A 72,089-nucleotide genomic window follows, 5' to 3' on the forward strand; every position below is an offset into this window, starting at 1 on the left:
GTTTCAAGATGATAGAAGACCATCTAGGGCTGCTTTTGGAATAATTTCAAGTCAGTGATTTGTACAATGAAACTATTTTTTTCACGATTTGCTATTACTTAAAATAAGAATTAGATCAGAGATTAAATTCCAAAAGGAGAATTTTTCACAGGAAATCTCACTTTTCTTCAGTTTCTTTAAATACTGAAGTTTGATCTGTGAAAGAAGCATGCTGTTGTGAAGTTTCATCAGACTCTAAGTGGGACTAAGGTGAAAAGACCTTCTTTCACATCAATTATTGGAAAATGCAACTGAGAGAAACCCAAAAGGTACTGTGAAAACAGCATGTATGGATGTATAAATAACCCTATTTGGAACATGGAACACGCAAGAGGATCTTACATTTTCTTCCTAGGAGGGAGTGAAAATGTTATTGGACAATGACACTGTATCAGTGCAGGAGGAGTAACTTTGGAGCTCAGAATTCTTCAACACTTAGGCTTAACCCTTTTTCCAGTGAAGTCTTCTGTTACAGAATTTTCCTTTCTGATTATGGAGCATTGTGAAGCCACACTTTACTTTTCAGCCATATCAGTCACACGTCTTAAAGGTCAGCTTCCAAATATTACTGATTCTGCAGAGAAGACCGTACTGAACTAATGGTGAATTGTGTTTTCTGCTGCATTTAGTCTTCAGCTCTGAATAATGTTGGGTCATCTTCACATTATGTTAAGTACAATGGATGTTGAAGGCCTTCCAGGTAGCAACATCTGGTTGTGCTACTTTACAGTACAAAAATTGCCTCAAGGAATTAAGCCTCAAGTAGTTCAGCATCTGTTTCAGGTTGTTTCAAGAGATGGTATACTCCTTGTAAGCTTTCTCATGAAGAATTCTTACATGAGCTTTGATAGCAGAAACATTTTTCTGCTTTTTCTGCAGCATGCAGTTAGAAGTTTACTTTTATAATAAGTATTTTTTTGTGCTCTGAAATTTAAATCTATTTGGCAGTGGCTGGTGAAAACATATGTTAATTGAGCATCAGAAATATAATATTTGCAAGGGCAAAGGTACATTAAACAGCCCTTCACACACTCAGGACTTTTTAACTGGAATGGTGATCATGTTTTGCCCCTATCTTTGCTGAAAAGTAGAGGAAATCCAGGTCTTTGTCAGCACATGTAGAAACTTGACATCTATTCGCACCCTCTGTCTTCTGATAGCACTAATGTCCTTTAATTTCTCTTTACTCAGAGTAAAATTCTCTATAACAGTTGCACAGCAGGCAATAAATCAAACCTTCTTAGAAGACATTTGAGTTTCTGACCAAAAATGAGATTCTCTATCTTTCACTCTGTCTTGAACCTGCCTCCTGAGTTTGCAGAGTTTGCACTCTCCAGATTGATTTATTTTGAAAAAGACCTGAAATCTAACAAATTGGAAAGAACGCCAGTTAAATGGTTAAATGGTATTGTAACTTCTAGTGTACAAATATAAATTGTCAACTAATGGCTGCCCTGGGTCAGGCCATATTAACTGGGAACCAAAAGATGGTGCTGCCATAACTGACCTGTTCATTTTATCTTGTTTCAGCAAACAGAAAAACACTTTGCCTTCCCCTCCTAAAGAGGCAACAAGAAATGACTCACCATGAATCATTCATTCTGTTGTTCCCCAGCACATTTACAACAGTGTGCTATTTGTTATCAAAGTGTCAGGATGAGCTGCATCCTCTCATTGTCTCTCCTTCAGTACCTCCAGTGGCTGGGCAATCTTACCTACTGGGAGATTCCTGGTAAGATATTATGGTTATATTCAGTTATATTCCAAGCAATTGTCTGACATAGAAAGTGCTAATGAAGACATAATGTGAGATCCCTGATGATGGCGTATCCAGACCCAACAGTGCAGCCAGACCTGTGCATGTCATGGAAGCTGATGCCTGACTTTAATATGTGAAACATCCCACACTTGTAATAATTTGAAAGGAAAGGCCAGAATGGCTGTGTATTTGTCAGCCACATCTGGATATGACCAAGTCTCTCAGCTCTATACATAGTCATTTTGGTCTTCCTTAGAGCCACATAGTATTTGGGGTCCAATGCTGATCCCTAAGAAAACAGTCACAGACATTGTATCAAATGTCTCCAAGGGTTATCATGCAGATCTTTTCCTGAATTTTGCTGGGAAGCCTACAAGGTAATTAGTTTTACCTGCCCCATTGCTGAGTTTCTGTTCCTCCAGCTGCCCCTTTCCCTTGGATGCAAGGATGAATATGTGCTGGTCCACATGAGCAGAAGGCTGCTGTGCTGATTTTAAAATCCCCTCTGTTCCTCCATGCCAGTTCTTTTCTGCCAGGGCTGCTGTGGTACAGTGGGAGTGAACACATGCCTGAGCCTCAGGGCTGCTGTTCCTGCAGTTGGTACTCTGAAATGCCAGAAAATGTGACTGTGCTGTGGCTGAGGGTGTTGCTTGGGGTCTTCAATAGCACACACTTCTGCCAGCTCTGCTGTGGGGTGATAACTGCTGGCAGGTGACTCTGAGCATCTAGAAGCCTTAAAATGTCCCAGAAAATTCCCTGTGGGTTTTTTTGTCAATCTTTGCATTGTATTGCCCTCATTAGTTTCCACGTATTACTTGTCCAAGTGAAACTGCTGAATAAAAGGGATGTCTTCTGTGGTAAAAATAACATTAATTTTTGTTGGATTATTATTTCATCTATCTGTTAGCAAAAGAAAAAAAAGACATAAAAAGGTGTGTGCAGGCTCACCTTAGACTCATAATAGGCTCATAATAAATATTCTTGTTACAGGGAGTTACTCAATAAATAGCCTGTTGGCTGAAATGAAAGAGGAGCTTAGAATAAACTGTTCCAAGAAATAGCATTGATATGTCCATATCAACCATGAAGGAATCAGGAGGGATGCATAAGGAGAGTCAAAGTTGCTTTGAGCACACACACACACAAGCACAGTACTGCACAATCTTTATTTATTGCATTCTCACCAAGGAGTATTTCTAAAATGTTATGAGAGACTGATCTAGAAATATATGGTTTATCTGGAAGCAGAATGAATTTGATGTGTTAAGTAGTTTGGATTTGAATGAAGACGTTCCTGTTTTCACACACCAAAGACTAGTATTGATTTGACGCATATACAGACTAAGCTTCTTCACAGCTGTTTATACTGTGCCCTCTACAAACTTCCATGAATATTTAGATTTATGTTGCCTTTCTCATCACATCAGTGCTATCAGGAGGATTTCTGATACTCAGGGAAGTGGTTTGGCCTTGCCAGGTCTGAATGAATTGTGCTTTAGGGGAACTCCTTTGAGTGGGAACAATCTCATCTTGAAGTGTCATGCATGATCTGAGCCTTAGAGAGATGCTGGAATGGACATAGAGGTATTAAGCAGTTTGGTAATGCCTTTTTGATAAAACAGATTATTTAAATTCTGAGGTTGCTTTTTAAGTTCTGTTGATGTGTTATAGTTTACTACTGGCTATCCCATACACAGCCAGTTGTATAAAAAAAATGTACTTAAACTCTATGCTGAAGTTGAGTTGACCATGCACAAGTAGCTGATTGTTCCAAAGCTTTTTATGACTCCTTGCTAAAAAAAAAGCTGCCACTCCATTTGTTGTATTCTTCAGCTGTATTACTTCTTTATGCTCTTTTCTGTAACAATTTTTCTTTACAGTTTATTTTCAGTTTATGTAGAAGACTACTGGCAATGGGCAGCACAAATAATTTAAGTTCCTGTGTAGTTCTACCACGTCTGTTTTCAGCAGGAAAGAAGCATTCAAGAAAAAGGTGAAAGTCAGTACTAGTGTTTTTTCCTCATAAGGCTCCAACATGAGAAGCTCTGTGCACAGTAGCTTTGCTGAGAGCTACCTGACAGACTTCATAAAGATTTCTCCTTTATTAATATTTCTGGTTTCTGGTCTGTGGGCAGTTATGAAAAGGTCATATTCTTCATACCTGCCCTCCATCAGACAGTGAATGGATCTCTTGGGTTCAGGATGAGCAGCTGGATTTTCCTCCTTGAAAAGATGGGTGAAGAGGAAAGTCAGATCTGGTCCTGCAGGTTAATCTGTGGAGCAGTCCCAGAGGTAAAAGCACAGAGGTGTCACAATTTCACAGCATTACTTCTGGATCCATAGGAGCCCACTCTCTTCTGAGTGCACAGCTCCATATCATCTCTATTGTAGCATCATCACTCAGAGTATTGGAATTTGTATTTCTTCAGTGTGATCCCTTTGTAAAGTAATAATCTGTGCTTTCAGATGTTCAGTTATAATCAGCTGAATGCTCTGGCAGAGCCAGCATCCTTTGGTTGGGGGTAAAGAATGTGACATTTGGGCATTTCCATGGGATGGTGACCAGGTTGTCCTGGACCTGGCACCACAGTGCAACGTGTGATTTTGGGTTGGTGAAGAAGTGCTTGTGCTTGGTGACCTATCTTACCCTTCTCTGCCATTCTTTTTCTGCCCCTCTGCCAGGCATCATGAATATGCTGGAATAAGCAGGTGGGAAGAGGAAGATCCCCTTCCAGCAAGGTCCCGTTTGTATGCTGGGGAAAATCCAACTCCAGCATTAACCATTAATGAAGATCATGGTCATTTCAGAATTGCTCCTTATACATTGATTTCTGGTGTATTCAGCACCATAGAAATCCTCTGTTCTGAGTCTCTCACCTTTGCTTCTCCTCTGCGTTTGGACAGAGAAGAGTTTCTTTCTCTTGCTGGCTACAGGAGGTGAGGTCAGAAGGAGAAAGAACTTGGGTGGCCGAGTCACAGGTGGCAAAAGAGCTGGGGAGGAACTCCAGATGGCTGATGTAAGGGTTCATAAAGTGACGAGGACTCAACCCGCAATGTTCCTTTAAACCTAAATGTTTGTATGTGTTACCAAGCCAGCATGTAAAACTATATAAACATTTTCACATGTTGAACTACAGATTAACTGTGGCGCTTATGATGATAATTAAAACCACAAACACAACATATTGTGAAAAATTCCACATGCACGTTTAAGTTCCAGTCTTGCAGTCATGGAAAGGCATTACTGAGTTTCTCTTGAAAGCTGTTCTTTGTTTTCAGCAAATCTTAGGTGAAGCTGAAGGTCTTGCAGAATCGAATGTTACTATTTGTAGAATTTGGAGAAGATCTTTCATTATGTCTGGAGGTATTGTTTAGATCAAGATTTATTTTTTTTAATACTTCTCAAAGTGAAAGAAACTGACGTAGGAGTTTGGCGTGATCTGTATATGGTATTTCAGATCAAATGCTTAAACAGGAAACTTTAATTCTTGACTATTTCAAGCCACTAAGAGGAGTGTAAACCTGCAAGGGTGGGGGAAAAATGAGATTTCAAAAGTATTTTTTATTTCAGGCTTGTAACTCTTTATTTAATGCTTGAAACACCAAGGCAAATGTTTCTGAAAGTTGTTTTAAATATCTTCCTTTGGGGGTGGTTTGTCATGTTGGTCTTCTGTGCCACAAACCTTTCTGTGCAACACTGAGTCTAAAACTTAGAAAACTCAGAACTGAGTGAGCCAGGACATTTACTTGGGGTACGCTGTTCCTTGATGAAACACCAATTACTCTGAAATGTAATAGCCACATCAGCACCTGAAGAAAATAAAGCTGGACCATGAGTAATTACTTTTGTATGTGTATTTTTGATTTTTTAACTAGTCTCATAAATTTTTAAAAGTTTGAGATATGTTTTTGAATGTTGGCGGTAAGTGAGACTAGAAATGAGGCAAGCAGCAGTATCCTCTCCAAAGCAGTCGAGAGGCCAAGACACAGAGGTCACGACTCCTACCAGCAGAATAGAGAGGGAGAGAGAAACTGCCTGATGTAGGTAAAAATATTACCTTGTTTGCTCAAACTGCAACTCAAAATGAGTCTTTTGATTTCTCCAACCTCATCGAAGTACTTGTATTCCAATGTGATCCCTCATTGATCTTATCTATTTCACTGAGATTTCTAATTTGGGACCTAATTCTCCACTAAAGTTGTGCCTGGACAGTGCAAAGTGGCACTGCAGGAGAAAGCCTGAGACCAGCTCTGAGCAAGAAGGAGCATCTCCATTGCACAGCACTGCAACGTGTTGTCAAAATTGTTGACAGCATTGGGGATGCCATCATATTGGCACAGTGTGGATGGGGCTGTTTCAGGGATCTTTCCACCAAGTAGTAGAGATATACCTAAACCACAGTGTTAGCAGCCCAATCAAACAGTAACAAAAGTTTAGTGACACAGGGAAACTGGTAAAAATGACAAAGTTGGTGGGCTTTTTCAACAATTAGAAGTGTTCAAAATTAGAAGTATTGAATCAATAGAAAGAATGACTTAAAGTGTCATAGGTAATGTTTAAGATTGAAACAGAGAACTTAGGGTATTTTAAGAGGCAAATGCTTAGATATTTCTTTGTTTGTTTTAAAAACTGATCCCTTTATCTGCTATAAAACTTTTGTCAAAATTGTTGGTCCTATTTTTAAATTGGTTTATGCAGTTTTCTTCTCTGTTGAGTTTCTGAAAATTTTCAATTTTTTATTTTAGGTTCCCTATAAAAAATCACCAAAAATGAGCAAAGTCATATTTCTTCCCATAAAAAGATTTTTTTTCACACAAAAGTTAATTATTTTAAGAAATTGACAGCAGTTTTTATAAAATAATTACACTTCAGGGAGAAAAAAAAAACAATCCTTACACACAAAAAAGAAGTGATACTTCCATAAAAAAGATGTGATTTTAAATTCTGAGCAGCTGCAATCCAAAACACCTTGCAGAGTGTTGAGAAATTATAGCTACAGACTCAGCAAAACACAGGTGTAAAGGCTCCCTCTGTGGAGCACAACTAACTGAAATGTTTGCTGTGTATTTGCATTTGTTGGGATGTTGTCTTGGGGTGTCTTGCTGGCAATCTTCTGTGGGAACCTGAATTCAGAGTGAGAGAAACATCACACTGGGCTGTTCAGCTTGAGCCTTGCACTAAGCCTGCCCTGACACATCCCGTTATTATTGCTATTATTTTAGGACTGAGTTGTGGGTTTTTTTGCTCTGCATTAATGCAACTAAGATGATAACAGCAGCATATGCACAACAAAGCTGCTAACCAAGGAAATATCAGGCTTACAGCACTTCTTTGCACCACAGTTGCTTATCAATGAAGCGTGTATATAGCCTAATTAACATAACTGGAATGACTATAATTATGCTATCATTTTGTTTACTTTAGCACATTCTGTTGAGGTATATGGGTAGCAATATTTGTTATTGAAATATTCCCCCTTGTTACACTCAGACTGTTTAATTTTCCTGTTAGTCTATTTTATTTATGGTGTGATTTAGTTGCTTAAAAGTGAGGAAAGTGTTAAAGTCCACAAACTCTTGGCTTACACAGTCTTGTCTGCTTTGGATCTTGGACACAATCTGATAAAGCTTTCAGTACTTCTTAATCATGCAAGTGAGGCAGTCTTGTTATAATTAATGTCACTATTGTCATAAACAAGGCTTTGGAGGATAGAAGCCTTAAAATAAAAATAATCAAGAACGTGCACAGCTAAAGGCCTTTCAGACTCCCATTTGAGAAAGTGCAATGCAAGTGAAGCTGTTACTTTGGGATAGCATTGCCAGGCAAAGACAATGGAGAAAAATTGTATAAGACATTTGTTTCGCCCTGGCTTTGACTGCCCTACTGAAAAGACGTTGTATCCACTTTTTATGAAAATAAGAAGTCACTCCAGAAGTGTTTCCAAAGAAGGTTCCTAGTGCAGTAGGGTGATGCTTGCTTCAGCTTTTGTATAGTCTGTGTGGAGATCTGTGTCTTCATGGCTTCAGCAGCCGTGTCACCAGTGCATCTTTGCTGTGCTGTAGTGTGACTGCAGCTCAGGAGAAGCAACCCCAACACGTTCTTATCCCTCATGCCCTTGTCTAGAGCAGAAGGAGAAGGGCACACAGGACGTCAGTCCTTGCTGACAGACATTTCTGGAGGCTTGGGACTGTAAAAATCCTTGTGATGCTGTTGCCTTGAGCTTTTCTCAACCTCACGCACCCACAGCACAGGCACACAAAGCCCTTCCCTGGCTCTCACTGGCAGAAGTGGTGCACAACCAGCTCACCCAGCAGACCTGGATAATCAGCTCTCTTGCATTTCACCAGGGCTAATGCCTTCCACTTTCTGATGGTGTGCAGAACATTGGTAACATAAGTCATGTTTGTACAGATTATGATTTCCATAATTAGGAATGTCAGGAGTGTATTTTAAGGTAAGGATGTATAAATTAACACAGACATACTGAGTGTGTTGGCAGTTTAATGCACCTTTGGGTGTAGTCCAGGTCTTTCTTCACATTAAAGGAATAACAAAGGTTCTCTCAAGTCTCTTGCTGAGTTTGCTGGTCAGCTGGAAGTTTTTTTTGTGCTTTTGACAGAACTAAAATGTTCATGGTAGTGTTTTTATTGGGAGAGTACCTCTTGTGTTGTCGTACTCAGTCACTTCTAATTGGGAACAACTTTACTTCTCAAGTTGACACATCCCACAGATGAAGTGCCTTCAGCATGTGGCAGGTCAGAGGTGTCCAAATCTTCCCAGGGATCTGCTGATGAAAACCTGATGGTCTGAAATCTTTCCACCCCTTTTCCTACCAGTGCACTTACACAAAGACAGTATAGACATCAATTTAAATGCACCAAATATAAAAATATGGAGGGAATTGACTGTATTTTTTTCCTGATAACTGCAATCACATCACAGTCAAAAGAAGAGGAATAAATGAAGGAGCAGTACATTTCAACCCCGCTGTTAAAGAAGTCTCACAGTGGCTTTGCTGTTCCTCCATGTTTCTTTACCACTCTTGATCAGGAGCCATATATAAATGAACAATGTTTAAATGCAAGATCTCTCTTAAAGTTATATCAGCTTTTCCTAATAAAAGCTCAATATATAGAACTTAATTCAAATTAAACCAAGACAATCATCTACCAAATGTTTTTATTTACCAGTTCTTATTTTTTTATTTAAAATTACTCGTCTGGTTTAAATGAGTAGATGCAAATTCATCTCTGAAAATACATCATTAAAGTGATGCAATTTTACATAAGAGATGAATTTTATCTACACATCATATGTTTTTAAGAATAAAAAAATCTGTTACTGGATCACATGCACATATACATTTTCTCTAACCCCTGGCCATCACCATGAAATGATGATTCAAGGACATAACCTTTGGAGACAAATATGCACATGACTCTTTCCATCTCATTGCCATCCCAAGGATTTTAACATTGAAATGACAGCTGATTCTCTCTCCTGTTATGCAGGCACAAAGGCAGAGAGAGGATTGAGGCTCAGAGACAAATATCTCAATGTCCAGTGCAAGCGAAGCTTGTGCCTTAAGAACAGCAGGTTTGAACTGCTATGGCAAGACTAGTAATGATTTTTATCCATCTTCTGCTCTCATTTTCTGGTATGCTTGTGACATTTTCTCTCTCATTGCAGCCCATTAGCTGGTAATAGGGCACACAGAAGTGTTTTGTGGGCTGTAAAAAGAAGAAACCAAATGTTGTGACATGCTTGTCAGTGACCATGGCTGGACTTGCCTTTTCTTCCACTTCTGTGCTCCTGTTTCAGACACTAAATAGGCAAATGTCTTTTTGCTGCTTGTTAAATTGCCCTTAAAGCCTCACCTTTTCTATTCCCAGCTTGTCTTCTCTTAAGTACACTGTCAATCATTTTAGGACTTTCTAGATGTGTGATGGTTTAGTGGGTTTTATACAAAAAAACATTGGTTTGCTTTGCTGAAAACATATGCTTTAATTTTCCATTGTGATTTCTTAAATTCAGAATGTGGAAGAGGAATCCTTCCAGTTTAAACAGCTTCCTCGTATTATGCAGTGGTGTTCTGGGAACACAGCCTCACAGTGCCTGGACATGAGGCCCTGCTGCCTCAGAGAGGTGATGTGAGCCCCTTGCTCCTTGCACAAAGAGAGCCTTTCTGGGGCTCCCAGCAATACCAGGCTGTGAATCATTTTATCATTGCCGTTATCATCTGGGGAAACAAACAGGATTTTACCCTTTATTTTAATGGTGTTTGTACTTGCTGCTTGAACTCTTGCCCTCCCTGTCCCTTTTCCTACTATAAACACTGCTTCTGCTCCTCTTCCATTCCCATGCAGTCCTTTTTGCCTTTGCCCTTTCTTCTCCTCTTGTACAGCTTGTGTTTCCCTTCTACTGGGTTATCTCAACAGTTTGTATTAAACTCCTGTATTAAATGACATTGCATTTGTGCAGCTGCACACCCCACTCAGCTTTACTCCATGCCTTCTTTATTTACTCTAGGTGCAAGTGACAACAGCGCAGGCTGGAGTCACCAGCTGGCACTGCCAGGAAGAGCAGTACGTAAAGTTTTATTTCAACAAACCTCAACTTCCATGGTCACCAACACCTTGTTTGTGTGAGCAGCCTTAGCTCAGAGAGACCTCCTGCTGTATGCAACTGGGGAACAGTAGCACCTTCCTTCAAAGAAAGGGATTTTTGAAAAGTACCAGAATGAATGAGGGATGAAAACCATGTTAAAGGGAGCACACCCCATGGGCAGCTGACCACGTGTGTGGTTTTGTGAAGATTCCCAAGTCCTGTCCACTGCTGTCATCACAGAGAAATGCCTGCAACAGGCAAGGCAAGAGCAGCCAGCAAGGAAAATAACTGCAGATAACCAAAATCATTACAAGAACAATTCCTGCCTGACATACCTTACAGCACAGCGCTGTGACTCTTGAATAAAGAGCCTCAAGATCTCTGATGATGACAAGTGGAAGTATGGTGTACTTCCATGCACCCTTCACAAACATTGCTCTTCTAGTGTTGACTGCTGCAATGATGGCAGTATTCCTTCAAGTGCAATGCCTGCCTCAAACCATTGCCTTTGCCAAGGACAGCTGCTCTGCCAAACGCTTATTTTCTTACCTTAGTCATTTCCCAGCAGACAGGAAACTGATCCTTTTCTCAGACCAAAATGTCTCTTATAATCCTAAACTGAGACACATCATGAAAATACTGCATTTTTATTCAAACCAGCCATTGTTTAATTGTGTTGTCTTTATCAGTAAATTTCTTTCTTTTAAAAATTCCCACGTGTGACAAGTCACGTTGTAATGCATAACTTCAGGCTGTATCTTTCATGTTGCATTAGAGTAAGTCGAGCTTAACATGATTTGATGCTTGCAACCTGCTTCAAACGTGGCATGTGAAAGATTTAAAAGACGTGTATCTTTCAAGGGAAACAAAGAGTTTATAGATTTCTTTCTTTCTTTCATTTATACTTTTCTCCCTTTTTAGTTTCAAACGGAAGTTAAATAATGGAAATGTTAAAGAAAGAATTAATCAATGCATCTCTTTTTCCTACTTGTAAAAATTCTTTGAACTTTGAATTGTTTGTTTGATTTCTGCTTTATATTTTCCAAATTACTGAGAGAAACATCTACCTGGTGACTGTTAGGAAAAAGTCTTCTAGCAAAGCAGCATTTAGGTTGGAGACAGAATGGTTATACATTCTTTAATGGGTGCTGATAACAGAAGAAAGAATTTCACTTTTGAAAGATGAAGGTTTACTGGCTAAATCCCACCTGATCCCACCTGATCAGCCGCTTGTATTCTGAGATTTTTGATTTTCTAAACAAAGGTGAACAGAGCAACTCTATCATATAAATGAACATACTTGCCTAACAACAACAGTGAGGAAAAATAAAATAAAAATAGCCTGAGTTGTTAGAATAACTTCAAATAATTTATCATGTTTAGCAATAAATTTACGCTTAAACATAGCAAAAAATACATGCTTTTCTTTAAAGAGTAGCAAAAAGAATATTGTCACATTTGAGGTTTGGGGTTTTGTTCCTCTTAGAGGACCGTTTAGTCAAAAAATGTTTTCATGAAGCATTTCTGAGGACAATGTGGTTTCTCCTGATACAAGTAATCATATTAACATGTTGGTGCTTGGAGTCTGCCTGAAGAGTTTTCTGCTGTCTTTGCTGCTGGTGTTTTATTTTCTCTGAGTCTATTCAGAGACTAAATAGTCTATAGACTATATATCTTTTTACTATAGCCTATATGTGTAATCTATATCTATATAGTCTGCATATATACACAATATACAGAGACTATGTATTAGACTATAGAGACTATATATTCAGACACTATATGGTCTATGAGACTATAGTTAAGTATGAACACAAGCAGATTCATGATTCACACTGGTGTTTTTATTCTTTCTGAACCATCCTATTTTGGCCTTTGAATCACAATAATTCCAGTGGGATGGCTTGGACAAAAATCTCAGTTTGTTATACCCATAGGTAACATATTCTGGTTTTATGGGCTTTTTCAGTGTGAGGATCTTCATTTTAGCTGCATATTTCATCTTGTATAGATGCTAATATAACTGCAGCCACCTATTTGTCCATCACTTCAGGTCTTAAAATTACAATTTTAGAAGGCATGCTCTGGACCGGCCAGGAAGCAGAAACCTAATGCGAGAAACACAAAGTAACATCATATAATTCCTGTGTACAAAATAAGAATTCATCACCAAAATGGTCTTTTCTTGTGTCAAAATCTATTAAACTCTGTCTACGTCCTTGAGGACAAAGGCTGTGCAGCAAGACCTTAACAAATTAGACAGATGGTGAATTACCAACTGTGGGAAGCTTAAGAAGGGACCTGGGATGGGGCAGTCCTGGATGTACAGACAGCCTGGGGAACGAGAGGCTGGAGAGCAGAGCCACAGAAAGGGACCTGGGGGTCCTGGTCAGTGGAAAGTTGAATGTGAGTCAGCAATGCCCTGGCAGCCAGGAGGGCCAACCCTGGCCTGGGGGGCATCAGGCACAGCATCACCAGCTGGGCAAGGGAAGGGATTGTCCTGCTCTGCTCTGAGCTGGGGCAGCCTCACCTCCAGTGCTGGGGGCAGTTTTGGGCACTACAATATAAAAGAGATATTAAGCTACTGGAGAGCATCTAAAGAAGGAACATGAGGATGGTGAAGGGCCTTGAGACGAAGGTGTGTAAGGAGAAGCTGAAGTTAATTGGTTAGTTCAGCCTGGAGGAGACTGAGGGGAGACTTCATGGCAGTCATCAACATCCTCACAAGGGGAAGTGTAGGGATAGGTACTGATCTCTTCATTCTCATGACCAAAGACAGGACTCAAGGAAATACCATGAAGCTGAATGAGGGGAGGTTTAGGTTCAACATCAGGAAAAGTTCAATTTCTGGAACTCCTTCCATTTCTGAAGTTTTCTATAACACAGTTGTTGGAAATATCAAGAGAGCAACCTCAATACAAGGGTCGGCACTCAGTATTTCTTTGTAAACCAAAGCATATATTTTTGTTTAGACTCCTTAGAGTTACAAATGACATGTCAAACCAAGAAGTGATGTTATGAGAAGAGGATGTGGTCTGTGTCTCATGGGATTGGTTATGACCGGGATCATAATAATTGGGATAATTTAGATGATACCAATAAAAGTATTTTTGTTTCCAAAATGGAAATAATTTTCACATTCTGGTTTCACAAAAACTAAGTACTTAGTGACTCTTTCACTTGCCTACGAAGTGATGGGAGTAGAGGTAATGGTGTTTTCTAGCTCATCACTACTGATTCATCTGCGTTTAAACAGAAACAAAGATAAATGTAATATTCTTTGCATTACCATGGAGTTAGACACTCTTGTTTCTAAATGAGAATTTCACAAGCTGGCAGGATATTGAGTTTCACTGCCAACTATTTGATTTAATAATACAACTCAAGGAGTAGTGGCTAGCATAACCCACTGATGTGCAAGTAGACAATTTGTCAAGAAAATACTGAAATGGATGCTGTGTTGTTACCATGTGCACGGGGTCAGATGTCATAACATCCAATTCCTTGAGCAATAGTTAAAAGCTCTGTGCAGCAAGCTGAACATAAATCTAGAAAGTCAGCCAGAACCTCGTATTAAATGTTTCCAGAGCATGTGTCAGTGGGTATCTGTTGTGCTAAGCACCTCGCTATAGGTACCCTGATCTATAGTGCTGCTAATTGCTCCCAGTGCCAGCTCTCTTCATACAGATAGCCACGTGAGCAGCAGTGAGAATTACTTATAGAATTGCTGCAAAGCCTGGAGAGGGCCTCTGGGAGCTTCCCACTTACTTGCTGCATGCTGATGAGTCCTCCTGGTTGTTGCTGGTCACCAAAAGTTGTTTCCCTTTACAACCCCTAAAACATCAACTCTTAAACAATCTGAACATGTCTGCTAAGGCACAACACAATAGGATGGGGCTACAGCTCATATTAGTTCTCTACTCTTCTGAGTTGCCAATCTTTCAATGAAAAATGCTTTTATGTAAGCCAGTTATCTTCAAACCACCCTTACTACAAATCAGGTTAAGGTAAAACCCAAATGAAAGTATAAATTCACAACATCCAAAGCTGACTGTGAGTACAAATATTTATGCAAGTTATGGGCAGAAGAAAAGAAAAAAGCACACAATCTGTATACATGAAGTTGAAATTAAAGTAATTTCTTACTACAATCAGCTGAGGTGCTAAAAGTGCCCTCAGTGCATACCATTGATTTTGGCCTCCATTGTGCCTACAATGTCATCTTGCAGCTATTGGAGAGGAGCACCCTGGGTGAAGCCACCTAGCTCTAAATCACCTTTCCAGGGGTCCTCAGTATTGCCATAGATGTCAGGATTCCCATGCAGGTTTTTTCCTTGGAATTTTGAACAGACTGCTCCCTTCCAGCCCTCTCATGAGAGGAATGCTAGAATTTGACTCTCAGTAAACCTTAATCAGGTTTTCATGTGTTGTAGGCAAATTTTCCTTCCAAAAAACTGATTGGAAGTCCTAATCTTTTGAGAGACAATCACGCAGTGTGGAAAAACCCTTGATAAAATTTCTAAATAAATACAGCATGGAAAACAAATAAATCCTGGTGATGATAAAAGCCTAATCCAATAAACTAATCTGATCAAAAGATCAGTCTTGTAAAATCAATTACATTTGTCTTCAAACACAAAGACATAGGCAAGGTTTTTAGAAGAAATACATTCTCTGGAGGGATTAAACCACAAATTGCTTTATGAATATATTCCCCTAAGAGAAACTAGAATATAATTCCCGAAGGATCTCTATCAAGAACCAATGGGAATTTAGTCTCTTTTGTACTAGTTAGCAACTCACTTGAAAACATGTAAACAATGTTTGGTATACAGCATGTGATTTATTGCATACACTGTTTTGTCTCGGTGCTTTCAAGGAGAACAATAGCAAGCTGTAAAACCTTCTGCTCCAGATCATTCCTTCAAAATAAATCCAGTTCAGATGCTTTGTGAGGACTGGTATTTCAGAGTGATAACTGGCAATTTATAAATCACCCACTTTCTTTTGCAACGAGACAGCACATCTGTAATCCATATTTATTTCCCATTAATAACTGTGACGGTGCTGTGGCATTGATTGTTTCATATCATGTGCATTTCACCTTACTAACTAACCTTGAAGAAGAGTAAAGAGGAGCAATTTTCCCCATTTTTTTCCACTCAGATAGTATTCTAAGATGAACTGTTTCAAATAAATTTAAATAAGCTATTGAACTAACACATGCTCAAGATTTTCATGAGTTTAATAATGAAATCTATATTTGCACCATTTATGTTTCATTCCCTTTCCAGACATCTACATCACATATGAAAGCTGAGCAACACAAAGAGGAAATACTTCAATTCATTTTTAAAAACAGTCAAAACTTTAAGTCACTTCAGGTTGACATTGGTAACAGTGTGACTTTGCATGCCTCCAGGATTTGTAAAATTGCCAAAACAGATTTTAGGAAGCTGATGGGACTAGACTACCAGGAGGGAGACTTAACAGCAAGAAGATTGATTACAATCAAGTCTGCTAAGGGAGGGCTGTAACAGGCCAAGGTGCACTCCCTGCCTGCCCTCAGGCTATGCTGGCTGCTGGAACTGGCAAAAATTGTGTAACCTGGGCTGTTCCTGCTTGCTGTTCTCACCTCCCTACACTGGGAAAGACTACACAAATTGCAACAGAGCCACAGAAAGAAGTCAAAGAAAAGGCTCTGATCATGCCACCTATGGAAGTTTCTTCTGCATGTAGCCAAGGAGTTCATGACTATCTGTGGGGAAGATTCCAACAAAGCATGATTCATTCAGCAGAGAATATCTTTTCTGCTTCACCCATGTTTTCTTTTCCTTTTGCCCAGTTTCATGTCTGTTGCCAAGGTTTCTGTGTTAAAAGGCACCTTGTTTTGACAACTTCTAAACTTACATTAACATTTATATTGAATCTTTGATTATTGAAGCATAATAATCTCCATTAATAAATCCTATATAAGTAAGTTGAATAATTACCCTCCCAGCCAAAAAAGATGTTGAACTACATGGGCAATGTTAGATGCACACACTACCTATTTTGTGATGCACATCCTAATCACTGATAAAGGCTTAAAACCCCTCATACTTAAAATACCTTTACAACAGAATTCTCTCTCTCTTCTTGCCTAATATTGCTCTTAAATCAAATATACCAAAGATTAAATCATTGGCTTCATGTCACACTAAACATTCAAAATCATTATCCCAAAATCCTTTTAGGAGGCAGACAAGATGCCCTCAGTTCAGCTCCCTGCAGATTGTAGGTCAGTAGCACAAAGACATAGCATATAATTGGACTCAAGTGGTAGTCAAAGCTCATAAGATGCCAAGAACAAATTAGTCTGAATCATCTTCTACTTTAAAAAGAGACATTTAAGTGTGGGCACAGTCCAGATTTGCAGCTGCCTGACCTATGGATAAATACAAGGCTTTAATGTTTCCAGAAACAGAACAGTGAACAATTTAACTACCTGAATATGACAGGAAGCATCAGCTTTTTTGATTCCTGGCATTTCTGTGAGCGTTTTGGCTTTAGGATGAACCCTGAATTATTGAATTTATATTGAAGTACAAAGCAACTTTAAATTCTATATTACAAAGGGAAATGAAGAGCAAAATAAAAGCATCATGCAAGTGCTAACTGTGAAATATTTCCAATAATTACCAAATATTGCTTTTTAATATTATGTGACACTTTACAGATAGATAAAACAATCAAATGTCTATTGTTAGCCAATTAGTACACGAAAAGAAATGCAAATGTAAAAATTACTGACCTGATATCCATTTCAATATCATGAAAGCGATATGTTTTTATTTTACCAAGGAATTTTTAAAATTACTAAGCATTTATGCTGAAAAATGGGAGAATAAATCAGAAAGGATCAGTCTATATTTTTTCCTTATTTTCTCCAACTATCTGATTGCAGCTGCCACATGCAGTGAAAAATCAGGGTTAAGATCCTTTAATCTAAATTGGAGTGGGAAATGTGTTCCAAAAATTTAGGAAACAAAGAAGTTGTCTAGGTTGGAACTTGAGTTTCCATTCACATCCGCCTGTTAATATATGGTAACAATGAGCACATTTCATGCTTTGGGTAGAACAAACAAATATTTGCTTCCTGAAAACATGTCTGTGATGCATGGGCAGTAGCACATATAATTCAGTCAAACTGGAAGGAGAGCGAAGCAGCTGAGGTATGAGCCCGGAAGAAAAAAGATTCAGCTTTTGAGCTTCACCCCAGGCTTTTGTAGCAATGTTGGAGCAACCCAGTGGCCTCCTGTGTGCCTCAATTTCCCTTCTGTACTGCAAGGCTAATAGGATCACTCTTCATCTCAAAGGAAGACGGTCCTGTAGGTCTGTGATTCAGCCTAGCCAGCCAAGCAGGAAGAAAAAACACATTGTGCTTCTCATTCTTTGGGGTTATTTTTGGACCTTTACTTGGAGGTAAAAGAGAGATGAAAGCACCATCTGAAATGTACTTTTTGCTGCTGGAACAAAAGTAATGGTATCTATCAGATTTAATCAAGCTGTTTGTCTGCTTTTACTTTCCTGTACTTGAAACACTGCAGCGCTTTGTTTTCTTTGTAGTGCTACATTTCTTCATTGGTTCAGTTTATGTTCAAAGAGATTTAGAATTGAACATAACTTTTAAAGTGGTACTTTTAGTGTTTGTCTAGAGGGCTTGACTCATAGAATCTGTTGCATTCCCCCCAGAGCGTGCTAACAATTCAGGTGAAGCATTGCAGTCACTGTTGTAAAGCAGTGGCCATATTTTTATATATGTTGCTTTGTAATGAATAAATGGTTCCTGTTGAAAAGAAGCTGGTAGAGTAGGAGGTGGAAGGTTCCAGTTTTGCTTTCAGAAAGCATCACAGGTGCAGCTGGCTGGGGGCATGAGACCAGCCAAAACCTCCTTGAGCAGCCTCTTTTCCCACAGTCACATGGTTTGGGAGAGGGAACACTTATTTATCAGTGCAGCACAACATGAGGTTAAACAGCAGGATGCATATATGGTACACTAAAATACTCAGCAAGGTCTTGTTGACTTCTGCTTCAGGAGAATTTCATCCTCAAGAATACAAATTCACCTGTTAGTGGGAAGAGGAGGTCCTGCAGGGGCCTGCTGTCCTGTGACACCACCCCATTGTTGATGTGGTGACTTGAGTACTGCCTCTGGCTGTCTGCTGTACATGCCCACACTCACCAGGCTTGCTCAGATGAAAAGGAATGGAGGTGCACAGTGTTTGGAAATTTTTGAAACTGGTATTTCACCTCATTTCCATCTTTCCCCATCTTTTCCTTCTCCTTTCTTTTTAACTCTTCACATACTTTCTTCTCTCTCTAATATTTCCAAATCCAGAATTCATTGAATTCATTGACCTTGAAAACAAAAACAAACAAACAAAAAACCTAGGAAAGAACAATTTGCTTGCCAAGTGCAAATGCTTTGACAGATGCAGGGTACAAACCAAGCTGTGGAGTCAATCAAACCTGTGAAGTCTCACATTAGAAGCCCTCTGTCTCCCTCCCTCTGGGTTTTTACCCAGTATTATTTTTCCTTGATTGCATCATTCTTTTGTGAAGACTGAAACTCCTGAGAATATAACTACCTTAGACTCTATAATAAATATATCATAGAAATGGTGTGATTTATGGTTTTTGGTAGTATTTTAAACAACCCTGTTATATGTCAGCAAGGATTTATGGCACGGATCCTTTGATCTTATAAAACCAGGCACAGCAACCAAAAGCCCAAGAACCTCTAACCATTAGCAATCTCTGGTGTTCTTTTGTCAGTAGGGAGGATTAAGAGGAGGCACTGTATTAATATGGGATTCACACTAAGGCTGCCCAGGACATCCCATGTCCCTCCAGGGCCAGAGTTGCACAGCTCCACACTGTGATGACTTGTCTTTGAGTATTTAAGCCTAGATCTGTATTTTAAAAATGCAGAATTGACCCTGGAAATACTTGAACCAGCTGGTCAAGTGCCTTAGCACAGAGGCAGCAGATGTAGAGCAGTTCCTATCTGTAAGGGAGCCACTAGAGGGAGGGAGAGGTCCACAGTGCCCTTCCCCAGCCACCTTCTGCATCTCCTCCATCACCAAACACAGGCTGGACCCTGCTCCTGACAGCCGGTGGGGACTGCATGTTTGACCCTAGTCATGGGACAAAATGAAGGTGGCAGCAGTTTCCCAAGGTCTTCAGTGTCTGACCCTCCAAAAGCGCCTGGTAGCTTTTCTGGAGCCCCAGCTGCTGCTCCACATGGATGTGATTCCTCAGTGCCGAGGCTGCAGGCCAGATGGATGCATCCTGTGGGCTCCGTGCAGCCCAGGAGCCCTCAGCTACAGCACCATATGCAAGTGGTGTTTTACACACATATCAAATGTCAAGCCTTGGCTAAGCTGCAGATGAAGTATAATGCTACTGCTCTAGCTCAGTGCCCTTAATACCACCCCACAGTGTGGGAGAGCCCTTCCTCCAAATCATTAGCTACAGATGAGCTCTGTGCTTATTATAGGCCCCCGAGTACTTTCTAGCAAAAGCATCCCCAGAACAAAGTGTCTCCACTCCTCCTCAGCTGAGTTTTAACACAGAATTTAATAAAGATTTATAGGTTTTCAGAGATTGTTTCGAGCTCAGCCAAAATCTCTTTTCTTTAAATCATACTTTTCCATAGGGGGCAGGGGAGGAAGTGTTTCCAAGGCTATAGAAATTGAAGCAATATCTCAGGTATCTCCAGCCCCACTCAATGTGCTACCAGTCCTTTAACTTAGGGGAAAACAGGATTTGTTTTACAAATCCCATCCAGAAACGCTTTGTGTGAGTAATAAAATGTTAGGCCTCATAAACTTATCTTAATGCTCATATCCCTGGATTTATTGCATTTGGAAACCAAAAATTAATATCATAAAATTTCCAAAAATAAAAAGAAAATGTACTGAGGGCAAATAAGGGAAAGCTATCCTGTGTCATTATTTGTTAATTAAACTACTCGAAGGCCATTTTGATGACTAGAGATGGACAAATGCCAGAAGTTTCACTCCTGCAAGGAGCTTGAAATTTGCTGGGAAAGGGGATTGTGATGGACATCATTTTGTAAAGAATGTTAAAGTCTTTCCTCCGGTTAATTTAATGATTCAGAATCCAAGGATTCTGAAATACTTTCCAGAGGAAATACACAAGATTTCCCCTTAACCTGGATAAAGGCATTGAATTCAGAGAGCAGTATCTTGAAGTCAATATTTAAGCCTGAGTTAATTAAGAGGAGTAAAATAGTAAGAGTTAGAGAAAGGACTGGTCTGGTGGACCTTGGGAGTGTTAACTCCTCTTGAACACATCCCACTCATTTTTCTCACACAAGCTGTGTTCCCCCAGTTACTGAGCATTCAGCTTGGTTTCCTGAAGGCTCTCTTTAGGTAGTCCATACCTTTCCTAAGATGCAGCATGAAAAACATGACACAATACTGAAGATGAGTCATCAAAAGTAGGAAGAATGATGAAAATTTACTTTACATGTTAAAATACCTTTTTGTGTGTTTACATGTGCTCTGGTTGGGATTTGCATTCTTTTTCTGTAGACCTGCAGTTCAGCTCATATTTTTTGTGAGCACGTACCTCATTATGTCTACATGTATTTCACTCACCCTATTAAACTGCATCCTGTTTATTCTAGGGAAAGTTGTTGTTTTGGGTTTTTTTAATTTATCAATTTGGAGTTTGCAGACTTTTCTATATGAACTCATCATATCACCATTTAATTCTTTGTCAAAAAATACTGGTTAACTAGTGTCAGACCCAGGCTACTTTTGCAAAATCCAGCTTACCAAATCAGCCCTGTTGACAAATGTTAGGAATTTTGGATTTAACATGAATCCAAATCTCTTTGAAGAGAGCATCAGTAAGTGGCTATGCTGTTAAAAGCAGGGGTAGAATTTTCATATTTTACCAGAAAAGATAGTCCAGTAGTCTGTTCCTAACATCAACTGGTTTCAAGGGAAGACTTGAGAAACTACAGAATGGGCAGCTGTGGAACTAGGGAAGATTATGCTGTAACCAGAAAATTACAAGTGACAGTAGGATAGCACATACTGAACTTCTGCCAGACAATATTATCTGGGATTCTGAACAAGGGAGAGTGAATGAATAAAGAGCTCTTAGGGAAGATAAATCTCTTACCCTGTGAGAGAGGATGGTTTTGTTTTTAAGCCCCTGCTTGCTCAGCTTTACAGGGGATCTGACAACTGTTTCTACCACAGACTTTTCTTATGGGCCCTGAGCATATCAGTTAATCTCTTTGAGCATCAAATCTCTCCTGATTCTGAGGGATACAGGTTGAGTTATTTGAGGAGCTCTTTGATACTGTAAGTGTCCCCCACCCAAAAAAAACCAGAAAAAAAACCCAAAAAAAGCAAAAGAAAACAAAATCATAAAAAAACCCGCAAAAAAACAAATAAACACCCACAAAACAAAACAAACAAAAAATACCCCAAAAAAAACAACAAAAAAAGAAAACCCCCAAAAACCAAACAAACAAAAACAAAAAATCCACAACTCTGGAGAGGAAAGAATAAAGCAAGAAGAAAACAAATATATGCCTTGACCAAAATTTAGCTTGTGTCGGGTGAGACACTCATACAAGGTAAAAATATACATTACACAGCTTAGATAAGAGAAGTGAGGGAAGACAAGAACTACCTATGATGTAAATAGACTCCTTACCTGACTGTAATATAGTCAGGTGAGGAGAAAAATGATTTTGTTGTTCTAGTCAAAACATTTGGATCCCATATAGAAAGTGTACACCAAATGGGAGTTACTAGTCAAGCAAGAGACTTAAACATGTGACTTCTCTTAAGACGAAAATCAAAACAGATTTATGATTTAGGTTAGGACACTGGTGTAATTCAGGCAGCAGACTCTGGTGCTGAGATCCTGAGAACTCATTACACATGACTTTGGGGCTGTACAAAACCCAGTGAAGCTGAAGATCTGCTCTGTGCTTAGCCAGAGTGGCTCAAGAAGCAGCACAGCTCAGGACTTGGCTCCTGTCTGCACGGAAGCAGACACAAACTGTTCAATCTTTTGTAATACCAAAGATATTGAGAAATTCAGTTTTTACACTGAAGGGTTTATCAGGATCCATTTTGACTGGAAAGAAAGAACTACCTCTCCTTGCTCAGTTCTTTTTATACAGACAATCTGACCTGACATGAGGAGGCTCCATTTCCTGGAGTGCATGTGAAGTCCCAAAATAAGTCCCCAAATAAGACTCTTCTTTGGTGTGCCTCACAGACCCACTATTCAGAATATCTCCCAGTGTCTCAGTACAAGTGCTGGAGGAGAAAGAGGGTGCAGGAGCTGCTGAAATATTGTTTGATCGTAGTTGGTGGAAAGGACAAGAGAACTCCCTGGGGATCGTGGAGACAAGGGTGCACAATGGGGCCAACAAGTGCACGTTGGGGCTAAGGCAGGCACAGCACAGAGTGGGCACTGGCATCACAGTTTATGATATTACCAGCATCTAATTTTGAAATGTTCTGTACTGTGACTCATGTTTCTACCATATGCTGATACCACCACTCTGCTTGAGGCTAAAAGTATCTGTTAGCAACAAATTCCTTATGATGACTCTCTCTGAAGGACTGGATCCAGTAGTATTTCTCAGTGTCACATATGTGCACACATATGCACACAAATGCACCCGTGTGCACAAGATTTACTGGATTCTTCACAAAACAAAGTCATGGCTTCTGTTTTCTTTGGGGGTTGGTGAGTGAGGACCGATTGATGGTCGTGTCAGAACCCAGTAAGTGATTTCTTCACAGTGGGTAGGGAAGGTGAAATGTCATTTTCTTTCTTTGACTCAGAGAATCCAAGTTCAGTCTCACTCTTTGATATTCAGCTTTCTGGTAGAGATTGGTTAGAGGAGATTCGATGTGATGAGGTACACCTTATGGGCTTAAAAGGAAAGACTACATTTCCTTACTTCTCCAGAAGCAGGAGAGTTGATTCCCACTTTCCCAAGGCCTGTTTGGGAAGTTGAAGTCTATGTCTCAGCCTTACAATATTTATGTTCCCTGCATGGTTCTGAATGTCCTTGTACAGGTCCAGGTGACTGATATTTCTCATCATGTTTTGTGCAAATGTGCACATAATCTCTGTGTGCCAAATGACGGAGTTTATGAAGCCAGAAAGTAAAAGTAATTTATAAATCTCATTTCAGATCTCAGAGGAATAATGTAAGGAAAAAGAGAGCTTATGTATCTCCTTTTCTTGTACATTCACTGGTTACCATGTAAACTAAGGGGAACTACTTGTAAGTAAAACTCAACATTTGAAATAGTTTGTCTCCTTTGTCTACAAGAGCTTTTAAAAGAATCCATTTGTCCTGTATTTCTTCCTGTTCCTTTTCTTTCCTACTCCCCCTTGAATACCACAGGTCTTATTTCTGACTTACAAAGATGGTCATCTCCTCTTCCCATTCTCATGTGGTCTCCCTGGATAGCAGAGAAATTATGAACCTTGCATTCCTTCACTGTCTTGGTCCCAGGGGAAATAACTGTAGCCACAGATATAGAGCAGAAAAAATGAGTGAGTTGGGCTTTTCCACCATCCTTTATTTACACTTTTCATGGTTCCTTTTTCCTCAATATTGGTTATGTGTTAATGTTCATCCACCAGCCCAGCAGGGAACAGTCTTTACTCTCACCAGTAAAATATCTTATCATAGCAAGAAAAAGGTATAAGAGCCCAGGTCAAAGAATTAGATAGCACCTAAATTTTTATAACTTGCAATACTGTTTGCAAGGGACTGCTAAAATTATGACACAAAATAATGTTTTTTGAATGAATATAGAGTAATCCCACCAGTCTCAGAGCAACTCTAAATGTACAGGCTCTTGTTCACTAGTAGCAAAACTCCCTTTATAAAGTAGCACACCCAAAGTGAAGGCAGCTGTGATACAGTGCACTAGAGATTTTGTACTTTGCAAAATAGAGCTATATAAAGGGGGTATAGCAGGGGAAAATTGGTGTGCAGCAATTTTATAGCATAAACTGATAAAATATTGGCAGAGATTAGTAACATTCGCCTGGTCTCAGGTTTCTTTACAAAATTCAGATATTGCATGAGATTTAGCAGAATCTGTCTACACAAAGGCAAAGGACTTTTTTTTTAATAACTCTTGTGAGCAACGGAGAAAACAAATGTCTTCCTGATTTTGACACTTACAATTCTTTTTGCTCACCTGAGACAACACCATGCACCCAAAACCACTAATCTAGGAAGTTAGGGTGAAGTCAGAAAGGGTAAAAAAAAAAAAAAAGAGAGGAATATGTTTATGTTGACTTCATGTTTTTTAGTGATTCATTAGCCAGCCCAGTGTGGCTATCATGAAACAGGTTGCTAGCATGCATCAGCTGAAGAAGGGAACAATTACAAAGTAACATTAATTAGGAATCAAGAAGGTTAGAAAAATTACAATATGGTTCTAGAAGCTTCCTCAGAAGACACTTCAACTTTACAAATAGAATTTTTTAAAATATTGGTTTTTTACCAAGTGTCTTAAACTGATGAGACTAGCAGAGGTTGAGCTGCACAGTTCTTCCAGGTAAGTAGCTGCAGGAGAGAAAGAAGAGCCCATGGGAAGGGTAAGCACTGTGTCTGCTCACAGAGCAGCCAGAGGATTCCTCCCACTTCACACTTTTTACTCGAGACCCTGGGGTTTGTGCTTTTACCTGGAACCAGGGAAAACCATTGTGAAATGATCTCTGTTGGAGGAAGCTGAAGCCACATTATCTGCCTGCCCAATCTGTGCTTATGCTTTCACTTGCTCTCAGTTTGGATCCACCAGAGATCACAAAATCTGTTCTCAGATGCGCATTATAACCAGTATGTTCTTGGGTAAATAAATTAATCATCTCTTATTTCACTTTTGCATCCATCTGAGAGCTTTCATGGGGCAGGATTTTACGACAAAATATCAGTTTGTGATTGCTGGTGTCATAGATTTCCACTCAGTATTCCGCTATGTGATAATTCCCACATCACTCCAGTTGGTGGCTTCTGCTTGCTGTAAGAAATGCATGAAACTGTGCCTAAAATAAACAGTAATTCCTCCATGCACCATTCATTCACCAAACTCAGTGAATGGAAATTGGATGTGCTGATGAAGATTTTCATTGAGTGAAAGTCTGACGAGGTCATCACCTCACCTCCTACAAAAACACAGCAGACACCTTGTGACTCTACAGGAAAGAGAAGACTTCTCAGCAACCATTTGTAGGGGTACTTAGAGGAATCTACAGCCAGTTTCTTCAAGAGGACCTGATGGACCTGGGGAAGCAAAACTGAGCACAGGTGTGATTCTGTTATCTTTAGTTGGTCCTGCAAAGAGATGAAAGGAAAAGTCATGGGGTAAATTCAAAGGCAATATAGTCAAGTTTTCACTTGGACTCTCTTTTTAATAAGGAACAAAAATATTAAAAGAGTTACATAAAGACAAAAAAAATCAGAAGCATCATAATGGACTTCAATGCCATGAGTATCAAGGGCTAACCTGACAGACTGCAGTAAAGATATATATTGTGGGGAAATACAGCATCTACAATTTATTATTTCCTGTAGAAATAGCATGTAGTACCATGAGCCCCTGAGGTATCTCATGGGGAATTTGCAGGAGATCTCCTTTAATTGAGTTGAGTCACTAGTGAATGTAAGTAAATAAATCAATGCAATCTTGATCATCTTAGAATTAAATGTGTAGAAGGTTCCTGCATTACCTCGGGAGCTTCTCTCATGATTTGTTTCTTAGTTATGCAGATTGATTTGGCTGTTAAGCATAGAGGTCCAAGTTTCCCTGCTCATGCCTGTGTTGTCAGTGGGCAGGAGAAAGTAGGAGACAGACTTCCCTGGAGCTAGCACCAGGTTTCAGTGGTTACCTGAACTGACATTGCAGTTACTGCAAATTCATTAGACCTCCTGTTCCTTGAAGCCTGCTCCTTCCCCCTCTCTCCTGTTTTCATAGAAACACCATAGGGAAGTTAGTACCAGGATCTCCATGAACTTTGTTTTAGGGACTCAGCAAAGTCTGCTGGGGCAAATGAATGAGTGTCAGAACAATGCTCCTATTCCCAAAACAGGATTTCTGTTATACTAATGCCATTATCTGACTATGGGAGGAGAGGGGAAAGGAGAGCAGAAGGAACTAGTGTCAAGTACTGTGTGTATTTAGGCCTCTACTCACTGTTATCAGTTTGTGACTGAGCAGGTAAATCATATTTCACACTGTTGTTTGGAGTTCCCTGAGTGAGCCTGCTCCAAAGCCCATCCAAACTTTCAGGCAGAAGACTGCCTAGCTCTTTTCTTTTATAGCACATGACTAAGTTGGATTTGAAGCCATTTCCATACTGGACACAGTCAAACTAAATGCAATGAGTGAGAAGTAATTCTATAGCTTTGTGCTTCAAATTCACATTCTTGGCTGAATGTCCTGACTAAAGACAAAAAAATCAACATTTATTACACATCGATGTTAGCACAGCTTTTAAAAGACAAACTGATTTCTAATATCAGAGAACAGAATACAGTTGAAACCATAGGAGCAGCAATTTCTTACTCTGGAAATCAATACCATGCACTGAGGAGAGCTGGAAAGTCTCTTCAGTTTCTATTGCCTTAAGCTGAGGCTCTGATTCCCACTGTAAGCATTACTCAGTTTGAACAGACTTTGATCCTTACTGGGAGGAAACAAGGATCCGACCTCTGCCTGAACTTGGGTCCTGTGGAGAAAAAGATTCTCCAGTTAGAAAAATAGAGGTTTCTGAGCTTCTTGTACATCTGTTAGCTTCCCAACAGGCAGCATGTGCGTGTGCCTGGGTAGTGTTCCTGAGTCATCTCCTCTAATTAACCTTTTAGAGAAGGTTGCCAGTTAATTTGCTGAGCAACCCCAAAGAACGAAAATAATAATAATAATAAAAAATTTAAAAAAAAAGGATGATAAAAAATATGCCAGGCTGTAGTTTTGAGCATGATTCTTGATTTAACTTCACCAGATAGAGTAAAAAAAATAGCTCTGGCTGCTGTGCAATAACCTCATTCCTGCATCTGTTTCTAACACTGCTCCCTCCTCACTCCCAACCTTTCTCACTGGGAAGTTTTCTGATGTGATTAAGTCATTATTGGTTTCCTTGGGTAGAAATAATGAAGATCTCCCAAGCATAAGAAGCTGTGAATGTGGACCAAAATTTGACTCACCAAGCTCCTAAAAAAAATATATACAAAGCAACAACCTGAGTTATTTTGAATTCCTGATGAAAACTGTGGATACCAAAGGGGTGTTCTGGCTATTGCTGAGCAAGGCCTGCATAGTTAAAGGACCTTTCTGTTTCTCATAATGCCCTACCATGAGGAGGCTGCGGGTGCACAAGGAGCTGGGAGGGGACACAGCTCTGACAGCTGACCCCAATTGACCATTCCATACCACGTGGAATTTTGCTCAGTGTTAAAATGGGCTGGGGAATGAAGGTTGGCCAGGGCTGCCACTGCTCAGTGATTGACTGGGCATCAGTTATTTGGTGGTGAGCAATTGGTTTTCTTCTGCATCATTTGTTTTTATACTTTAACCCTTTTGATTCTCTTCTCCAAAAGGAGAGTGAACCAGTAGATCTAAGGTGCTTAGCTGCCTGCTGGGATTAAACCATGACAGTCTTGAAACCCTTCCACAGGTTTGCTGAAACCAACATGTGAGGCCACACAAGTTTCTTGCATAAAGTGGTAAACCAGTATACACTATCCCATCTGACAGTTTTACTCTCTGATCCCTCTCATGTCCTAAAAGCTTCCAAATACCTCCCCTTTTTTCTCGCTGGATTTGAGTTTACTGCCCTTTCTCCTGATGCCTTCTCATTTCCACCAGCCACAAACCAAAGTTCATCCTCCTGTCTCCTACCCCATCTCCATCTGCTTTCCTCCCTCTGCATGCCTGTCTTCCTCCTTGCTGCTCCTGTGCAAGCCTCAGCACCCATTCAGGGGCTGCAGGCACATCACTTTGTCACTGCTGTCACCTTGCTGCAATCCCATCAGCTCCCTGCATGCTGCCCCAGTCGCAGCATGACCAGCTGTGGCACAGCTGTGTGGGACACACTTGGAGGATGCCTCTTTCTCCCTAGCTCATATTGCTGACCACATGCTGAGGTTTGATTATCTTTTTTCCCTATCCTGGTTTTTTCCACTCTTCCTCACTCCTTCTTTCTTGCAACTTTGGGATCATTTCTCTCACATGCAAAGGAAAAGGAGTCAAATACCTAAAAATAAATACAGCCATAAATGGACTGGCTGTTCTTCTGCTTGCTCTCTGTAAAACAAGGCATAGAAAAGGGAGATAGATTACCAGGTACATAAGACAGGCAAAGGTGTTGAAAAATTGAGGGACACGACAAGTTTTGCTTTGTGAGCTTGAATGCTGCTCACAATTTGGCTTTGAATGTGTTTGAGTTGATCACTTTATGAAGACAATTGCATGGCATGGCTTGCTTGTGATGATTAGAGGGATTTTTCACTGACCCAGGATCTTTTCATCTCTAGGTTGCTCTAATTTTCTCTCTTGTAGGAAAGAGTAAAGGTACAACATTTAGTTTAGGAAAGTAGATTTTTGTTGTTTAACATAGCCTGGCATAATTGCTGTCAAATTAGTTGTGGTTGAAACTGGTATCCTGGACTGTAAATTGCACTGCCCCACAATGCTTATGTAGTTCCTTCAGGATACCTAGATCTTAAAGTGGGTCAAAGAGCTGGTAGTTTTGCTTAAAGTGTTTCCATCTGACCCAAACACTGCTGCAGGAGTAAGAAACAGCTAGTGGCTGTACAAGAGTTAAAGTTGTGGGTGGTAATAATAGGATATGATAAGAAAGCTGTCAGTCTGGGAGGGAGCTGGACCATGTCCACAGCACTACTGAAGAGACTTCAGGCAGTGACAGTGACGCCTCATCCTCACTGTGATTTGTTCTTGATTGAAGGAGTCGTGCTCCTGCCTTAACCAGATCAGGATATTGTGCATTTCTGCCTTTTGGGGAGGGATTCCTCAATCTTTCTACCATGCTCCTTAACCTGGAATGTGAGGAAAAGATTTATGTAACCACTATTCCCCAGAAATTATGAGACTTTGAATAACAGCTGCAATGTTCACCATCTCAGAGCAAACACAGCAGCTCAGAAGCTGAGGAGTGGCCCCTCCACTCCTCAGTGGAAGGAGGCTGGAGTGGAGAACACACCACAGAAGACAATTCTCTTCTTCAGAACAGCAGGGTGTGATATAACGCTCCTGTCCCTAGAATGGCAATCTGGCAGGAATCTCTTAGCACACCAGAAGTTTTCACTGGGTTTATCAGATCTGTGACCTGATTACTCTCAATCCAATTGTGGGTACTTGTCCATCTTTCCCCAGTGATGATTGTTAAAATGATAATCCTGCATCATCATAAGATAGAGTTTTTTTTTTCATGGCTTAATGGCCTTTTATCTTCCTGGAAAAAAGTTAGGTTATATTGCAGGAGTTCACTATCTATTCTGGTTACTTGCTCCATGCTTCTAGACATAATCAAATTCATTTCTCTGCCTCTTACTTGAGGGCAGATTTTCTTTTGTGCCACCAAAGTACTGTTACAGTTATTTATAAATGTTCGTCAGATCATTTGCCTGTACAAATTACAGCCTGAGTATTATCTGTGAACTGTGTATTTCCATTATTCATCCCAGTCTCCACTCCTGATTGGATGCCTGAAACTTTATGAATAGAGAAAAAAGTGAATGATGAATAGTGAATCATGAATAATAAACAGAAGATGAGTAGACTTTTTGAAACTCCTATTCCTACATGAATATGTGTACCCCTCTATATCAGTTGCCTTCACCAACATTCATATGCAGAGAAAATAGATTGAAACAAGACTAACAAAAAAGGGCAGGAATGCAGCTGAATCAAATCAGGAACTAGCATTTTTTGTGCATAGTTGTGAATGCACTACTCAGCAGTTATTCAACTCCAGTAAAATCCAACTGTTCTGGGGATGAACTCAGCTGCACATGCAAGAGCAGGATTTTTCTCCATCCTGCCTTGCCCCAAACCTTTCCAGAAAAAAAATAAAAGTGGATATATCACAGTGCTTCTGCTTTCTTCTTCCTCAGCTGCAAAATAGAAATAATTATGCCCTTCCTTCTCCATGTAGCACTCTTAGACCTCTGAATAAATCATGCTAAGTGAGAAAGAAACATTTTTAAAGACTCATCAGTAACTAGCATAAATCATGTCAACTTTTAGATTCTTAGCTGTTTAGGTAACTTACAGATATGTACAATGCAGATGTTGCTTAGAGATTATCCTTAAATTATATTTTTCCCACAACAGATAATTGATAGCTTCTGTGGGTCTGACATGCCAAATCACGTTTACTTAAATAAAAGAAAAATATAATTTAAAAAAACCTGTTTTCCCGTGCAATGTCCAAAACGTAATAATTATTGTTTTTCTAAATTGCAACTATTTGGCTTCCTAAGCCTTTAAAAGTGTCTTCTAAGATAGACGTGTAGAAACATCTTGGCAGTGAATATAGACAATTGCAATCATTCTTGCTCTAATTTATACAACTCTAGAAATGTATTTTTTCTTAGCTGTGGGTCCCAGCTGCCTAAAGCTGCTGACCATGATTGAAGATGTGAACATACTTTTTTTAAAAAGAAGAAGATTTTGTTTACATTGTGAGATTTGTACTTCTCTTTTTTATGTTTTTACAGATGGATTTGAAGTAATTGCATGTGCGCTTCTAACTTCTTTCTATTTAGGGAATCTACATGACTCTTGAGCTTTGTATGAAAAGGCAATACGATTTTCATCCTAAAAAGGATTTTATTTATAGAAGGTAAAATCCAAATCCCTAGGATCTCACCTGTAAATGAAAAAATAAATAAGCCTGAGCCTTCTGTATGTGATCTAACAGTTTGTTGCTAGTTACTATCAAGCTGTTTTGAAGATTTTGAAATTCAGAAAAGAAATGTTCCTAGCTTGAATAAAAAGAGCCAAGCCTTTCAGGAACTGCTGGAGGGTACTCAGCCAAAGCATCCATTAGTCATCCAGAATTACCCCTCTAAATCAGACAGAAGAGGGACTCAAATCTGCTTTTCTCGTAGAATGAGTGTCTCAACCTGCTTCCAAAGAGCCTTTTGCCAGCTGGGACCCAAGATGGTTGTGCTGAAACCAGCACTCTTAAAATAGTTTTGGTTTTGACTTTGGCTTTCTTAGTGACAAAAGTCATTTGCATCCAAAAATTCACAGTATGCTTTAACCACTCTAACCTGTATTGCATCGAGTGAAATACCTACAGATATGCATTAAACAGACCTGTATAACTCTGCTTTTTAACACTTTACCAAAGTGAAATGACAGAAATTTCTCTATTTATGGAATACCAGGATTTGAAGATTTTTCTGGAAGAACTTTTCAAGAAAAAAATGTTTTTAACAACATTTTATGCTATTAAAGTACATAAGTGTTTTTGAAAGTACTTAATACACTTTCTCCAGTCACAGTGGTGTGTCTGTTTAGATTTTAGCCCTGACTCTCTAAAAAATTATAATCAGAAAGATCAAAGCACCAATCTAGCCTAAAACTCAGTTAATGGAAGTTTTGTGACCATATTTTTGCCACTTAAATAAAATGATAATACAGCTTTGCTGATGTTTCTTTTAGTGCTCCAATGAACTGTAAATTAGGGTTGCACTTTTAGTGTCCTTTTGAATTATCAAATTATAAATGCATTTCATCTGTCTCAAAGCACCACAACAAAAAAATTACAAGATGACCTTTAAAAATGGCTTGTAAAGCACTGTTGCTTACTTTGTTCTAGATCTCATCTCAGACAATCTCTTGTCTTTGTCACTTTCAGAGATAAATTGCTTTTTCCTCTGTGCCTACACCTGTAATAGCAGCTGTCTTTTCACCACTTGTCACTCCCTTTTCTACTCCCTCTTCATTCCTGCTTTTATCTCTTTCTGCTTACACTGCAGTTCTCCTTTTCTCCCAAGGAAAAATTATATATTTAATATATAAATACAAAACACAATATACCCTGACCTTACCTTCCTTTTTCTTTCATAATGCAGGCAGTTCCTCTATGCCTTTTCTTCTTACTCCTTAGCTGTTCCAGTATTCCCACCTTATCCCATAACCTTCTCCTTAGCTTCTCAGTATACTCTGGCTCTTTTTCCATAATAATACAAACAAGCTAACTCCTGTCCAGCTCACACCAGCCTGCCTCTCCAGCCCCAGCCCATTCTTCATTCTTTCTCTGCTCCCCTCTGAGCTCCAGCTGCTCTGTGGAACTTCACTTCTCCTTTGTGACAGTCTGGTGCCTTGGACTTGAACACAAATGAGTCCATACTTCTGAAAAACTTACCTTTTTTTTAGCTTAAGTATGGCTTCTCTATTTTTTTTTCTTTTATTTTTTTTTCCCATTTGCTTTCTGTCTACCTAACTGTTTGTTCTGGAAGTCTTCTGGAAGATTTTCTTATTCTCCTCCATACTGAGGACAGTGGTGCTCAGTAATAATGCCTTATTTTTATAATGCTTTTGATTTGATTCTTCTCACTCTCTGTCGTGTGTCATCTGTGAACCAACCAATGTGTCTGTGACAAAAACTATGTCTTTACTCCATGTCTATTTCCCTATGTCCAAATGAAAACCTTTTAATGTCTCCTAAAATTCAATAATCAGGCCAAGAAAAACACTGCTAAAACACATTTCTTAGCCTCTCTGCCATGTAAACTTGTTCCTCAAATTCCACAACTGCTTTACATTGGCACAATATTGCTATGCTGCTCTTAATTGGATGCAATTTTCTGTTGAGATATTTATAGTTCCCCACTCCATGTCATAACTTATTCTTGCAAAGTCTTTTCTAACTTCTCTAAGATACATTTCTTACCTACCCCTCATACAGATCCCATGATTTTACTTGATTTAATTTCTTAATCAGAACACTAACCTTTCTCAGAATTATGATAATGAATGGCCCCCCACAGCACCCACTTAGCCACTTTAAGGTAGAGATTTTTTTTTTTTTTTTCTTTTTTTTGCAAAACCTACTCAGCTAGCACCATATTGAAGCCATCACCATCTTGCTGATCACAAAGTCTGGATGTGTGTATTTCTATCTGACCAGATGCAGTGCAGGTAACTCTAAATGTAGGTATCTGTGAAACAGCTCGTTTCAACTTGCTCTATAGAAGATAGAAAGAAGCAAAGCAAAGCCAGGTTAGATCCAATGATTTGATATGTAGAGTGATTGTTTCCCTTCAATAGTTGTAAAGGAAATTGAGGATCACTAGCTCACTTGTCAATATCTACAGCAGCACTATTTGGAACTATTGAGAAGAATCACACTTTTTTTGTGGATTTGAAGTATTTTACCTTAGTTTTTAAATTATATGCAGTTGAGAGCAATTTTTTATCCATGCTTGAATCTTTGAAAAGCATTCTACAATGGGATTTGAGGCCATGAATATGTTCCTTTGGTGCCACTATAATGATTAGACTTCAAATTACCAACAGCATCCAAATGCTGCTCAAAAAGACTGAAGAAAACCTCTTGCAAAGGTTAGAGAAGCCACAGTATTGCAAGAATATGGAGGCATTCAGGAGCAGTTAATTGATAGCTTGTGTGGCTGGTATTCACAGCACTGCAGTCCCAGTGACTCTAAACATATGGCAGAATAATGCTGAAAAATAACAATGGCATTTAGTCAACTGCACTATATAGCACTTATTTTTTTACTTTTTGCTAAGAGTGATATGTAAAACTTTTCTTGCTTTCCCTTGGAGAAGTTTTAAAATTAAGATCCAAGCTATTCGGAGAAGACATGAAGTCAGATAATCATTAAATTGTTTCAGTTGGAAAAGATTTTTATGGTCATTGAGTCCAACCATTCAGTGAACACTGCCAATCCACCACTAAACAACATCTACACTTCTTTTAAATGCCTCCAGCAATATTGAAACTTCCATAACTATGGGGTAACATTTAGTAATCATTTTGTCTTTGTTTTACTGCATGATTGTCTTTTAGCAATAAGGGGAATTCCAGCACTTGTGCCAACACTGCAGTGAGGCCACTCACATTCATCTTTGAAAGGTCATGGACATCAGGAGAGGTGCCTGAGGACTCCAAGGAAGCAAATGTTGCCCCAGGGTTCCAAAAGGGCAAGGGGGAAGACACAGGGAACAGTGGTCAGTCAGCCTCACCTCAGTCCTGGAAAAGGTGATGGAGCACCTCATTCTGGAGACCATCACTATCCACATGGATGACAAGAAGGTGATCAGGAGTAATCAGCATGAAGTCACTAAAGGTAGATGATGCTTGACCAGCCTGATTGCCTTCTATGATGAAACAACTGCCTGGATGGATGAGGGGAGAGCAAGGGATATTGTCTGCCTTGAGTTCAGCGAGGCTCTCAATGCTGTCTCTCACAACATCCTCACAGGCAAACTCAGGAAGTGTGGGCTGTGTGAGTGGACAGAGAGGTGATTTGAGAACTGGCTGGACAGCAGATGCCAGAGGGTTGTAATCAGTGGCACAGGGTCTAGCTGGAGGCCTGTCACTGGTGGTGTCCCCAAAGGTTCAGTACTGGGCCCAGAATTGTTTAACTTTTCACCAATAACTTGGATGAAGGGGCAGAGGCCTCCTCAGCGAGTTCCCTGACAACACAAAGCTGTGAGGAGTGGCTGATACCTCAGAGTTCTGTGCAGCCCTTCAGAAGGACCCTGACAGGCTGGAGGCATGGGCAGAGAAGAACCATCTGAAATTCAACAGAGGTGAATGCAGGGTCCTGCACCTGGGGAGGAACAACCCCATGGACCAGCACAGGCTGGGGTGACCTGCTGGAAAGCAGCTCTGTGGAGAAGGACCTGAGGGTCCTGGTGGACAACAAGCTGTCCATGAGCCAGCAGTGTGTCCTTGTGGCCAAGAAAGATAAAGGTATCCTGGGGTGCTTTAGCATTGCCAGCAGGTGGAGGGAGATGATCCTGCTCCTCTGCTCAGCCCTTGTCAGTGTATATAAGTATCTGAAAGAAGGGTGTCAAAGGGATGGAGCCAGGCTCTTCTCAGTGGTGCAAAGTGATGGTTCAAGAGGCAATGGGCAGAAACCAATGCACAGGAATTTCCATCTGAATATGAGAAAGAACTTACTATGTGGATGACTGTGCACTAGAACAGCCTGGCCAGAGAGGCTGTGGTGTCTCCCTCACTGGAAATATTCAAGAACAATCAATGGACACAATCTTGTGCCATGTGCTTTAGGATGCATGAACAGGGAGGTTGGACCAGATGAACCAAAGTGGTCCCTTCCAACCTTGTCCATTCTGTGATTCTTCTCATATCTTTGATTTTGCAAATTACAATGACCTTGTTTAGGAAAGTGATGACTTAACAGGGATATGACTGACATACATAAAATTACAATAAAGTGGTGATGAAGAATGTTTAGTCAATATTTTCCAAAATATTCTTATTATTTTCAAAGAGCATCAAATAAAATTGCCAGGCAGCAGATTTAAAGCAAGTAAATTAAATACTTCTCCCTATATGCTGTAGAATTTTTCTGTGAAATTTGTTACCATATTGGAAGGAAAACACCAGGCATACCCACACACAATACAGTTTTTCCACAGAAAGCTTGCTGTTTAGTTACACATACAAATCCAAAGTTAAGTAGTATTATTCTGCTTATGCAAATAAAATGAAACTTGTTTTCTCACCTAACTCTGGGTAAAATAAAAAAACAAGGAAGAAGGCTACTGCTTTACTTTTCTTGTCTCCACTCTGGGTTGCTGGAATCTCCTGAACAAAGAAAAGACTTTCCCTTACTATAGAGCAACTACATACAGCCCAAGCAGGAATATTTTGAACTAAAATGTGGGACAGACAAATTGAGTTCAGACTGGGACCTAAGACACAAACAGTTTTAAAGGTGATGAAAAGAAAGAGACTTCTCCAAAGGACTCAAAATATTTTCCAAAATTTGTTGTGAGATGGAAAGTCACATGAAATTGTTGGATTAAGGGAAACTCCGAAGGAAACGAATTGGCATGCAAGGAACAAATGTGTACTCTTAAGAGATCCTCACTTTTCAGATACAAATTCCTTTTGGTCCTTCTGTAGAGTTTCTTAAAGGAAAATATATTAGCAGATATCTGAGTTTTGGCTTTTGAGATCATGTCACATCCCTGACAAATATTTAGTTTCTATAGCCATTGGAGAAAAAAAACCAGGAAATAACTCATACCTAACTTAGGAGACAAATGACCCTTTGGAGGCAACTTTTTCTCCAGTGACTACATGAGAACTTGATGTTTAAACCAGGCACTTGACTTTCAGGTGTCTATATTAATAGAATAAAGACTCGTGTATTTTTTGGTTAGAAGTTCTCGCTATTCCAACCACCCAACCTGTGCCCACATGAGTGAACTGGTGGATGCAATACCATATGATAGTTCACAAGTAACCCTTGCAAGAGCCATATTTCTAAAGCAGCATCATGGAAGCACAAAATGCCCCATTTAATTCAGATGCATAACAAATCAGTCCAATCTTGTATTTCAGCCACTCTTTCAAAAGTGGCACTGATTTTTCTGACAGGAGAGAGCACTTCATCATCTTCAAGAACATCATTTGACAGTAGGCTAACAGGCTCAGAATGTGATCTAAAGTTGTGAAACAATTGCTTTGATGGTCTTCTTCAGCTTGGTTACAAGAACTCTTGCTTGACAATTCATTTTGAACATCTGGTCTACTATTATTGAACATCTATTTATAAAGCTGTCCTCAACAAAATTCTCATAGAAGTGTCTGTCTTCAATCAGTTTGTGTGTGTCTTGTGGCAACAGAATATTTTACAGACATTAGTTCCTAATTGTCCAGGGTTTTCTTATACAAATCGGCATTCCTTTCTGGAGCTACTTTATTTATATATGGTTTTTATTAACAGAGCTGTTTCTGTATACAACATAAATGAAAACAACTCTATTAGAAAAGCTGTGAGTCATTGCCATGATTTTATTAAATATAGTATTTCAAGATCTCAGACAAGGCATGAAAAGGCTTTAGCAAACAGCTAGCAATGGTTTAAAATGCATACAAAATCCTTTTTTTCTGCATTTGTATTAAGTTGATTTTAAAATTCTCTGGTTTTACCAAAGGTAGATAAGTAATTGTAAGTGCATTTGGAGATGTTAAATGGTATCTGAGAGGAGGGAAGAAAGAGAAAGCATTATTCTCATTTGAGAAAAAAGATGGGGCAGTTTGATTATTTCTTTTACTACATTGGGGCATAATATATCAAGTGAAGGCATATTGGGGAGTGATTACAGTTCTGTGTTTATCATGATTCCCTCATCATAATATCTTCATAGAATGGTTTGGGTTGAAAATTATCTTAAACAGCACCTGATTCCACATGCAGGAACACGTCCAGCTTTGCATCCACCAGCATCCCCAAGTCCTTCTTGGCAGTGCTGCTCTCAATCTCTGCATCCTGAGCCTGTATTGATACTGGGGGTTGCCCTGACCCAGGTGCACCTGGCCTTGTTCAGCCTCATGACATTCCCATGGGACCACTTCCTGAGTTTGTGCAGGTCCCTCTGGATGGCATCTTGTCTCCCAGCTTGATGTCATCTGCAAATTTGCTGAGGCTGCCCTTGATCCCACTCTCTATGTCATTGATGGGAATGTCAAACACTACCAGTCCCAATAGAGAGCCATGTGGAACACCACTCATCATTGAGCTCCATCTGGACATTGAGTCCTTGGCCACAACCATCTGGATGTGCCTGTCCAACCAACTCTTCATCTGCCAAACAGTTCACACATCAAACACGTATCTCTCCAATTCAGAGAGAAGGATGTTGTGGAGGATCACGTCAAAAGCCCTATAGAAGTCCATCCATATTTCCATATATATGGATTTCCATCCATATAGAGGACGTCTATATTTCTTCCCTTGCCAGTCATGTAGGTAATCCATCAACAAAAGCCACTAAGTTGACCAGGCAACACAGTTTCATGAAATTTCTACCTACAATAATGGCAGCAGATTAAAACATAAAAAAGTAATCCTCTCTTTTGTCTTTTTTTCCAGTCCCAGCATCAGTTACCAACAGATGACTATTATGCTCAGGTAAATTCAAAATGACTCAGTTAAACTTGTAGCCAGAACTTAGTGAAAAAAAAAATCTGCAAGATTTTCTTTGGCTTCAATGGTACAAAAATCTCTTTCTAAATTCTTTCCTATTAAAACCTGCCTTTTTCTAGTTTACATTCTCTAGATGGTGCAAGGAAAAAATGTATTGCATGGATTCTGTGAAATACAGATATCCAGCCTGGATGATGGATATAATGAATGATGATGAGAGGACAAAGAGTTTTGTCACATGTAGCAGAGCAAGAAAATGTTCTTAAGAGAGGCATCTTTCTGACTGTTGAGTCAGTTTCAAACCTCAGTGATGTCTGGGAAAATAATAAGAGGAACTGACAAAGTTTGCTCAAAGAAGTGGTAGATGCCACCTTCCTAGAAATATTCAAGTTGAGATTGGATGGGGCTTTGAGCAACCTGATCTAGTTGAAGATGTTCTTGCTCGTTGCAGGGGGTTTGTAGTAGGTGACATTTAAAAGTCCCTTCCAACCCAAACTATTCTATGATTCTGTGACACTACATGACATCAAATTATATACACATATGTAATATGTGTATATAATATGTAATATGTGTATTGTAATAATGTATATTTGGGTGTCTCTGTTTTGGACGATCCCTAGAAGTGCCTTAAAATTGAGACTGCTAAGTGATCCATAGAGATGCAGGATACCCTACACTCAGGAAATATTTTGAGTGAACTTTTACACATGCTTTAACCATTTTGAGGTAGGAATTACTTTTAGAGTATGAATTGCTTCCATTCTCATTATATTGTCATTTTTTTCGTATACATAGACATATTTATATGCACATAAAGAAACTAAAAGAAAACTCAAAATGCTGCTCCTGTAGGAGCAAAACACTGCTATTGGTATAATGTGGCTTTAAGATACTGGATTCACTGGAAAGTGTTTTTAGCAGAGTGTAGTATTTCTGCATGAAATTCATTGTCTGCAAGTGGGCCTCTATAATTATGCTACATATTGCTCTGTCCATCATTAGCCTCATAAGGAATAAGAAAGATAAAATGAGGAGAATATTTCGGTATTACACTTCCAGGTGTGTAACAGCTGGTCGAGGCTGAGGGACATCAGCACTAAAGGCTATAAATTCTAGTGGAACTTGGGCCATTGTCCATCATTCTGGCTTTCTCACATTAATAATCACTGCAATTGAAACTGCAGGAGCTCGGATGTGCGCTGTCACTCTCCCTGTGATCATCCCTACACACTGACCTGTCCTGGAGTCTCACTGGGGCCTTGAATGGTAGTGACAGGCAGAAAACTGTGATTTATACAGTGCTGTGCTAATTAAGGCAGTGTTGCCAGAGTTTGGGCCATGTCTGTATAGTGGGTTGACACTGGCTGGATTCCAGACACCCACCAAAGCCTCTCTATCACTCCCCTCAGCAGCTGGACTGGGGAGAGAAAATATAACAAAGAGTTCATGAGCTGAAATAAGGACTGGAAGAGATCACTCACCAAATACCAACACGGGCAAAACAGGCTGGAATTAGAGATATTAATTGTATTTATTACTAACAAAATCAGAGCAGGATAACGACAAGTAAAATAAGACCTTAAAAACACCCTCACCCCACCCCTCATTCCTTCCTAGCTCTGTTTCCTCCCCCTCCAGCAGTGCAGGGAGACAGGGAATGGGGATTATGGTCAGTTCATCACATGTTGTTTCTGCTGATGCTCAGGTAAAGGAGCCCTTCCCCTGCTCCACCGTGGGGTCCCTCCCATGGGAGACAGTTTTCCATGAGCTTCCCCAGCATGAGTCCAGGCAATAGATCTCTGCAAATGGCTGCAACATGGGTCACTCTTCCATAGGGTGCAGTCCTCCAGGCACAGCCTACTCCAATGTGGGTCCCCTGTGGGGTCTCAAATCCTACCAGGAAATCCACTCCACTGTGGGTTCCACTCTCTGTGAGTCTGCAGCTCCCTGCCAGGAGCCTGCTCCAGCACAGGCCTCCCACAGGGTCATAGCCTCCTCTCAGGCATCCACCTGCTCTTCTGTGGGCCTTCTCCTTGGTTGCAGGTGGATCTGTGCTTCCCTGTAGCTCTCCAGGGGCTGCAGGGGAACAGCTTCACCATGGTCTGCAGAGGAATCCCAGCTCCAATGCCTGGAGCATCTCCTCCCCCTTCTTTTTTAGTGACCTCAGTGTCTGCAGAGTTGTTCCTCTCACATGTTCTCACTCTGCTCTTCTCTAGCCTCAATTACAGCTTTTTTCTTCTTTTTAACTATGTTATCACAGAGGTGTTGCCACTACTGATTGGCCCAGCTGTGGCCAGTGGCACATCAGTCGTGGAGCCAGCTGGCATTGGCTCTGCTGGACATGGAAGAGGCTCCTGGCAGCTCCTCCCAGAAGCCACCCCTGTGGTAGCCCCCCACTACCAAAACAGGGCCATGCAAACCCAATACACTCTGTTTCCAGTAGAAATCTTTATGTTTAACAGTTAAAAATGTGGCCGTTAAATGCCACTCCAGGCTGCAAATTGTCATACAAATTGTCAGTGCCAGGGGAAATCTTACAGTGAAATACAAAATGTTTTTGGTACTTTTGAAATAACTTGGGTACATACTCATGTGCACACACACAAGCATCTGCCCATCAGAACAAGTTTGGAACAGGAAATGTGTAACATAAGTTTTACACATTGTTCAACCATAAGTTTGATAAAGACAGTCCTCTTCTCCTGACTGATCCTTGCTTCAAGGATGACAGCAAAACTCCTCTCTGCTTTGTAGCTTTCACACCACTACCAGGAGGAATATCACCAGCTTTATTCTGCAAGAACTGAAGTGGGGGTCCCTTCCATTTCTGATGCCCACTCAGCCTTCTTTAGGCTCACTTTGAGATCTGCTAGACACCTCTCTGGTCTCTGACCCCACATGTTGTGGGGTCAGCAGAAGGCTGAGAGGTTCTTATGCTCAGCTGGTCTCAACAGCACTGGTCTCAACTGGCTCTTCCTGGTCCACACTCCATGTTTCTCCCATTCCTGGGCTAGAGCCATGCTCAGTCCTATCCCCCAGTCCTTCTCCCTGGTCACATCTGAAACTGTGTAGGGCCTGGGGCTGCTGGAGGATCATCTGTCACAGAATGGTTGGTTGGGGCTAAGGGCAAAGTACCTAATGTCCCTGTTTGCTCAATGCAGGGATGAATGCATGCCTTCATCTCAGGGCTGCAGAAATCCCAGTGATGAGTGCAACAGATGTGCCTGTAAATAACTGCATAGAGCATAAGAGCATGCCCAGGAATGAAAATATTCATTGAGTATTTCAAGAAAGCAAACTGAGAGAATGAGGAAGGAGTAAGAAAATTCATGCTTTTGAATCACAGTAGTTTTTGGCAACATTTGCTGTGTTCCTAGTATACCACATAACAAGCCCACCTGAAAGTCACAAGCATAGAATAATAAATGAAGTTTACACAACTTTTGAGAATAGTAACCTCCACACTTTAAGCTGCTCGTATATAATAACTTCTAGAAAACTTGCTTCCTCCTATGAGCTTCCCTCCCTCCCTAAGTGTTATCCAGTTGATGTAGCTGTAAAGAAAGGAGTGTAGGAGCCAATAGATCACAAAATGTGAGATATGAAGAAGTGCACATTTCAATCAAACCGTCAGCATGAGCATTCTTATTTATGATATGTTATAAAAGGTTTATTGCCTGTTTTACTACTCTAGCTGCCCAAAGTTTGATTTAATCAGAAAGCATGCCAGCAATGTGTATTGATGCCAGGCCTAGCTTTTCATGTCCTGGAAATTGTGACAACTTCTCCCAAGCTATTTGTTAGTGGACATGAATCCATCAGGTACTTGGGAGAAAGTCTGCACTGTGACTTGTAAATCTCTCAGGAGCTGAGTCCAAAATGTGCACCCTGAATATCTACTGGTGAATAGAAACACCACTCATGTTATTATTAACTGGATATATCCTTTTTCTTAGTGCCCAATACTAAAAACCATAATCTAAACTGCTGGGTAGTTTCTATGTCATCACTGGTGTGTTTTGCTATTAGAAGTGAAATCTCATCTGAATCAGTGTGAGACCTCAGTTGGCCTTACTGGCTATGGGGAGCATTGTCTCCTTCACAGGGAGAGGCCACACATTGCTGGAGGGTTTTCCTTTCTCTCTGCCTCACTTTGCCTCAAGCTATGGGTAGAAATATTCCTAAAGAATGGACGGAGAAAGAAAACAGATCTCTCTTCTCTCAAAGCAGGGCTGAGGATGGAACTTGCTTTCCTGGGCCTTTTTTACCTTTTGCAGTTGTCTGGCACAGAGGGAGGTCACTGGATGTTTGTGGCTGTGTCCCTCCCTGCACAGTGGGATTTGCCAAGTGCTGCCTTTGGTTTGCTGTGCCTCTCCTGTACCAATATGAGATACCTTGCTCCTCATTTGGGCCAGAGTGGGTGTGCAGGTGGGAGACTTCATTGGCTGACTGGTTGGTATTGCCCTGATCTGGATTTAGATGAGCAAAGGCCATTTTTATATTGGGAAACTAAGGATAATTTTTTTTAAATGAGCTCCTTGTGACTTGGAGAGTGGGCTGAAAGAAAACAGAAATAAGAAAGGTAGCATTGCACCAATAGATTTAGACATCTCTGTTTTGTTCCCCCAAAGGGGATGGAGAAGAAGACATGGCAGCAAGTTGTGGGCAGTCAGCTTTCTATATTCAGGATGCTGGGTAAGGCCACAGAGCTGCTTGTCAAGTTCCTTCAAATGCACAGTTGTGGGAAGGAGGAGAAAGTCTAGAGGGGCAGCTGATACTCTCAGTTAGTTAAATTTAACTGACTTTCTTCAACTATTTAAAATTCCATGCAAGCCTTCAATATGCACATGTGCCCTGATCAGCCTTCTGATTTTGCTCCCGTGGCCGCACACACAACAACCCAGCCCTGTCCTGCAGACATCAAAGCTTCGTGCTGCTCTCAGGGGAGGACACAGGTGAAACGATGCATCAGAGGTGGAGCCCTCCCTGCACTTCATGTGCATCACCCTCAGCTCAAAGCTCCTTCTGAGCCAGGGCAGCGTGGGGACACAGCAGCAACACCAACACCCAAATGCAATCAAACAGCACTCAGTGCAGACGGCCTGGCCTGCAACTGGCTCTCCCAAGCTCCTGGAAAACTTACCAGGAGATTAACTACTGCTGAAGCATCAGCACACAAAAGCGCCTTTTATATCCTAATTTTATAGTATACAAAACAATATCTTGTGCTATTAAGCTATTTGTTTACCAAGCATCAAATGTTGCTGGCTGCAGAAAAGCCGTGCTAGCATATTGTGTATGGATTTTAAGCCAAGATGCCTTATGGTACTGAACTGCTAAATTATATGAGTTTTGTGCATTCAGTGATGTTACATGAGGATAAAAGACCTCAAACTTTGGTCCTGTACTTTCTAGTGAATGGATTTTTGTTCAAAGTCAAAGTCAAAGACAAAAAAAAAATTAAAGTAATGAAAAAAATGTAATGCAGCTCATTTATTTCCATGTTCTTTCCTTTGTTTTTCAAATTCATTGGGGAAAAAAAAGCTGTGAAAAGAGTGAGCCTAATCTTGAAAATAGAATAAGAATATGTTTAACTTCACCTGCTCAATAGATGAAGGTTTTATCACTTTGAAAATCTTTTGGACTGCTAGAAGGGAAGTGGTGAGAAAATATAATGCCTTTTTGGAATAAATAAGAATGTAAACCATTCTGAGTTCAGACAGTGCTCAGCTCAAGAATGCATCAGTTTCAGAAAAAATTAATAAACCAATATTTCTTTCTTGTGCTCTTCTGTGGAGAAAACAGTTGGCTTTGATTAAGTAAATGAAGATCAAAAGGTATTGAATACCTGATCCAGGCTAGGTGTAACTGTTAAAAGAGAAAGTTGAATCCTCCATGTCTTTAGCTGTGGGATGGATATTTTTATTAAGCATATAGCATTATTTATAATGATTCCATATGGTAGGGATCCAAAGCATGTTTAAATTATGTTTTCCCTATTGTAACTGACTTGATAACTGGTCTAGGAAGTCCATCTGTGTATAATAGAAATACAAGTAAAAGATGATGGATGCTGCAAATTAACATAAGGCAAGGTACCAGTGGACACACTCAGCTACCCTGGCTGAACTGTCATATGTTGGATCAGCTTAGGGAGCTGTAAAGCCAGATAATGTCCTTTGCTTGCCAATGTGTCTTAAACCTTGAGAGTGAAAAATGGGGTGGAGCTACAATACAAGAAATGTAGCTTGCCATTTATGCTGTGGTCAATGAGGTTTGAAACACAAGCAGAGGCACAGTAGGTGAGAAGTATGTCAGAAAGATTGACTTTAACAAGCCAGAAAAAATTTATGACAGAAGCTATCAACCTCAGAAAAGCCAGGCTATTTCTATGTAGTATGTTTAGGGGGTTTATTTTCATTTAATGTACATATTCCTTTTAAGATGCACTCTTACACAATGATGAAAAACTGCCTGTCCATCCTTACATCAACATTTTAGATAATTTTTCATGAAGAGCTGATGACATTTTTCGTCTCAGTAACCCCACTTACTTGCTAGTACTGTTGCTGGAGACTTCTGTTGTCCCCCTGATTTCAGATAATGAGTCTTCATAGGAGGCATGCTGTTCTCTGGATGAGACAAAATGTTCTCACCATGTAATAGATATTTCCATTGTAAGCTTGGCTCACATGATCAGGGGTGAATAAGCTGCTGAAGAATATTATGCCATCTACTTGTGACTCACCTGCCACATTTTATTTTTAAAATAACGTCAAATAAATTTGGGAACAAATGACACAAGATAGAAATCTCAAGTTTTGAGCTTCAGGGAGAGAAAAGAAAACCTAAAGTACATCAGGTTTTTTTTCTTTGGTTTGGTCTAAAATTAATCCTGTGAACTTCTCTGTGCCTCTGCAATTTAGCTGCAGAGATAGTTGAAGTAAATTAAAAGAAAGTAATCACATAATTTATTTTAAACCAAATATTAAATATTAATAAGGTGGAGGCCTCTGTAAGGCTCATTAAAAAAATGGTATTGCTGCAAAAGGCATATGAGCTCAGGAATTTATTTTCTGCTAAAGAACTGAAATTTTTCAAGCAGTTATTTGTTCTCTAACAGGAAATGTGGGAACTGTGCTGGGTTACTGGCTTACTTCAGAAAACATAGAAAATGTAATCTGTAGAGATGGAAGGACTGTAAGACTATAATATGATTAATTTTTGCCAGATTGAGACTTAGCCCCAAATCCAAAATTTTCTCAGAACTCAGATAATCAGATCCACCAATACTTCTAAAGATCTTTCAGATTACACCCACTAGAAATCAGGAAAATTGTTTGAATCTAGAACTCATGCTGTGAATCCACCCCAAAGAACCTCACAATCATACAAAGTGAGTGGAGTCATGGGATGGGGAATACATTTGAAAGGAAGGGATATATATGGTTTTGACATCTAGGGATGCACTCTCTGACAATGTGTGTCAGGCTGAGCTAATGCATGGGGGCTGCACAGGAAGAAATGGCTTTCTTCTAATTTGCATTGCTGAAGATTACACAAGGCCTGCTGATGGTCCAATATCCTACTGAACTAGAAAATTTAGGGAAAAAAATCTCGGGGTTTGGGACAACTTTTGAAAAGCTAGTGTTCTTCTCATGTGTCACAGCAATAGCTGAGCTGATTCTAACCAGACTCCTTCAGAGAATGGGGGCATTTGAGGCAGCCCTGAACTTGATGGGGGATGTTTCAACCACGTGAAAAACATCTTTAAACCAACCCAAATTTTCACACTAAGCAAAAAAGCACTAACTTGAATATTATATGAACATATTATAGACAACCCTGCTCTGCAACTTTAATTTAAATCAGATATAATTTTTCATTTAAATTAATGATTAAGTTTCTTTTAACCTTAATTAGTAGGAAAATTTATATTTTTCAAAATAGTTGGACATAATATACCTGGTTAATATACCTTAAATAAGCTCAATTTCTTCTGTGTGATCAATATGGATCAATATTAGGAATTGCACATTTCTCCTTTCCAGTATTACCAATGCAGTTGTGTAATATGACATAAGAGTTCTAATTTCTTTGAGTTTGTATTATTTCTCTTACCTCATATGCTTTCAAATTAAGTTTTCTAACAAAACTCCAGGGATTTTTGAGCTGCAAAAAGAAAGATAGATGTTCAGATCTAAAAATTATCACTGGTTACAGCAGCAGTTGCCCAAATGAATTAATATTAATGTTAACAGAGACTGACTCAGTTTAGCTTTAAGAAAAAGGTCCTGGAGGAGCAAAACTCAGCAATGGTGACTGTGTGTTTGTGTGTAAGGAATTTGTAATGTTAACTTCTGATTTACACAATTTTTAATATCCAAAGGTTTGCCTCCTTTATAATTAGGCATTGAAGTCTGGGGACAAAATAAACATACTAAACATAAGGACATTTGAGAAAACATCCTCAGAGATATCCTGATATCATAAACATGTGAGAAGCTTCCTAATTCCTTCAGCAGCTTGGAGCACAGGTGCCATAAAGCCAGTCTTGTTCTTTCTTGTGTGGTGCTTCCTGCAGGATAAGATAAAATCATTTCTCTACATAGTAAATCAGAATGCCTGCATTTATAGGACCAATTTTTAAAATCATCCTGAAGTTCACAGACAAAATGTGTTATCTAACACAGAGATTGATATATAGTATTTCTCTGTGTAAAAAACTTCCTTCGATCCCTGGATTTATCCTCAGAGATTTTCATCAAGGAACTAACCTGTGTTGGCCAGTCTGAATCTTTCTGAGTCCATCCTGTGGTGGTAAAAATGGAGACCAAGAGCAAGATTTGTTTCCCAGTTGCTTTTACAATTTTTTAATTTTCATTTTTCCCCCCAGATTTCAAAACCATTTCTTTATTGATATGTGTGAGTTCTATAGTTTTTAACTGGGTGACATTAGCAACCAACAAATCTTCAGTGGGTGAATTCAAATTCATGCTATTATGGAGGTGCTGGGAAAAAGGGTGTCAGAGAAGTATTTTAGTAGAAAGCTCATTCCATTTACTTTAGTCCGTTTTTCCAAGCAATTACTTACTTCAAAGACTAGTGAATATGGACTTTTTGAGTAGTTTTTAGCAAGAACTGTACATTGTGACTGGACTGTAGAATGCAAAGTTCCATTGGGTGTTGAGTGTAGAGACTAGTTGGCTCTATGAAGACTGAATCAGATGCTGTGTCTTTTCTAGCTGTTGTGACTGGGTAAATGGACTAGGTAAATCCAAAATCTGCAATTGGCAATATCAGGGACAACTGGTTGAGACTTAGAATCATAGAATTGCTTGGGTTGGAAGAAACCTTAAAGATCATCTATGTCCAACCTTCCTGCTATGAGCACAACATCTTTTGCTAGACCAGGTTGCTCAGAGCCCTATTCCAACCTGGCCTTGAGCATTTACAGGGATGGGGCATCTGCAGCTTCTCTGTGCCTGTGCCCATGTCTTACTACTCACAATTAAGATTTTCATCTAAATATCTAATTTAAATTTAGACTCTTTCAGTTTAAAGCCATTAAAATTACCTCTTCATGATTCTATGATGGTACCTTTAACACAAACAGGATAATGTCATGACCAACTCTGGGATGTAAATGTTCTGCCCATTCCTTCTATCAAAACTTCCTTGGATGATTACTTAATTTTGTGTTAGTGATTTTATGGAAGAAACTGGTACACCAAGTCAGGAACAGAAGTACCACACAGATTTTTCATGTGCTATTACCCTGTCTCCAAGCAGCCTTGATGAGCATTGGGCAGGATGGGAGCTGATGGGAGCTCTCTGCTGCACCATTTCCGTGACTACCACTGCTCAATGAGTGTTGCAACATCATAAAGTGATTGCTGTGATACAGCAGTGCTTCACATGCAGGGTGATCAGTGCTTGAAAACACTTCCATGTGGCTGAGTGAGGTCCATGCTGCCTTGGACCTCCTGCACTCAGACCTGCCAGACCAGAGCATCGCTGAAGCCACAGAAGGTCTCGTCATGGTTTGGGTTGTGCTTCAGTCCCAGCTATGCCCCAGCTCAGAGGTAATGCTGACTATCTCACCTGACTGGGGAGTACAACAAATTATGCTCCACTGATGCTTCATTGCAGTAGATTTTGACATAATTAATACTAATTTTTTATGGAGTTTTTTTGTGCTTTGTGAGGGGATTTTTTGGGTTGCTTTGCAGAAATAAATTAATTTGGTGTGTATTTTTTCCATCCTATAAAGTCTTTTCTGAAGACACTGGGTGGGATGGATTAATTCTTCCCATTCCTGAGTACACTTTTGAAGGATTATTTAGGACTGCATCTTGCCACCTTCAAACACAGTGCACGTCTCCTGGAGATGTGCCAGAGAAGCTAAGAAGAGTGCTGCATCACAAGGATGTTTAAAACCAGAGAACTTGACAGCATGTAGATCCAGACATGGACACAGGGCCCAGACAGAGCAGCCTGGCAACTTTCCGGCAGTTCTCAGTGAGACACATGGGTCTATCACAAATCCAAAACACATTATGCTCAGAAGAAATCTTTGATTTCATACAGTTGGTATAAAATAAAACAGTGCTGCACAGGATGGCTCATACAGCACACATGAACCGTGCTCCCTGAGGGGTCTGTGATGGCTGGGGATCATGCAGGTTGAGACAAGATTAATAAAACAAGAGGAAAGGTAAATAAAAATTATTTTCTTGAACTATTACAATCAGTCTTTATGTGTACAAGTGCAAAGATTCATGTGGTCTCCTGTCCAAAAATGACAGCCTATTAATTCAATCTCATGCTTCAGATTTAGAACAATGTCCTCACAGCAAGGGGATATCAAGCAGCTCCTGTTTGAAACTCTGCAGACAGCACCTCTGATAACCTCCCCCATTCACAAAAATGCTACAATGACAGCTAAGATTGGCTGAAAGTCCTTCCCCAATCACAGATGCTATTTGCAGTTTTTCAAAACTGTATCTCCAATCCTAGATCATTAAATAACCGGAACATTCTGAATCCAGACAAATATCTGTTTCCTCTTAGACAAATCTCTTCGATGCAAGTTACCAATTGAAAATATTCCACTTTAGATACTTTCTCTTTAGCAACTGGAAAAAATAAAACTGAAATAAGATGTATAAACCAGGTCTAAGAAATTTATCCCTTGTTTTAATTCCTTCTAAGGCATGACAGCCTTCGGTAATTCTGAGATATTTTACACTGTGATTTGAGTAGCCACGGTATTTGAGAGAAGCTGGATTATGTGTGCATTTGCCTGAATAATGAAGGAGGCAGTGGCACGAATCCCTAAAGAATCCTGGCGTAGCAACAGAGCAAAATTAATGAGAAGACACGACTGAGAAAAAAACTGTGCTAGGTCTGCTAACATGTTCTTGGGAATTCAGCAGGTGCAACCCATGTGAACTTTTCAAAAACCAAACAAGAAATTCAGCTTTACTTTCTCTCAATGTGGATTTCTTCAGCAATATGCCAGAAACTTTTTCTGGAACATGAGTAAGATAGAAAGTTTTATGATTCCTTATGCATTTTATGCATAAGGAATGCATTCTTTATGATTCCCAATCGCATTTTGAGCCATATCAGATAGGAAATTCTTAAGCCAATTAAAAAGTGGAAACCACTGGGGGTTTTGTCTGTGTTCTTAACAAAAATTTGTACAGAAACACTAAAAAGATAAATGCGCAGTAAAAGTGAATACATGTGATATATTTAGAGCAGTTGGGTAATCTTATTTAAAAATAGCTGATGAATTAGTAATGGTTTTAGCAGTGTTTTTAATCTATGCTGAATTATTCTAGTAATATCATTTATTAACCAAGTTCTATCATAAGCAAACATATGTAATTTTTGTTTGGAACTGACATCAAATGAAGAAAACATATTTGCTTTTATTTGCTTCTTTGTTTTCTCTCTTTTTCTTATGGCTCAGCAACTTTCTTCCATTGCTTGTGTCTTCCTTGTATTTCAAATATTCTGAAAAACATGCTGAATGATTCAGATGATTCCTAGACTAACTTATCTAAATGCTAGTCTGCAAATGAATTGCATTTGTCACTGTTGAAAAATCTACCTTTAATAACTTCTGTTTAGTACTTTCTCTTTTTTTCACATTTTCATTGGAACATAAGTAATTTTACTGTCAGCATGTAATATGACTACTTTTAGTAACTACAAGACAGAATTATATCCATTGTTCTTAAATATTGGGATTTTCCCCATTTCCAACAGCTTTTGTGCATTTTTTCCATTTCTAATGTATCTAAAATGCTGCTGTATGATCGTATCAACTGACCCTAGACAACTGCTTATATTCTTTTGTCTCCCTTATCCTTTTGTTATTATTCAAAACTTCTACTTTACATTAATCACTATGAACATCCTCCTTTCTTTCTGAACTGTTTTATATTGTTCTTCAGTTAATTATTGGAGGTTTTACATTCCCTCTAAGTCAAGTTGTTGGGTTTAGGGGGTTTTTTTTTCCCCATGTGGTTCTTTCCTAAAACTGAAAGATTGTGACCAGACAATATTTTAAAAGCAGTTTACAATTTGGTTTTTTGTTTCAATTCTTTTATTTTGCCTGATCTGTTTCAACTCTTTTGAGATGCCAGTAACTGGGAAGCAAGTTTTGCCATACGTAGCTTTTCTCTTCCTCATTTGTCCAGTTTACCTAAATAGGTTAAACAAAATTTTTAACATCTCCGTTTTACAAATTTTCCTATAGGAATACCACTGAAGTGGATTTTCCTCTTCTAAATGAGAAGTTCTGCATTAAAACAAGAGCAGATGCTCCCCTTCATTTCAGCTAGCAAAAAAAGGTTTGAGTCTATCATTTACAGCTGCCTATTCACTGCCAAAACCTGTTGCTGAAATAAAACTCCCTGGAAGCACAGCCACAGCAAGCAATTGTAGTGACCTCCAGAGCTGCCCAAGTGGGAATTCACCATCACCATATTATTCCCCTTCCCATTTGGTAGGTGGAAACACAGGCCAATTTCTTAAACCTGGATGCCAGCTCAACTTAATAAATGCAAATTTCAGCAGCAGGAGCAAAGCTAACTCTAAATTAAATTTCATGAATCATTAGAAATATTTGAATATGCTTCTGCTAATGTTAGAATTTCAGTTCTTATTCCTGCAAGTGTAGAACCATCTTCAACAGTCAGCTGTTAGCTACTGGTAGGTTTAAATTATCTTCATGAGGGTTTGTATACCTACTGGAAAATATTTTAGAACTTGAAAATCAAAGTCAGTGAGTGCTCCAAAGTATTTTGAAATAACTGTTTCTGTCTATTCCTTTCTTGTGGGCTTTATAACATAAACAACTTGATTAGATCTAGCTTGGCTGTGTGAAAGGTGTATTTATTATTGAGAAAGAATTGCATTTGAAGGAAGGAATTTTAACTTCAGTTTTGAAAGGTCGTTGTAAATGGTCGTTATAGTTGTGCTGAATTCACCTGACACCAATATTTGGGGCCTATTCCCCTCAGCCATGGTAGGTGTTTCAAAAGACACAAGCACAAGAGATTTTGGGTATTGATTGCTGAACAATGAGAACTTGTCATCGAAATGACAAAAATATCTGCTGTTCCCCACTATGGCAGTTTATCTGAGCTGACAGTAATCTCCACAGAGCATCTCCCATCCTGGCTCCAGGGTCTGCTCTGCTGCATCCTCTCCCTGCCATTGTCTCCTCCCTTGCATTTGACCCAAGCAAACAGTTATTTCACTTTTCTTTATTTGGTGAGTAGTTGGTTTTTTTCTTAGCCACTGAAATTTCTAACAAGTTTTCTAACATTTGCCAAAGAAAGTTTGCTGTTTCAATTTATTTTTCTCCATCTCATAAAGAAATAATGTAGTATTGCTCTTCTTAAATTGGAAATGATGTTTCTTTTGTTTAGCCTAATGTCGCCTCTGTATTTTGGACCTCTCATGAGCAGAGTTTGTTTCTATTTTTGTGAGTTTCTAAGCATTTTCTTATTATTAAAATTTTCTAAAAATTTACTTCTGCCTTTAAAACAGAACTCATCGAGTGACATTTTGTCATGTAACTGTGCACTGATCATCAATGTGTAATTAAAACTGTCATTGAGAGGTGATGTCCTTCCTTAGGAATGAATTTACTTTAGCAGTGAAAGTCTAGAGGGGCAGTTCTTTTGCTGTCACAGATCGACTTAAAAGACCAGAGAGACATGCAGGAAGACAACTAACAGTTCTGTGCATATTTATGGACTTGTTGTGCATGTGGTAAGTACTCTCCTGACAGCTAGTGTTAAATCCAATCAATCATCACTTAAATACATCACTGTGTATATTCACCTCACTCCTTCATTAGCATTCATTAGCAATTAATCAACACAGCAGTAGTCTCTGGAAAGATCAACAATCCATAAGGTACATTTACATTAAAGATGAGCAAGTGAACATTTGTTCCACTTCAGCTAAGTCTTGTGTATTGTCATTTCTTCAAGGAGTGAAAGACATTGATCAAGCAAAAGACTGATTGACTGATAGATAGAACATGCCATCTATTGCCTCTGAAGACCATTTTTCTTCAAACCAGAGGACAGTAGTTTTGTTCAGAATAAAACTTTCAGTCTTCAGTTTCACAGTATGTTTTACCATACTGTGGTAGAAAATGTCTTCCTTCCTTAAATCCACTGGCTTTGGAGATAAACTCTGTTGCTGAATCTCTTTCAGTTTCCAAAATAAGAGCACATTCTAGGGTACAGAGGTCCAGACATATCCTTTTAGCATCAGACGTGGAATTACATTTGTTTTGCTGATTTATTTCTGCAGCCAAAACAAAACAATTAATTAGCAGCATTTCTGAGGCAAAGTGGAAGAAAAAAGATTATATTCAGGCATATAAAAAATACAGCCTTAATTTTTTGTTCTATTACATTAATAATAAATCATAGTACTTTGAGAGACCTTTACCACTCCATGGAAAATTAACTAAACTAAGATTAATTGGTGTAGTTGTTCAGCTCCACTTATTACATAAATATATACTGATAATGGTATCTTTAGTGTTTATCTTAAGTACTCTTCAGACTTTATAGCAGTGAAATAATATAATCAGGTTTTAATTTGATTGTTTTATTTTGTGATAGAAAATATGTATTTCAAAATAAATATTTTTCTAACCTTAGATGCCAAAATTAACTTTAAAGAGAATTTATCACCTTATATTCAATGAAATTGAAATATTTTCATTAATAAAAATATTAAGTCATTGAGACACTAAGTAAACATATGTCTTCTGTAATTTCTTTGCTTTCATGGAGATGCATTGAGCTACTATCATTGTGTTGTTAACATGATAAAATATCCAGTATCTAATAAACATTCAATTCTTTGTGACTATTGAAAGCTTCCTTTTTAATGTGCCAGTTATAGATTTGGATTGCTACTTTCTCTGCTTCAATGTATCTTGTTATTTGTTTCTGATTTCTTTTTAATTAACCTTCACATGTAAATGCTATCTTTTTCTTATCTATGACTTGATATACCTTTGGACAGATATAACTGGGCATTTGACCTCGCTGTGTCATACCTCAGAATTACTGAGCTGTTTTTCACAGGATAGCCTCTAACTCTCTCTGTGGCCACTCTGTTCCTTCTGCAATTTTTTGTTTGTTTTAACATGAATCCTTGTTCTGTGAAATATCTTTTCTTTCTTGTACCAATATTTCAGTGCAAAAGTTTGTTTAGGTTAGGATAACCTCAAAGTGAAGTGTTGTGAATGTGCTTAAATAGCAATTTATATCTTCCAGGTGAAGTGTGGTGGTGGGAGGAGGAGTTGTTTTCCATATGGGAGAAATAGAGAAAGTTGCACGGTCATTCCATTTAATGAAAGATTTTGACATCCTGTTTCACTATGATAGGAGATGAACCCTTCCCTGTTTGAAAGTCTTCACCTCCTTAGTAGGACTGTTTAGACTTGTAGACCCTGAGAAGTCACATTAGGGAAAAACGTGTTGTGGGAAATCTGGTAGGTCATACCAGACTAGTATCTAGTATCTGGATACCTGCACAGCCCTGCCAGAAATAAAGGCTTGTCTGCAAAAACACCTTGATATGGTCAAAATTCTTCAGCACTTAAACACAATGAAATATTGAGCAGAATTATTTCAAGGAATTTGCCCACCCCCATCCTTCCTCTCTCTTTGATTGGCTTCTCAGAGATGGCTTGGTGGGATTCACAGAGGTCAGGGCACCAGCAACCTTGGCTGGAGAGATAGTAAACAAAACAATAGTGTGGATTCCATTATGAGTTTATCTGCCCACCCCTGTGCTACAATCCTTATCAAAAAGCTCTGACCTAGCATAAAGAAAAGCTTTGCTCCTCTCTTTCCCAAGCATCCTGTCTTCTGTGCAGGAAAGGAAGCATTTTACCTTTACATTCACTAAACGGTTCTTTAGACTTCATTTTTTTTTGTAAGACTTTGATTTAAATTTTCTCCCGTTTAAGAACAATTCTTGAAATGCATATCTTATTTTACACATAAGCACTGAAATTTGTTAAATTTAATCTTTATTTTGCAGAGGGAAACCCAACAGTGATTTTTACTTTTTAAACTCCTTTTCTATTTCTAGGAAACTTCAATGAAGCATTTTATGGTATGATGATAGTGCAATGGGAAGAACTTGCATTCAAGAGGAATAGACAACCACTAACATAAGGCACTACTGAATTTCTCAACCCTACGGGCAACAGAAATGGCAGAGCAGATTTTAGGGAAATTTTACACATTAGTACATAAACAGTCTGTCAAGAAATCACACCCTTCAGATGTCTGCCTCTGACAGTCTTCAAGACATTAAAAAAATCATAAATGTGATTTGCAATAGAGACATTTACTAGCCTTAATATACAGAGACTGTCATCACTAGACAAATCCAGGAATGTCGAGTGAAGATTATTAGAGTCTGAAATACCCATACAGCAGAATGGCACGTGTGGATGTATGTTACCCAAAAGTCACGAACTTCTCTTCTCAATGACCTGTTTGATCTTTAGCCCACAATCCCTTCTAGTATGGCCCTACATGCTTTGACAATGTGTAGACATAACTGTAAAAAGGAAAAGCAGGGGACTGTGAAAAGGGTCAGTAAAACAAGAAAACTGGAGCTTTGTGGAATTTAGCATGAAATATTGAAATGAAGAAAGAAGTGGCATGGAGAAGAAACCAAATTGAAAGAAGGAGGGAGGGAGGGAGGGAAGGAGAGAAACATGACCACAATAAAGAGATCTGGAGATGAATAAAGAGTCTGAATCACGTTTGGAGAGAATAGAGAGTTTATCTTCACTGCATTTTTTGATTGATATCTGATTCCACAGCTTGTTTTATTTGGGTCAGTGTGTCCAGGCAGTAGCTATCAAAAAGTATGCAGAGGTTTGGTGAGCTGACAATCTCAGTCCAAATGTCTGCAGAAAGACATTTAAATTACAAGAGTTCCAGGTAAAATAAGAAACACCCTGGAGATGGAGCCTAAATCACACTCCCAGATACAGAGATGCTCTGTCTTTTGGCTATGCAGCTGCACTGGCTGCCTTGAAATCAGCATATCTGGGGCTAACTCTAAGGTCTCAGGAGCCAGTGTTATCAAACTGGTGCCTTTTAGGTCATTACAGTCAATAATTCCTTTTCAAGTATCAAGAAGAAAAGAAAACAAAGTGAGATGATTAAAAAGCCAATTAGCAGATCAAAGTATGAGAAGCTAAGTCCTGGAGGGGGAAGAGAATGCATGTATGTTAATTTAGGCAGTAAGTAAGATAATTAGAGCAGGGTAGTGATAATGGGATAAACTGGGGATCAAAAACTGTAGGGTTGATTGGAAAAAAAAAACCGAGAAGAAATTGAAGGGAAATTTTAATGACTCTTAAAATAATTAACCATATAAATCTTAGAATTAAAGCTTGTCTAGAAACCACCCTGACCTCTTTGTAAGCGGGACAGTGATGCACAATTCTCAAAAAAGTATAGCTTTAATTTTTCCCCCTGAGAAGTATTTCTATGTTTCTGATGCAAATATCTTTTGGGATATTGAGCCGGATATAGAAGACATAAGTGGAGCAGCCAATGGAGATTAGAGACATAAAGGCAGACTCCCCCATCTCATCCTTCCTCCTTACCTTTTTCATAATTTTAACTCCCTTTTTCAGCAAAGGAGTCAGAGTTTTGGTGTTGAAGTCCCAATTCACTTTCTAAACTTTGTTTCACTTGACTTCTTTCCAAATTCTTTTTTTTGTCTACAGTTCTCACAGCTTTAGCTTTCTGATGAGGTTTGCTCTTGGCCAAACTTTCTGTCAGCCTTTTCTGCCCGTGTTGTGAGCACACATCCCCCCTCCTCGGCCCCGAGCCTGCCTGAACTCCTGATCTTATCCCTGCTGTTGTCCATTTGATCAAAACATGCTACTCGGGAACTTACTGCAGATGGGGCAAAGAATGAGGGGAAACAGAAAATATTCTTTTTTTTTTTTTTTGTGAGGTTTCCAAAGACCACCCTTGAGCTTTGGCTCCAAATGCCTCACAGCATTGTGAGTCCAGAGATTCCTGTGTTCTCCTTCACAAAGTTCTGTGAGTCTTTAAACCGAAAGGCCCCTAACAGTTTGCACCCCATGGTTCTGTCAAAGCAACAACATGCTTACATAAATATTGTTTGGCTCTAACCCTTTCCATGTGGCTTATACCACAGGAAGTTCACTTTCTTCTAAAGAGCCTGAACATGAGTGGGGGTAAGGATGAGTTTCAGTCTGTGAAGTATGAATTAGATTTTTAGAGACAGCTGGGACTCAAGAGAGAATGAACGGTTTGCAACTTAACAAGTAAGAACAGGAAGGAACAGAGCTGCGAAGAAAAAGAAATAAATCAGAGGCATAAGTAGAAAAATAAACATCTCCTTTATATAACCTAAGGAGCTTCTGAAGTAATTTCAGCAAAGGGATATTACAGTCACAGGACAAAGAGCATGGTCATTAATGCCAGCACTGTAACTTGTCAACAATAGGGAAAAAGAAAGGATCTTCTCTGAAGAGTAACTGGTAAGGATTAAAAAGCATTCAACAGGAGATTCCCCCAAGTGAATAATGTCAAACTGTATGTCTCTTGACATACAGCTTGCCTACTGCTTTGGTGATAAACAGATAAAAGATGAAGATGCTGTATCTCTGTGACCTGAGGAAGCTCTGGGTAGCAACTCCCTATTTCCTTGCAAGTAAAGAGTATGGAGAAAAGGAACTACAAAGTACTTCTTGCAATTTTATTCAGAATATCTAGTTCTCTGATTAGTAACTCACTTCAGGGAATAGAAAGATGCAGTTGGACCAGAAGGTGATAAATGCATAGCTTCAGGTCAAATTCTTCCAGCCTTCTCAAGCCACAGTAACTGTACTTGAGAAGACTGTCACTGACACATATCTTTTCTCTCTGGAGGCAATTCTCTTGTCAGCTTTTTTCCTTGTGGAGAGGAGAAGAAACATATTTCTAATATCAAGGCAGAAGAGAAAAGAAGGAAATGGTTATGTGTACTATTCTTCACAGCCTTCCCATTTACTCCAGGTTAAAACCCACTGTACTGCTCTTAAATAGTGATTAATGATAATTCTGAGTCAGTCTATTGCTATGATGAGTCTGAAAAATAGCATTAAGAGAACTATCAAATACTAGAGGTGAGAGCTTTGGAGGTGGGAAGTGGGAGAAGGAAGAAGGATATGCTTCAGGATCTTGTGTTGCTCTCTTAAATATTTCTGTAGAAGATATGTGGTCTCAGACCTTGGACTTCATTCTTGTTTTGCACTCCAACAAATGTGTGACTCCAACAAATGTGAGACTGCCATTACATGACACCATGTGCCCCAAATTTGCTTAACATATATTAGGGTTGCTTCTAAGACTTAACATTATTTTTGTTCTTTTCCAGTTAGTCTGGATTTCTCTCAGTTTTAGCCATCTTTAACATTTAGTCTACCATGCTTATCTTGTCCTTTGCTACAATGAAAAAAGAGAGCAAAGCATGTCCAAGGGTGATTCATCCCGCTTATCTTATATATGTTTTTCCAGAAGTAGTTGTATGGAAAATCATGTACTTGGTACTTTTATACTATAGCAGTGAGGTTTTTGGGGAATGGAAGAAAGTATGGAAACAACATGACAGTTTTCTACTTCACCAAATCAACTTCTTGCAAGAGTTTTTCTTGGGCAAATTTACATGTGAAACACCAACATTTGATATTTAGCCTTTTCTTTATAGTTATAGTTAGTACCCCATAAGTTTCCCACTCTTTAAAAATATTTTCTTTCCTGAAATAATTACCACCTTTGTTTCTCCTTTACATTGACTTAGGTGCATTTACCCTCTTCCTTCACTTGGGCATATGGAAAACTACAATAGAGTTTTGCCTCTTTGAGATCAACATGACCAGAATTTCTCTAGCTTTCTCAATATGGTCCATGAAGAGAAAATTGGGATCTTCCTCTCACAGCTGCAATTAATCAAATAGAGCTTCCTTTTGGCAATTTGCAATGCTAACTTTCTTGCTTAAAATTTTCTTTTGAAAAATCTTGAGACCCACTAATAATGCATAAAAGCTACCAGATATTTTCCAGAAAGTTCTGGTGGTTTGACTCATTCCCTCCATAAGATTATATTTCCTTCATGCAGCTTCTGCAATCCTGAGTCATTCCCTCTCAAAACTCTCAGAGAAGAGTTGTGGTGGCTGTTGACTCTCCCCTGCCTTGTTTGTCTAACACAGCAGTTTGCATGCATTCATTGCAAAGCAGAGAACTCCAGCACTCAGAAGACAGGAGATACAGAGTTAAGCTGAAAGCCTAACTTCGAGATTTTTTCCTGCTGTGAAAGGGCTTTATTTCATTACGTTGTTTGTTTGTGCATTTATTTTTGGAGAATGATGAGCTCTCCATTGTTTTACTTCATTATGAAAACTGAACTATTGTGAGGAGCCCTAGAGTGTGGGATGGGCTCTTATTTGGTTTCCTAAAAGAAAACAAAATTAATTAAACTATAACTCTTTCTCCTTGGTTTATGGCTTAAAAGATAGTGCCTTTTTATTGTTATGCATTCTCTAGTAATTATTACCTCCTGTAGTATACTGCAGACTAGAAACCATGCCTTGAATAGAGCAGACATGTTCAGTTCATATCCCTCAGTTATATCTTTCTATTGTAGTGGGGCTCTGATCTAAGTGCCCCTGGCATAATTGACAAACACATCACAAAGAATGCCTTAGAAGTGGAACAGTATAATTCAGCTTTGCTTAACAGCAGCAGGACACACACAAACACTTTGCTTCATTTTGCAGCCCTGGATGCATTAGGCTGTGTTAAAATCCACATTGCTCAGATGAACCCAGCTCACCAAACTGCTCTGGGTCAGTCTGTACATCTCATTACTGAATTGGAAGATCCTGTGGAAACTGTGTTAGAGGCTGAGAAAAAGCGTTAAATTTTCTTTATTGGGCCTGATGGCGTAGGAAATGATTGATTTTCCTGGGACCTTTTGGGCTGTGGTACTGGAAATCACAGCTGCCAGGGCTGGCCCTGGCTCTGCCCACCAGTGTGGTTCAGCCAAATGCACCTTGTTTTCTGAAGGGCTTAATATTGACCTGGCTCAGGTTTTCATCTAAGTTTCAGCTAATACTGTTTTTCTCTGCAGTTATTCTTAGTTCTTAAGTGTTGTAAACAAACATATTGAGAACAACTGCTTATACAAAGTCCTTAAATTCATACTTGAGAATTTGATTGAGCAGATTTAATATCAAAAGACAAAACCTGCCTGCACTTAAAATTCCACAAGTTTAAATTTAATCTCAAAAGTAAGGAATTGCCAAATGGCTTTGAACAACTTGAAGCTATGTATTTATTCAGATCATCCTTGGAGTCAGGAGAATGATGATACAATATAGAATGGGCTTCTCAAGTGTGAAACTGTACAGATTAATTCTCTTTATTCTGTCCACTGACAGCAAGACAGAAAAAGAAAGCAAAAAAAGGCTTTGGGTCAAAAAACAGCTGGAAGAAGAAGATACTGCCTTTCAAAAATAAATTTATCTTAATTTCAGGATATAAATACATAAATAATTAGGCAAATAATTTGCAATTATAATGTTACAACTGCATGTGTATTTGAAGGCAATTGCAGATGAAAGTGAAATAGTCTTATTCAATGCAGCCAACCCCGAGAGAGATACAAAACTTTAAAATGTATGACTCAGGCCCTGTACTCACTATGAAATGACTAAAGTTTATATGAGTTCAAAGTTATTGCTTCCATATCTAATATTACTCCTGTGAGCTGTAATATAGAAAGGCATGCAACTGCTCATGTACTGAAACACATGCTACTTGTTTTGTAAAATCAGTTCTTAGGAAAGATTCCATTCGTTCATTCATTATTTAAGTTCATTCACTTCGTTCATTAAGTTAAAATAATGCGAGTATGTACAATTTTATTATTATTAAAGTGTCTTTGTATTGGAAATTTTTTTAAGAATTGCTATTACATTATTAAATTTTAATTATTAATCTTCTAGTTTAATATGGCATTTTCCTTATTTTTTACCAGATGATCAATATCTGTTGTTTATCTTTTCTTGAGTATATTGCTTCTCTCTTCACAGAGTAAAAAAAAATCTAATTTCAGATATGAAATAGATGTTTAAGAAGTCGTGTAAGATTTGCTTACACTTTTCAAATTACTCTTCAAAGGTCTAATAATTGTGAGATAACATGAGAAGCATGTTATGATTACAGATAATTGTGTTAAAAATTCTTATTTCGGACATATCTTTATAAAACGGATCTTACAGAAAAAAAATCTTAGTAGACTTATTCTAGCACATTTAACAAAGCTACATAAATGATTTAATTTTTTGATAATGATAGCAGACAGTGAGTTACTGGCAAATCCACAAATACAAATTTAAAATGCAAAAATCCATGTAAAGATGTATAAAACTTTATTTTCTTCCAAACAGAGAGCATGGACAGCACCCATGACTTAGCAGATGGGGTTTCATAATAATTTTTATTAACTTTGCTTTTTTTATGGGGAAGAATGATATTTCCTTAATTCTGGACTGTCACTGAAGAACATCCGTGGGTGTTCTATGAAAATCTTTCATAATGAGTTTTGAGGGGTACAGTCTTTAGTGGTTTGGGTGTCTGAAACTATTTCTTAGTGCTCCAGTTAACTACTTCTGCTAAATTCATGGCAGCTACAGTGGATCTCTCAATAGCTCCAGCCATATTTTCAAGATTGTACATGACACCATGCTTAGAACACTGTATTTTACTGAAATAATCTGTGAAAATTACAGTGGCAAGTTTGTTTCATAAAGGTGTTAAATTTGCAGAACTCCTAAACACTCTCTTCCTTTTTTTGTCCACCTTGAAAGAAGGATTCAAAAATGTCTGATGTCTTTTTACTTTGCTTAATATTATGCCATATACTTCTGTGTAGTTATGGCTGACCTCTCTATTTCTAAGAAATCTCTTACAATTAATTTGTTTTACTCTATAGCCATACAAAAAGTTATAGCAACTTAATTGCTAAAAATCAGTTCTAAATTATGCCTGATTTATGCCATTTATTCTTCCACTCTTCTGCCATTTTTGCTTTATTAGCAAAACATATCTGTTTCATCTAGTTTCGTTTTAATGACCTTTGCATATTTTCTCAGGTAAAGACAAAGCTAAGCCCCCTTCTTGTACTGAAATGTATTTAAAACACACTTTAATGGCCTTCCTGCTAATTATATGACTAGCTTCTTTAAGAAGAGGATTGAGATGTTATTATCGATGTTTTCATTTTTTTTCCCTTGGAAAAATTGATTTTAATGTGGAGTCCCGACTTAAAAATCAATGACACAACCTGATTCAGGGTTTGACACTTAAAATCTATACTATTCTCAGTGGACTTGAGTTTCATAAGCCTAGAACCTGAAGACATATAATACAAAAGGCAAAAATTCTCCCCTGGGGTAAAATGTCAACTGAGATATCGTGCATCTTAACAAAGCAGTCTAATTGCCTTATTCCAATACAGAAGGGGCTTAAAAATGGTAAAAAATATTTGTGTGTGTGTGTGTGCACCAGTGTTTGGAAATAATATCTATCAAATCCCCCTAAAGTTAGGTTATGGGTGACTTCTATACTTGTTTACACTTTGGAATCAGTTTATGTGACATATCACTCCCTATCATTGTCTTGTGCTGATATTAGAAATATTTGGAAGTTCACAATAGAAGACAGATAAGCTATGATTAATTTAAAATAGGATTTAATTAAGAATATAGAGAAGATTGAATAGGTGGCCTGATATGGAAATTTCAAGGACAGGTTTTCAGTTCCCTGAGATCCTGGATTCATCTTCAGATAGGATTGGCTGGGGTAGGGAAGAAGGAGAAAAAGGGAAATAACCTAACAAGGTTTGTTATGAACTTCGATTATTGTATGGAAAATATAATGTGTTAACTCTGAGATTTCCTTTTCATTTTCCATTTCCATATCTCCCCCCTGAGTTCTGCACAAGACCAATGACATTTAAAGGTATCTCAGTGATATTTAAAGGTAAGAAATTCAAAAGCAATAAAAGCTACTATTTTTCTATGCTGTGCATATTTGGCTTCAAGGAACTGTTGCCAAAGTTTTGCCAAAAGAAGTTTTACACTAAAAATGCAGTTGCTCTGGAACAGAAGCTGGCTGTTGGGATTCATTGCAAGATTTTTCTCACATCTTGGACCAGATACTACACCTTGCTTGTCAGAATTTATATCAGTATTGTGGTTTTTACAGTTTCTTTGAGGTATCTTCTTTAAGGCCATCCCCAAAATAAATTATTTGACTGTAATGATTTTGGGTCTTCTCCACAGTGGTCAGGCCTTCTTAGCTAAAAATAATTGCTCACAATCATACAGTCTTGTTGGAAAGCCTCACAGGACTGTGAGTAGTACTGGTCTCATTAAATTATCAATTAAAAGTACAATTCAAAGTTAATACTATGAAAATTGATTTATGAGTGTGAAGAATTGAATATACTGATGCAGACTGAGTCCAGGAGACAGGAGTTAGAACAGATAGCAGCCATCTAGATGGCATAGATCACCCAGAAAACAGATCCTTCTCCATCATTAGCAAACGGGAATTGGTCCCCTGTGATAAAAACAGCTTCTGCAGTCGATCTTTGATGCTCTATGTGTTCTTGAGAGAGCTTTCAAGGCAAGACAATAACCACATTAGGAGGGTCCAGTACCTCCTGGCTCCCATGCTTTATTGGGAACACGTACAACTGTATTCCTAAGGAGACAACACTAATGAACATAAAGAGGAACAGCAGCTACTCCTGTTTATCTGTAACACAGGGAATGGAGAGTCCAAATTCCTGTGTCCTTTCCCTGAACACAGTTGCTGGCTAGGGATATTTTTACTTTCTTCCTTCAGCAAGCATTTTGAGATTGAATCAAATTATGCTTCTGAAGTGATTTGCAATATTCAAGTGAAAGTTTTAACATCATAATACATGATACATTTAAGCAAGAGGTGATAGATAGACGTCAAGTCAAAAATAGCACTCTGATAATATTTTTATTTTATTCATCAGTGTTTTGAAAATGGTTTTTTTTAAATATTTATGGGACACAAGAAATGTCATTCTCTGGAAAAAAAAAAAAGACAATGAAAAGCTAGTACGAATAGCAGAACCATGATGACAAATGAGGAAAAATACAAGTAGTTACAGGAAAACATCATTTATGAGTTAACAGAAGACTGAATCACTATAGTGCATATAAATATGATGCAACAATGATTTTGATGACTCTTTATCACAGCTCTGAGATATAAAGTATGAAATAAAATAAAAAAGGACATGGGGCCAAAGATAAGCCAGTCTACATTATGTTATTAATGAAGAATAAGGAACAGCATGGAAATTGATAAATCTTGCAGGATAGGAAAATGACAAGTTTGGGCTCATCTATAATAACCTGAAGGATTTATCACTCTCTTTCTCTGCTGAAGCTCTAGGCAATTTTTCTGTTGTCTGTCTGTTACCTGAAGTTATTATACAAAGAAAAGGCATCATATATGCAGCAAAGACAGAACTGAGGAGGAGAATGAAGAGGAAATATCCCAGAGATGACCCCTGTGACCATGTTAGTTCTAATATACCAGTCCTAATATTTGTGGCATTCCTTTAATCAAAACCTGTTTGGACTTAACTAAAATAGACACTTGGATTTTCAAACATTCACAATAGGTATCTTCCCTCAACAAAAACTCATTCTCAAGAGAGAGTCTGGTAACACATTTTTCTGGTGAATAATGGACAGAGCATTCTTTGTTACTGTACAAGGCAGTACCCATTTTCATGAGTTTTAGCAGTGATTTGGATGATATGTGGGACTAAGGCCGGATGTGCAAACACAAATCATTGTCATGGGAGCATTTCTCCAAAGTGTGTCTATTGGAGTGTCTTCTTTTAATTTCTCTCCCTTTTTTTTTTTTTTTTGTTTAATTTCCTTTTGATGATGACTTGAAGGGGATCAGTAGTTAGCTGCCAATAAGGACAATTTACTCAAAGTGGCAGTACTCTTTTTCTTAATCTCTTCTGCCATTTCAACCGATATCGGCTTGGCGGTTCTCTACTACCAATCTCAGCACAGCTTTTCATTCTGGGCATCCATCAGGAAAAAAAAAAAGATTATTTTTCTTAAATCTTTGTTTCCTCTGTTTGATCTACTATCCTTCTAAATTTTTTATTTTTTTTTTTACCCAAGGGTTCAAAATTCTTATGGAGGCCTTTGGACAGACATTTCCAGGTCCAGAATAGGCACCTGATTGCACCTTTCAGATCACCTTCCTTAACTATGAACTTCATAGAGGTGTGTGCCCACCTATGGACACCATGCTCACAGTTCCAAACATCTTCTCTCATGGGTTGATCCCTTTTCCTTTGAAGTTACTTCTGCAGTCCATGTCAACATATGAGTGCACATACAATGTCCACAGATGTTCAGACACACACCAGGTGCTCAAAATTAGTCTTCAGACTCCAGCCTACAATTTCTGAGGCACATTCCCGGCTAGAATATGAAGAAAAAATTAGAACATATTATCCTGACTCCACAGCAATCTTCACACATTACTTCAATTTTGGAAGGCCTATAAAATAAAAGGGTCCTCTATCCCTGACCCAACTCTCCAGATGTTCAGCCATCATAATGCTGAATAAATGGGATGACATGATCAGAGGGTCATCAATAGTTTCTATCACTTGGTATAAATATCCATTGAAACAAATCCTTCTGAACCTGGAAGAATCGGTGTGTCCCAATCCAGGTAGAAGATCCTCATGTCCACTGTATGGTACTGAGGCTCCATTTACCATCTCTGAATTGGGAAATTCTTCAATTAGACAGGGTTAGAAGGAAGACAGGGTTAGAGAGAAGGTGAATGTGGACTGGCAGCCCAGGAAGTCTGGGAAATCCCTGTTACTGGAGAGGTTAAACTATGACTGGACCCTGGGCAACCCGATGCAGCCATGATGGCAGCACTGCTGTGAGCAGGAGGGAGGACATGGCAACCTCCAGAGGTGGCCACAGATTTTCTGTTCTTTTAAATACTGGTAAACAGCTGCTCCCACCGCTGCCTCTGTGATCGGCTGTGACCATCCTACAGATGCTGGGGCACTGCTGTGTCTTACATTAGCAGGGTCCCACCCTGTCTTCTTGCAGAGATCAATCACTGGTCTATCCACACAACATAAGAAGTATGAAGTTCTGCAGAAATCCAGTGCCAGAACTGAAAACAACACTGAATCACTATTTTTGTCTCCCCCTGGAAGCAAATCTGGGCTGTTCTGATGAATTTGCTTATGACGGGAACTCAGACTGAGCTGGAATGATTTGGGGCCCAGCTAAACATCTGGTTTCAGTCCCTGTCTGCAGGGCTGAAGAGACCTAAAGACTTCCAGAACAATTAGAAATGAGAGGTTATTAGATGTCTCCTTTCTGATATGCTTCCTCAGTAATCTCTGCATGGTGGAAGAGAGGCTTGTGGTGGGCACTACAAGAATAATGAGATCTGATAACTTTTCTCACTTAAAAAAACCCTTCATGCTACTTTGTGAAGATCTTCCTTTACACAGCTTACCTACTGCAATTTATGTTTTCACAGATGGCACAAGGTGCTCATATTCAATGTATCCTTCCACTCCCATCCACCCTTCCCTTGCTCTGTGGCTCCCTTTTTAAAAACTGCTAGTAGAATCATTTCCTTTATACCAAGATAAAATTATTTATAATCAATTAATAAGCATTGCTGAGGCTTTTGTTTGCCTGAAGCATCATTTCCTATTCAGTTTTTGCATCTGAACTATTCAGCACTGCCTTTTGGTTTTCTCTGAAAATACTCTTGAGAAGCCAGGCTTATCAGCCAAGAAGCATCCAACAGCGAAGCATGTGCATTTATAAAAAGACTATCACTTTTGTGCTAACTTTGATTGCCAGTTTCTACACTTAAAATGAAAATGAAGCTGGTGGTAAAGCCACATATCTGAATTCATTACACTGAATTATATGTATTTCCTTTCTTTCCTTCAATTCCCTCAAGTGGCATAGATTAATTTATAGAGTGTATGTGTTTTTAACATCTGCAAAATTCTCATGTGGATTGATGTACTGAGAATAAAACTTAAAGCAGCCATTTCAAGGGTAATACAAACATTATTCCTCTTAATGATTTTTGCAGACCTGTATTTTTGAGTGTCATTTTGGGAAGAGGGAGTGGTACAAGGGTAATTAAAGAAGTCACTTTACTGACACAGTAGGAGACATATAATTGCAGAGGCCACAAAGCATAAGAAGTCACATTGAATGCGAGGACTGATTTTCCAAAGAGATTTGTGGGGAGACATTTTGAATCCACAAAATTTGCCCTCCACAATAAATGACTCAAAACACTGAACACCTGATTTACATTAGCAACTGGTTACTTAGAGGCACTATGATTTGTGTCCAAAAGCTGGTTTTGTACACAGATTTTCCTCATTAAAATGGGAATTACTTGTTTTGAAGTTTTTGTCCTGAAATGCCTATAACCAAAATCCAGTGTTTTTGAAAACAAATTTAATACATCCCAGTCTGGTCACTCCATCATTTCTTTGTGTCTTTAAACAAACTGGGAGCAAGGTAATAGGTTGTTCTTTTCCTTCTTTGATCACCTGTCAAAATGACAGCAACACCAACCTGTCTAATGATTTCTGGCTATCACCGACTTAACCAGAAGCAAACACCATCCTCTGTAGATCACATTGTGATTTAACTTCACATTCTTCAAATTCCCCAATCTATTTTTCAGGTGGTTAAAATTAAAGAGAAAGAGCTTTTTCTCCATAGAAGAGATTTCTGTAGACTTCAAAGAGAATCATTTAAAAAATTGGTAGTGAGTCACAGTTCAATTCAGATTGGAAGAGACCTCTCAAGGTCACTTTGTCCCATCTCCTCAAAGCTGGGCTGACATCAGAGTTGGGTCAGGTTGCTTGGGGTACTTTCCACTCAGTCTGAAAATCTCCAAGGACATCTCCACCACCTCTCTAGACAGCCTGTTGCTTTGCTTTACCACTGTTATAATGGAAAACTTTTTTCTTTTTTAAACATGTAATTTCTCTGCCAAAAAGTGCAACTGTTGCTTCCTGCCTTTCACTGTGCACCCCTGAGAAAAGTCTGACTTCATCTTCTCTGTAAACACCATTAGGTGGTGGAAGATGATAATTAGATCCATCCTTCTCCTTGTCTTCCCCAGACCAAACAAATCCTCATTCTCTCCTCATACACTGTGTGCTCCAGCCCTCAGACATCTTAGTGACACTCTGCTCCACTCACTTCAGCTTACTGATGCTTTTTGCACTAAGAAGTTCAAAACTGACACAGTGCTTGTTGCAAGTGTTGAGCAGAGGAGAAAGACCATTCCTCTGGCACCTGGAAGGATACTAATGCAGCTCTGGATGCTCCTGTCTCAAGGCCCCATTGCTGACTTAACACTCAACCTGCTGACCCACCAGGCCAGCAGATCTTTCTCTGCAAAGCTGATGCCTAACATCAGCCAAAGTGGAGTGCTCTACGGGGTTATTCCATCCTAGGAAGATGGCTTTGCCTTTGGCTTTGCTGGAGCTGGGTTCCCCGTGACCCACTGCCTCAGTGTATTGTTAACTCTTGCCCAGTTTGAGGTTATCCACAATTTGACTGCTATCTGACAAAGCACTGGAAAAGGGGTTTGAAACAATGTCAGCTCCTGTATCAAATTCCATAGCAAATGTTTTCATGTCAGGCTCTGAACCGCTGGCAAAAAAAACCTGGGCTTTTTCACATATCTCTATACCCCTCAATCTTTGTCTCTTGAGGAGAGTCTGTTGGAAAGACGAGGTAAGGTCCTGATGTGACACCTGTAGTGCAGCCAGGTACTGATCCACAGCTTCCTTTTATTCCTGCCAAGGATTTCCCTTTGACTGATGTGATTGTTCAGGTCCTTGTTCCTGCTCCCTTCTATTTTCTAGAGATCTGTGGTCTAGAAAAGTGTTTTCCTTGACAGTTCTGAATCTCTTAGATCCTATAATTTTGATCTAACTGAAAAACCAGACATTCGAGCTTATATCAGATTTTATCAACGACGGGAAAACACATAATCTATAATGTTTATCCCATTAACAACAGTATTTTTCGCACACAGAAGCTTTCTTAAGAGAAACCAGTTAGTGTAATATTTGCTCTGCAGCTTAATAAGGTGCAAAATGTATATCATTTTATCAAGGCTCAGTTGTCTTTTCTGTTAGTTATGACTACTCTGTCTTTTACCCATAGGTCAATAATATGAGTAATAACTTGAATGAGTAATTAAATAAAAAGACATTTCATTAGAACTATAAAATGAAATTTCTTTTCATGATCAGAAGTCTCATGTGAAAAAGAAATCAGTGGGTTGTAGGGTAGGCTCCTTTGTTAAACCCAGACTTTAAGCCCTGATAACTCTGCTGGGCTGAGGAACACACCCAAGGACCAGCCCTGCCCTGAGAGAAGAAACAGACCTGTGCTGGTATGTGCATTTCTCTTTGTTCCTATGATATTATTTATGGATAAAGTAGACTCCTCAGATGTATTCTATCTGTAAATTCACGAAGTCACAAAACAGGCATTTAGTTTTGGGAAAAGCACTTCACATATCACTAAATTTGCCAAGTGCTGCAAAAATTGCCTATATAGCTCTGCTCTTTCTGAAAGAATAGAGAGCAAACTCCAGCAGTGAAGTTTGCTGAGACTCATCTGGGCTGTGGTGGTTCAGGAAAGATCCTTGTCACATGTCCCCATCCTTTCTGCAGCACCAGATGCACAGGGACCCTGAGCTGCTGGGGGTCATTTGATGTCCCAAGGTGTGACTCCTTGCCCCAGGGGAACCAAGGGCTGAGGCTGCTGGTGGAATGGTGACCCCAACTCCAAAATTCTTCCTGTTGTGCCACCCACAGGAGAGTGTTCTGTATCTCTGCCTTTCTTCCTGTTCAGGGATTTTCACTGGGAAAATTGCTTTTCCTGAAATGCAATGGCAGTTCTTGTGGGGAAATGTTCTATTTTTAATCAGACTTGGTCCTTCCTTACCGACTCATTAGAGGGACCATCAGCTACCTACACCTGTACCAAGGCAGATTAAAAGAATACGATAGCACTAATAGCACTTTTTCAATTACTTTCTGTAGCTGTAAATGACAGTGAGACTACAGCATGTACCTCTCAAGGGATCCAACTTAAATTACATTCATATATCATATATCATCTCTTCAGTTTAGCTACAGATTCAGAAAACATATCAGTAATCATCTCATTTAACCAAATGAAATTACCTTCCCTTGATTTGGAGCAAGAGACAGTTTTAAACTCATGCAATATGAAAAACAAAGCAAAAAAAATTTGGCTTCAAATTTGGGTTTGGGTGGTTAAAATAAATATACAATTTCAATAAATATGCAATTAAGCTTGTATAGTCTGAATGAGTAAATAAGAAGCTCCCATACTCAGGAGCTCAATTTATCTCATCATTCAGAATCTAGGCCTTCTTAAATAGTTTTTAGAGACTGTTCTCTTAAAAATATTTTTTTGCTCTTTCAAAGTCATCTGGCCTTCCCTTTTTTTCTGTTTTATCTCGATTTAACATACCATAGTAATTCACCTCTCAATCTTTCAAGTATCAGTATGTATCAAATAAGTATCTGAGAGCCTTCATGCTGCCTTTAAAAACACTCATCCTTCCCATCTGTTACTAAGTGCTTCAATCACATTTTTCCCTGTTATGGTTATTGCAATCCTGCCAATGTGGTTCATGGTACATGGATAACATAGCTGGGCATGGGGTAATTCTGATGGTAACTTGGGATTGATATAATTATTCCTGTTACTTCTTTTACAAATAGAAGAGATGAAACAATAGAAAACTTGTATGTACATATATATCTCCTGTGTGATGAGATATCTAGGCTGAGATAGGTTACTGTGGTACCATAAGGGTCTTGCCACAAGGCAGTGAACAGAAAATAACTGGAACTCAACAGGATGAATTTTATTGTGCAGTCATATTGCACTGCTCTGAAACCAAATAAATCTTATTTATGTAGGGCCTTTTTTGTGTTATACTGGAATGCAAGTGCCCTTGAACCATGCAAAAATTGCAGTGACAAAAGCATTGTTGCTTTTTCTTGGCCCTCATGGAGATTATACTTCCAAAACCCCTCTACTTAAAAAGCCCTAATAAAATTGAAAATAAAAAGCATATATGCAATTGGATCCTGTTACAAGGGGTGGCTCCCCAGGGTTGGTCTACACCTTTAGACATAAGAATGAAGTCAGCTCATCAGTGCAATCCTTCACATTATCTAACCACTACCTCCTCTTTCAGCAGGAAACAGACAGAAGAGTTTCAAACAGGCTGTGCTACTTTAGGGGCAGGCAGGTGTCATTACTGAGTGTAGAAAAATAATATAGAAGACAAAGGACAAAAAAGCTAAAACACTGGGTTTTGGCACAGTGAGTGAAACCCTGGTTTCTCTGTCCTTTTCCCTTTCATGGAAATTCCTATCTAGCAGACCCAAAAATATCTTACCTCTTCCTTTTGCTTTCTTCCCAGCCACTGAACTTTTCTTTACTTCCTGAAAAGTAGGAGGGGTGGTGTGTGTTGCCATCCACCATTGAACATCATCAGTGATGCTCATGTTGAGGCTGAGAGGTCTCTCCTCTGTGCTCTCAGTTGAAGCCTTAAACAAATGGGAAGAAAAGGGATAACCTTTCCACCAAAGTGGTTGAGAGTTGT

At 39.0% G+C, this 72,089-nt stretch overlaps 1 long non-coding RNA gene across 2 annotated transcripts; it reads right to left on the minus strand.

Moving 5' to 3' along the window:
• Positions 1-24,007: 24,007 nt before the first annotated feature.
• LOC148225530 (uncharacterized) lies at positions 24,008-32,695 on the minus strand. Of its 2 annotated transcripts, none has more exons than XR_015804703.1 (3): positions 32,560-32,695; positions 27,062-27,209; positions 24,008-25,815 (listed from the first exon to the last, which is right to left on the minus strand). It is a non-coding gene; the product is annotated as an uncharacterized LOC148225530 (long non-coding RNA). The 2 variants fall into 2 exon arrangements; XR_015804688.1 differs by having other exon boundaries at positions 27,047-27,209.
• Between the last annotated feature and the right edge of the window lie 39,394 nt (positions 32,696-72,089).

Source organism: Sturnus vulgaris, chromosome 1 (assembly GCF_052056855.1).
Source record: "Sturnus vulgaris isolate bStuVul1 chromosome 1, bStuVul1.hap1, whole genome shotgun sequence".
Taxonomy (NCBI): domain Eukaryota; kingdom Metazoa; phylum Chordata; class Aves; order Passeriformes; family Sturnidae; genus Sturnus; species Sturnus vulgaris.